General features: G+C 39.7%; 2 protein-coding genes and 1 long non-coding RNA gene across 3 annotated transcripts; all 3 read left to right on the top strand.

The window, feature by feature from the left end:
• The first annotated feature begins 10,954 nt into the window (after positions 1–10,954).
• LOC122018912 (protein PHYTOCHROME-DEPENDENT LATE-FLOWERING-like) lies at positions 10,955–32,827 on the top strand. Its single transcript, XM_042576380.1, has 12 exons — positions 10,955–11,333; positions 17,048–17,093; positions 17,165–17,229; positions 17,320–17,397; positions 22,610–22,690; positions 24,091–24,252; positions 24,330–24,428; positions 24,502–25,865; positions 30,367–30,587; positions 30,692–30,804; positions 30,890–30,928; positions 31,019–32,827. Exons 1-12 carry the CDS (start codon positions 11,193–11,195, stop codon positions 32,432–32,434), a joined length of 3,825 nt encoding a protein of 1,274 aa, XP_042432314.1. The 5' UTR covers positions 10,955–11,192; the 3' UTR covers positions 32,435–32,827.
• A 2,852-nt stretch (positions 32,828–35,679) lies between these two features.
• LOC122020023 (3-oxoacyl-[acyl-carrier-protein] synthase II, chloroplastic-like) lies at positions 35,680–43,114 on the top strand. The gene is made up of 13 exons (XM_042577723.1): positions 35,680–36,153; positions 36,811–37,016; positions 37,173–37,376; positions 37,528–37,638; positions 37,727–37,822; positions 37,900–37,945; positions 38,027–38,106; positions 39,523–39,591; positions 39,683–39,767; positions 39,862–40,016; positions 40,111–40,191; positions 42,689–42,748; positions 42,862–43,114. The coding sequence occupies exons 1-13, from the start codon at positions 35,835–35,837 to the stop codon at positions 42,976–42,978; spliced, it is 1,629 nt and encodes a 542-aa protein (XP_042433657.1). The 5' UTR covers positions 35,680–35,834; the 3' UTR covers positions 42,979–43,114.
• A 5,876-nt stretch (positions 43,115–48,990) lies between these two features.
• Positions 48,991–50,094, top strand: LOC122020194. Its single transcript, XR_006122149.1, has 2 exons — positions 48,991–49,557; positions 49,663–50,094. It is a non-coding gene; the product is annotated as an uncharacterized LOC122020194 (long non-coding RNA).
• Positions 50,095–72,089: the final 21,995 nt, after the last annotated feature.

Raw genomic sequence — 72,089 nt, forward strand, 5'->3', positions numbered from 1 at the left:
ACAGTAGAGCGACGATCTTAAACCTAGGAGAAGGTATGAACCTTGTTGAATTCGTCAATGGCCGAACGACGACCCACAAGTCATCAGGATAGATCGAAGACAACCCATGATTATAACCGAGTAGAACAATTGGTACCAAGCATGGAAACAAATAAATCATAAAGAAAAGCCCGCAGAGCGGGCAAACTGTTCATTTCGCAAAAGGATGTTGTCGGGCTGCAGGAATACATTTACGATTCAAAAACGTTTACAAGACTTCAGCTCACTCTATATAGTCAAATACATCATCAGGCATGGAGTCGTTCAGCTGACTACGGTTGATAATGTCGTCTGTCAGGGCTTCGGGGAGATGATCGTCCGCCTTGAGCTGCTGGAGGGTCCCATCAATGGCTAGCTCGAACGCTCGGATGATCCGCTGGACAACTTTGTCAGTAAACTGGTCCGAGCAGAGATACTCCTGTTTCATCATTGCAAATCGGCTTGGCTCTTCCTCTTCGTAGACCGTCAGGGCAGAACGGGAGGTCTCCAGGGCATCTTTAGCATCCTTGAGCTTCTTATTCAGAGACTTCTCTCTTGCCGCTCGGCAAGCCCGCTCGACGATCAGATAGTCCTCGGCTTCTTTAAGCTTTTGGGCGAGCCGTCGAGCCTCCTGGTTCTTCAGTTTCAGGTCGACAATGGCTCGCTGCTTCCTTGTGGAGGCCAACTCGAGCTTTCTATCGCAGGTCTCCAATTGTGTCTCAATTTGACCCAGCCTAATAGCCTGATCGGCCGACTTCTGTTACTCTGTCGCAAGGAGTTGTTGGGCCTTCTCCAAATCGGCCTGCAGCTGGGAGACCGATGGCCCCCTGGGAGGAAGAGGCATCACCAGAAACTTTGAGCTTCTTCAGCTCCTCCTCCACAAAAGTGAGTCGTTGGCACATGGTCACACTCTCCACCCAGTACTGCAGATAAAAAGATAAAGGTCAAGCGCCGATCGGAGGTAAGGCGTAAATTGATAACTGAAAAATGTACTCCCGTAGACCTTCGCACATGGTTGTTGCCGAGTTGCTCGAGAGACATCGTGGCCACTCGGGCCCTCGCGCTCCTCCCAAACACCGGCGAGCGGCCGCGGGATCAGAATCTTATGTTCGGGGATGGTCGGACGGGCGCATTGCTCAAGATAGTCCTCCGTCGGAAGGTTGATAGTCGCTGTCACCGATCGTCGACTGCTCGGATCTGACGAGGAGGAAATCGCAGGACCCAGAGTAGCGGCTGACGCCAGATCGATCCTGGACACTAGTGGTCTTTGTAGAGTTCGGGGCAGCGGCAAAAATGAGACCGGAGGAGCGGTGATGGCCTCCGACGGCGGTCTGACCAGAGATGGTGTCCGATCGGACGAGGTGACTTCCACCGTTGGAACATCCACAAGGGAAGAAGTGCCAACCCGCTCGGCAGTACCCACGGCCGAGGTGGCGGATCAAGAGGTGTAGTCCGTGCGACGCCTCTTGCGCCTAAGGAGGGGCACTCCATCGGAAGACTCCGAGCCTTCGGTCCGATCGGCATGTTGTGTGTCAGGGGTTGGAAGCGGATCAACAACCACTCCAACAACTTCTTCGATGCTGGCTGTCTGAACGGCGATGGGGGTCTCCCTGCTCTCGGCTTGCGTGCCTTCGTGGGAATTGATTAGTGTCAGGCCAAGGCTCGCCATTTCCTTGGCAGCGACCGCTTCGATCTCAGCATCCTTCAGCTTCGTTAGGCCTGCCGCGCGCGCTCGCATCATGATTTTGGTTGCAAAAGAAAAAAAAAAAAGCAAATCAGTTAGACTCAAAAGAAAGGAACCAAGAAATTTCATACCTAAGTCGCTCGGGAGCCTCGTGCGGATCGGATTCAGCCCAAAGATGTACATAACACCCTCCAGCAATAGCTTATGGATGTCCTACTTCTGACCGGTCAGCATGTTCGTGACATGAAGATAATCCAATTGAATCTTGCACTTCTTTAGGTCCGGCTGAGGTGGTAGTCCGACCTGTCATTGGGTATGGAAGCTTGGCTGCTCGGGAAGCTGCATGAAGAAGAAATACTCCTTCCATTGTTTATTCGAAGTGAGCATCTTATAAAAAAAATACTAGACCGATCCAAGAATGAAAGAGATAGGTCCCCAGCTCGGACTGCTTGGGGTAGTAGAAATAATGAAAAACTTAAGGGGTCAAAGGGATGTCGTGCAGCCGGAACAGGACGACAACGCCGCATAGTAGACGAAAGGAATTGGGTACTAGCTGGGGGAGAGAAACGCGGAAGTAATTGCAAACTTCAAGGATGAAGGGATGGATTGGTAAGTGAAGACCAACCATAAACTGGTCTCTGAACAGACATATTGTGTCGATCGATGGATCATTAGGTCGATCGAACAAAGAGGCCAAAATGATTTTATAGTCAAGGGGGATTTCGAAAGTGTTTCGAAGGTTCTCAGCATCGCACTCGTCAAACCTGGTCTCCATGGTGGTGTACCAAAGACCAAGAGCGGGGTCGGACAGCCGGGAAGAGCTCTGCATCGTCGGAAAATGAAAAACAGGAGGTTCGATGAAAGTTTAATGGAACAGTAAGCAGGAAACACAAAACGAGCACTAGGAAAATTGCAAGAAACGAAGAGGGTTGTGAGCGATTAGAGAGAGGAAGGAACGAGAGAGCTTACAGGAGAAGAAAAGGTCGCCGAAAACAAGAGCGGAGCATCGCTGGAGCACCAACTGCACGGGAACTCGCCGACAGCCTTTGCAGAAAATGCGAGAGGAAGAAGACAACACCGCGACTTTATAAAGCTTGAGCTCGATCGACCGGGGCCGTCCGATCCAGGTCACGGAAGCCGGAGCGCAAATCCAGCCGTTGAATTCAAATCGCCAAACGTTACATCTGTTGGGACCTTGACGTCCACTAGAGAGAGGGGGGGAATAGCGTCTCACTCAAAATGTCACTTCCTATACTTATTAGTACGCAGCGGAAAACAAAATACAAACTAACAAGAAGAAAGTTAAACCCTATAAACAATAAAAAAGGAACATAAACCAAAACAAATCGTAACACAAGGTGTTTACGTGGTTCGGATATTAGGGCTCCTACTCCACGGTTATCTGTAAGGTGGGCAATCCCGGTCTGTCGGTGGATGACTCCTCGAAAACCTCCGGCTAGCTCAAATCTCCTTTTTGGTGGAGAAACCTCACCACAACCTTAATCCAAACACTCTTAGATCACAAGAAGAACTTGAAGCTTTGGAATACTACTAATAAGGGTTAACCATCTCTATTTCAGCAACCTCAACCAAGCTCCCAAGGCTTGGTTATATAGGTCATGGGTTGGAAAATTCCGTTTACTAGTCAATTGTCAAAACCATCAGTCGACTATCCTCTCGATTGCTCCACACTGGCCGAGCAAACAGAAGTATTCTGTTCGCTCTCAGTCAACTGCCCAGTCAACTACACAGTCGACTGATAAAACTACCAATCGACTGCTACAGTAACGTTGCAGTACTGCTACAGTAATGCTACAATAAACCCCTAATTCTAGGATGTTACCCTCGAGTACATTCACTCAACACTCGTCCTTACCCGACCAACTTAGACCTAGCTTTCTAGCCTCCTCTATCAGCTTCGGATGCCTCCTCATCCTTCATGTCTTGCCTTCTGGAGCTTCCATCGGCCTTGTCATTGTTGTCGGGTCTTCCTTTGCCAAGAGGTCACACCTCCGGGACTTCGTCCATTGCCAAGTCACATTTGGACTTACGTTGTCAAGACTACATGCTTGAACTTACACCGCCAAGACTCATTCTTGGACTTTCCTCCTTTGTCAAGATCACACTTAGACTTTCCTTGTTGTACCTGTATCCTGCACACTCACAATGCATATCAAATACAACAATAAACTTAACTTAAACCTTTGTCCAAACATCAAAACCTAGAATACCCAGATTGCTCCAACAACATCAACGTCAGTCGCTTCAGGCGTGCGATGACGGCGACAGTGACACGTAGCACACGCCTACAGGGAAACATTTAATGAACACCATTAATAGGCATGGGTGCGTGCTCGGCTTTAATGGAGATGATTTGCACGAATTACGAAGGGATTCAGATGATGACAACATTGACTGCTCCCAGCCAACGATAGAAACTGCAAACTTCTCCAAGTGCGAGTGGCGAAGTACTGATCGGCCTCAAGAAGCAATCTCAGGGTTGTCCGACACCCTCGGGCAGACCGATCAGGGTCCAACCAGTATCACGGCCGATCGGCCAACTGATCTCCAGACTAGCTCGTCCAGTCAGTCAGACTTGCAGCCTCCTTCGACTAGACTTGAGGGGGGAGGCATGCGATCCGGTGATAAGGAGGGGTCCCGGTCAGCAGGGTGGTCAATGACATGGTGGATGTCAAAGTCAAACCGGTCAACGCCCCGGTATTATCGTCTGATCAGGCAACCCCCTTTCCCGACCGGGAGGAAGAATCACCAAGCCTACATGAAGCAAATGGTAGCACAGCTCGGCCATGTACCGAGCTTCTGGGGCTCAAACAGACAAGGTATGTGCCGAGCGGCCAACCCGCTCATTAACGACCGAGCAAACTACATTCAGACACAGATCCGACCTACATAATATAGAGCCAGGACAGTGGGATGTTGGTCTAGCGGCCATTCCGCTTGGTCCGAGGACAATACCCATCGAACGACCAAGGGTTGGTCGAGCGATCATCCCGCTCGACCCACTAACAGACAAAAGGAGGATCATCCAATATCCTCATAGGGACTCGCGCCCCTGATAGACGACATGGTTGGCGGCATGGACAGACAGACGATCGCATGGCGAAAGCTTCCACTGTCCTGTCAGAGATATGCTCGGGTCGTTAAGGTATGGTGCCAGGGATACTTTTCTGACACGTCTTTTCAAGGTATGCTTGGACGAGCGTGCACGCTTTGAGGAGCGTGCACGTGCTTCCCCGGAGCCCTATATAAAGGGTTCCAAGCTTCGACGAAGGTATGCATAATCTCTACTGTAGCTACAGTTACTCTGTCATTTTGCTTCCTCATATCTTCTACATCGTCGGTGTTTGACTTGAGCATCAGAGGGTCATCGTCGAGGAATCCCCCCTCCCGGCGCAGCACTGACGTTGCTGTGGTTGTAGGCTTCATTGACGAGGAGTCCACCAACGGTCAACGGAAGCGCCATGTCCCCAGCATCCATTGTCTCGACTCTCGGACAGGATCAATACTAAATTCTAGTTAAATAGTACTAAATTTAAGAGAAATTATACTTTATTTGGACTTTTTTACCTATAAAAAATGATGAGGGTTTTTGTTCCCTCACGACAAAAGCGATCGATTGATTGATTCCCAATATATCAGAGTTACTCAATTGATAGAAAATATAATAAATTTATTTAAATTATGATAAATTTAGGATAAATTATACCTCATTTTATATATATATATATATAAAAAGAATAATTAGATAAATTGATGTGCATAGAGAGTTAAAGCGAAGAAATGTTTACCTATAAGGAGTGAGAATAAATTTATTCTGACATCGAATTGAGGAGGAAGTTAAGTTTGGTATTAGGAATTTTATGATGATTACTAGTGTTATTTGTTATATTTCAATATATATCTATTAAGTATAGATAGTGTGTTTGAGGATATTTTCAACTCGAATTGGGTAGGAATTGGACTTTTCATCCATCTATATTTTTCTTATTCAAGATGAACAAATCATTAGTCCATAGTTTACTGGAGAAATAGCGATATCACGACTTATTATCAAATGATCCGGTGAAAGGACGGGGGACCCTCGTTGACGGAAGGTCAACGACATGTGGAGGTCAAAGGTCAAGAGATTCAACCCTGAGACCCGATCGACCGGACTGAGAAGGCCGACCGGCCGGGAATCTCCCGAGCTGAATGAAAGACAACCCGACTAGGGGTCGGGTTTCCGATACTCAAGGTAAAAAGGTTTCATGGCCGAGCGGGATGTCCGTTCGGCCGGGGTACAAGGCAACAAAGACAGGCATGAGCAATCTCATCCGAGCATACGACCGGGAGTCCTCCCAGTTGGACCGATACTTACAACCGGGGCAGAAGTGATATGACTGCCGAGCGGCCGAGTCGCTCGGCCCTGGAACAAACAGGAGGCGCAAGAGGACAAAGGAGACAGGGGATAACATCATCCTCGAGACATCTGCTGTCGGCAGGCAGCAGGGTTGGCGGCCGAGCCGTACACAGGATCATACGGTGGAAGCTTCCACCGTCACATCCGGGATATGCTCGGACGATTGCGGAATGACGTTAGGGATACTTTTCTGATATGGGCTCGTTAAGGTATGTTTGGGGAAGCGTGCATGTATTGAGAAGCATGCCCGCACCTCCCCGGGGTTCCTATATAAGGACCCCCAGACGTCGACGAAGGTATGCGCAATCCTCACTGTAGCCACAGTTACGCTGCCTCTCTCATTTCTCGTTGCCTGATTTGAGCGTCGGAGGGTCGTCGCCGGGAAACCCCTCCTGGCTCGGCTTCTTTGCAGGTTCGCTGGAGATCTACACCACCAGTCGGAGACAACGAAGAATGTCACGTCCCCAACGTCCGTCGACTCAGCGCTCGGACATGATCAACAAATATCGTCAGTCCATGATAAAATATAGCCAAATAAATTATAAGAGATATTTTGTGTTAATCCCTTTGCATGAAGAATATCAAACATAGATATTTTATATCAGTTGAGAATTGATTTCAAATTTATTAGAGCAAACCACATTAAGAGTGATCATGCTTCTTGAATTTATTTGATGAGTGACATATGAGTTACTCGGAATTAATTGAGTTGTAAAATCTAACGGCGAAGAAGTCAGAACGGTTGATTTACTCGGACTGATACTAGATTGTGGTCATGATCATCGATGCCACTCGCCAAGGTTGTCTTCTCCTTGTTCTCATATTTTTCTATAACTCTTTCTCAATATCGTCACCAGGAGCTAAAGTCTAAATAACCTAAAATATGACTTTAAGATAGGGAACTTACAGTTTATTATTTTTTTTAATACAAATATTTTAAATTTAATTCCTAAAAATAACAAACACACCCAAATAGCATAAATGCTATTAAAATCAATATGTTATATTAATAACCAATGTACAATATTTCATTAACAAATATTTACTCGATTTATCTGGCAAATAATGCTTAGCTCAACTAATTTGGCACCAGGCATGCAAGCTATAAATGCTGCCTTAAGTTAGCACAAACTTATTAACAGAGAGGAGTTTAGAATATGTTAATGGTAATGTCTTAAAAAGAACTGTGGTATATCTCATTGAGATTGTTGGATTGGTGATTATAATTTTAAAAAATTATGTCATTGTTACTTTAACAACATATGATCTCAATGAGATCGTAAAAATATTGCTAAATAATGTCTGTATTTTTTTTTTTAACAATGAGCCATGCTCAACATATGATCCATAATGTGCAAAAATCATTAACACAACGCAATATTGTTAAATAATGTCTGTAATCCAAATGGGGTTGAGACAAGAATATTGGTTTTAAAGGATAATTAGTGCATGCTATGTTCTTTTTATGCAATGAACGATCTAGCGCATTCAATCATGAGAATATTTAGACAAGTGTATATTACTCAATGCATATACAATCTATATGTGTTTAATTTCACCCTGTATATTACTCCATGTATATTATTTAATGCATATACAATCTATATGTGTTTAATTTCACCCCGGGTACATTATATTTGAGGAGTTCAAATTATTTTGGGACATTAGATAATTTATCAAGATCATCTATACTTTCTGATTTATCTTGGTGGCTAATAAAAATAATTTCATAAATCGAATTGATAATATATATATATATAATTTCTCTGCTGTAGACCAAAACAAACGGACTGTTGTGGACTGCCACGAAGGAGACCTATGCGCTCTATAACTAATATGCACTAGAAGCTAAATTGAGTTCAAAAATACACACGAGTAAGAAAAATAAGACGTTGTATGTTTAAAAAAGGGCATATAGATCTAATGAGATGGATTAAACATACAAAAAATTGAACAATTGACAAAGGAAAGAGCAAGTGACAAAGGAAACATACCACGAAGGCAGTCTGACGGTCCGTTTGTTTTGGTCTGCAACAGTCCTTCGTGTCAAGTCCACATCATATTTTTTTTATCTAAAAACTCTTGCCTCCCTCACTCGCTCGTCGTTCCTCCTCGCCACAGTTGTTCTCACTCGCTCGCGTGACTCCTCGCCGTAGAGACCCCCTCGCCGAGACAAGCTCTCACAAGCACACCAAAGCTAGAGGTCCACTCTCTCTTCTAGTTGAAGCCTTAACCTACGGAATCAATCTGAAGCCCTAACTCGCAATCCTCCCTCACCTCACTCGCGATTCTCCTCGCTGCAGTCGTCCTCACTTGCTCGCGTGACTCCTCGCCGCAGAGACCCCCCTTGTCGAGACAAGCTCTCACAAGCGCGATGAAGCTAGAGGTTCCACTCTCCTGCAGAATCTCTTCGATCTGAAGCCCTAACTCGCGATCCTCCCTTGCCTCACTCACGATTCTCCTCGCCGCAGTCATCCTCACTCATTCACGATTTTCCTTGTTGCAACATATTCTCATAGGCGTGGCGAAGCTAGGTTCCACTCTCCCACGGAGCCTCCTTGCCCTCTCGTGCCGCAAAATCTCACAGTCTTCCTCGTAGCAAGCAGAATCTCGTAGTCGTCCTCGTCCCTTCATTACCAATAAAAGCTCATTTTCTGGATATCAGTTTTGCATCTATGTTATACTAGCATAATAAAGTCCAAATTTTTGTTTCTGATTGATAAAAAAACGTATTTTTCCACCCTCTGTTTGGACCTGTGTAGTGATGAACGAGATAATTCTCGGTACATTTTTTTTATTGATTGGTATATTTCTTTAGATCTCAGAGTATGCTAAAATTCCCTCTCTCATATCTTGATAAATTGTAACATTTTGTTGAATCCCGGTTAGTTGTTCTCATGATTTGAATTTAGACCTCTTTTTCGCATTATTTACAATAATCCCAATGGTTTGCTCAAAAGCTAACTAAACCGATTGCTAGTTTCGTGCAATTATTACTCATTTTTGGAAATTAACTTTTTTTTTCTTTTTGTGTGAATTATACAATAATTTGTTTTAAAAAAAAACCATGTAGTTAGTTAGGGTTTCAGATCGAAAAATCCTATAGGAGAGTGTTTTGGTCCATAGCAACAAAATTCTCTATACATATATATTACTAAGTCTTATATAAAAAGGAGAAATACTCTTGCATTGCCTGTTTAATTTATAATTTACCTTTTTATAAAAAACTATATGGTAGATAGTATGAGGTGTCCATAGTTAGTGTATAACCTTTTGTCAAATCCACAATAATGGATCGGTTATGAATCGGATTTTATATTATTCATCCTCATACCCACCAAGTATCGGATATATTCTATATTAATATTTTTTCTTCTTTCCATTCAATTATCGTACTCATCCCAACTTGAGGTGCCTCTAATGCAGTCTTCATAATTTTTTTAACAGTGAGACGCCCGGATCAAATCCAAACGTCTCAATTCATTTGTTTAAAACATTTTCTAAATCTTAAACCTTTTATATATATCCCATGAGTATCTATTTTTTTTTTGTTTTATAATTTTTTTTAGCTTGAACACTATTATCTAATTCTTAAATCCTAGAGGTATATATATATATATATATACACACACACAGTTGTTATGCTGTGAGACTTAAAAAATGAATAGCAGATCTTCTAGACCATTCATATTTGCAGTCGGATCGTGACCGCGATCCCTTCCTGGGTTCACCGTCCCCACCAGGGTATAGTTTGGTTCGGAGCGGACGACTGGAGGCCGCCTGGAGGACACCGGTGGTGGATAAGTGGCCAGGTTGCTGGGCGCCGAGCGAGGGTCTCCTCCGGCCGGCCTCCGACCGCCCACTCTGAACCAAAACTATAATTTGATGGGGGCGGTGAACTCAGAAAGGGATCGCAACAAATCAACGATCCGGCCACAAATATGAGTGGTCCATCCCCTGGACCACAAAAAGTGGTCCAGGAGATCCTGGCTCTAAAAAACGCGCCTATGCGCGACTCCGTTGCTGGCATGTCTATGTGGCGTCGCAATTTCCTTTTCTCTTCATAGCACCGCTCGGATGCCGCTCGTCAAAACTCTACAACGAAGATAGGGTGGAGGAAATGATTCATGTGCGCTCACCGCCCTCTCCCCTCACCGCAACGCTCGCCGTCCTCTCCCCTCACCTTCCTCGACAACAAAGCTAGGGCAACAAAGCTAGGACAGCGAACTAGGGGGAAGAAAAGTTTTGCCCTCACCATTAGAGGTAGAGTCCTCTATATCCTTATTCATTTAGATCGAATATTAGATGAGTTAGAAGGGAATTATCATCCCTACCCAAAGAGACCATATCTCTTGGTCGGACCACTCGCAATTACGATCGGATCATGGTCGCGATTTAGCTTAGTTATGATCCTTCCTAGGTTTACCGTCCCCACTAGGTTATAGTTTGGATCGGAGAGAGTGACCGGAGGCCATCCAAAGGCTGTCGGAAGTGGGCAAGTATTCAGGTTGCCGGACACTAAGCGGGGGGGGGGGGGGACTTTCGGTCGTCCGCTTCGACCAAAACTATAACTTGATGGAGACAGTGAACCTAGAGAGAGATAATAACTAATGATAGTTAGATTATGGTCATGATCTGATCGTAATTATGAGTAATTTATTTTTGTTCCATATTTTATGGACATATTATTTTTTTTTTATAAAATGAAAAATTAAAAATGGAAAAAGGATTAACTTTTAGATAAAACCTACCGTTAACATGTATTCAGCCATTCTTTTAAGCAAAAATTATTTCCTTTTAAAGATTAATTTCCGTACTTTTTACGAATCGCGGACCCAAACTCAATCAAACGCGAACATTACCCGCAACATTTTGCTCTCTCTTCTTCGGCGATCTCCTTCCTCGACGGGAGAGATAACTCGAGAACCTCCTTCACTACCGACGGCAAGTGGCGTCGAGGATTTCGTTGACCCCTGAAGACCATACTAGTTCTTCGAGGTGTACTATCGCCTTTGCTGCCGGATTCCATTGATCATGCGTCAATAGAAAGGGAGGCGGCGAAGGGGGGAGATGGGGATCTCCTTCAAGATTTCAAAGATCGGGAAGCGGTATCATCCGAAATCGAACTTTAAGCCGGAGGAGGACGACCAATCGAAGGAGGGCTATGAGGAGAGCTCGCATGTCCTTCACGGAGCTGGATTGGACCGCGAGGTCCGCCTTTTCTTTGCTATTACTTTTTCTTCTTCTTCTTCTTCTTATTTTCTTGTTTCATCTATATCTGGTTGGGGATTAGCTGATGGTGTTTCTTTTGTATTAAGCAATTGTAAGCTTAGTCTCCTGGACCCCTGGTATCGTAGTATACTGGTGAATTTTCTTGGTCTAACTCGAACGATGCTTAGGATGAGATCTTTCATATATCGTGGCTGCGCTTGATTTTTCTTTTTAGTGGCTTAGTGAGTTTTAATTCGTCTATGGCATACGACTTTCTTTTCTAGCACGCTCTCACTATGGAATCACTTTTACTATTTTCTGAATTACCATGCCTTCTAATTTGTTCTTTGTCTTGTTATCTGGAGCGATGAACGGATGAAGTTTTCCTTTGTATCCTTCTTCTCTGTGTATCGACGGAATCGAAGTTAGGAGTGGAGTTTTTGGTACTCATAGGTGGCCCGTTTAAGCAGGTTTGGATACCTGCTACACAGGTGTATGATACTTTTGATGAAATGGTTGATACCCATCACACATGAGATTGATTTGAGATTGTAGGCACGGTAAGGGTATCCGTTATACAAATTTATATTGTTTTTATTTGAAAGATTAAACAAGAACCAGAGGGGTTTTGAATGAAGCAAGTACCACATCGTCTTAAAAATCTATGATACAAAGTAACTGTCATTGAGGTGAAGTGCAAACTTAACAAGTTTGAAAGCCTGGGATCAGTTGCTTTTGTTTTGAAATGCAGTATTATACTCTTGCAAGTTGCAATTGCCAGATTCAGTTTACATTAATCTAACTGAATGTTAGGTGGTTCGTACTGGTGGGACACAAATCCTTGAGCATATGTAGTCCTTTGTTAAATATCATTTTTACCTGGAAATAAAATTTTTACCAAAGAAATGGGGAGATAGTTAAATTGAATGAACAGAAAATTTCTGCAAAAGTTTATGACATCTTGAATTCATTATCAAGGAGAGTTCATTAACAGGATAAAAAAGTAAAAAACTGAATGGTTAAAATAGATAAGACTGTGAGTTTTAATGATCATCATAAGTCCCTTGATTTATAAAGAGTTGATAGATTGTGGTTCAACAAATCATCTTTTATGAGTTAAGATGTTCAACAATTAAGAAAACACACATGCAAAAAAGATAGATTAGTAGAGATGAGAACACAAATCGATGGTGAGTTATATAAAGACAGAAATAATAGAAGAAACACTGCTACTTAGAAAAAAGATCTAATGGTCGATAAGTCGAGTAGATTAAGATTATATATGTATATATACCTCAAAATGTTCAATAAATTTTACAATTAGTCAAGTTGAATCAGATGGGATTGAAGGTAAGAGGAAAAGAGAAACCAACAAAAGCTCTAGCTCTACACAACTCAACTAAAAATGACTTAAATGATTCATATATTAGTAAAAATATAACTTTACAAAAAATCAACAACTTGGATAGATTTATACAAATGACTTCAAATAATTGATAATCGTGGTTTGTTTGTTATTGTCTTATTACAAACATTGTTATAGTTTTGTAAGTCATAATTACTCACCCTTATAGTTTTCTAAGTCATAATAACTCACTGAAACTTTTATTAAGAACCATTTTTTTATGTTCTGTTTATTTACTAAATTTTCCATTGTTGAATGTTTCTTAAATTGTGCTTTTCTGATCGATACTATAATAGTCAAAGTTATTTCACATGGTGATATATTAAGTGTATAGTAAGATTCAGTTCAAGAATTTCAGTGTCGACCCATGTTGCCTTTTTTATTGTTCTGGTATGGGATTGACACTGCTGCCCCATTAACAGATTTTTGTCGACAACAACATAGGTTGATAGGATTCCCTCTGCCTATCATGTGGGAAGCTGTGTTTGTCCTTGATTACTTGTGTGTTTACTGTCAGCATTGAACTCGATAGAGAAATCGACTCGATTCCTTCTGTCACTTATGGGAGAGAATATTGGGGCTATAAAACTTACCCGCTAGTGACAACAAATGTTGAACGGTGAGAGGCAATAATAGCTATGAGTGGCAGGGATCATTTGGCTTTGGATTACCGATTTAGTTTTTTGTGATGGGAGATGTGGTTGGGGGAGAGAGCGCCGATCAAAATCTCGTAGGAGATGATCATCAATTGAATTGCGATTGTAATGACAACAATTGTGAGATTACGAGCAGAGGAATTGAGTTTCTTTATTTTAATATAACGATTTCATATATATATATATATTAGTGTTATAATTGAGATATATAAGTAGTGATAAGTAATATAGATTCTTAACAGTTATATAGTTAATGTAAATTTATGTTTTTTTACATGAACCCATTAATAATACAAAAACATTAAAATAAGTGGAAATAAAATATTGGAGATATTTGACGTTGAATCAATTAAAGTTAAAATCGACTATATGTAGTCAATATAGGATAATTGTCAAATAGTCCAAATTCATTTAAACCATGATTAATCAAACTCAAAATTTATTTTAAATTTTAAAAAAATAACCTTTATTTTTTTAAAAAATAACCTTTATTTTTTTAAAAAATAATTTTAAATTTTCAAAAATTATTTTAAGTAATTTTGAATAATTTTAAAAAATAATGAATAATTTCTAAAATAATTCCAATTTTTTAAGCAAAAATCAAAATAGTGCCCATATTTTCCTTGTTATAAGGGCGCTCTAGTTTTAAGAATATCAAAACAACATCTTATCCCATTTTTCATTCAAAAATATCATTATTCCATTACTATTGTAGCATATTTGATCAAAACTGCCCTTATTTGGTTAAAATTGCTACACATGGAGCACTATTATTTGAAAAATATTCTTTTTCAACTTGGATGAAATTGCCAACTTAGTCAAATTTGCTTAAATACTATAACATGCAGTTATGCATCGTCCAAAGTTGTTATAAACAATTTTGATCAAATTACTTTATGTTATAGCATATTTGGCCAAAACTGCTACAACGTGTACTCTTTGTTTAAAACTACTATATGTTATAGGAGTTTTGAATAAAGCAGCTAGAACGTGTAGTAGTTTTCAACAAGTTGCTAGATGTTATATTAGTTTTGTACAAAGTTGTTACACATTGTAACAGTTTTGGAATAAAACTACTACATGCATAGCAAGTTTTAACAAAGTTGCTACAAGAGTGTTGGGACAAGGGTATTTTTGGATGAAAATGGAATGAGGTGCTAGTTTGAAATTATTTTAAATTGGGATACCCTTTCGATGAAAATAATAATAAGTGGCGCCCTTTCAATTATTGTTTATTTTTTTAATATGTTAAGAATTGATTATAAATTTAAACTTTCTTGATTATTGTCCCAAAAATAATATTTTTTAAAATATTATTTTAAATGTTTTAAATAAAATTTTAAAAATAATAAAATTTTAAATATATTTAAAAACAATTTGAATCCTCCAAATGACTTTAAAAAATGTTGAATAATTTTTAAAATTATTCTTGACTCTTCAAATAATTTTATAGTTTTAAGATTAGTTTTTGAAATCTTTTAGATAATTTTCAGAACTATCCTTAAATTCTTAGTTTTATCGATCTTTATATTTTCAAGCATAATGAACATGAGATGCTAAATTTTATTATGTAGTTATAATAGTTGTTTAAAAGTTTTAAATAATGTTTATATATGATAATATTTATTCTATTTATTTAGTGTTTTTGTTAAAAACTAGATATTCTTCTTATCTTATAGAGCAGCCAGGTGCACGAAGCTCCCGCCATGCGGGGTCCTAGGGAAGGATCCATTGTACGCAACCTTACCTTGCTTTTTGCAAGAGGCTGTTTCCAGGATTCGAACCCGTGACCTTTTGGTCACATGACAACAACTTTACCGTTGCGCCAAAGCTCCCCTTCTTATCTTATAATTTTTTATAAATAAAATAATATTTCTTATGTTAATTTTGTTATTATAATTGTTGTAAATGATTTTATCTTTTTGATACTTCAACTTTTAAATGATGAATGGGTAGACAAATAACACAAAAACAACAAACTTATGACCCAATTGACATGCATGTTGGTTAGCAAATCAATTTCATTGGAAGCAACATGGATATCTGGATGTTTTTAAGTACTTAATAGTTCCTCAAGAAATGTGTCATGCAATGGAGGAAATTGATGACAAAAAATATTTAAAGTAGAAAAACAACAATGATGTGAATGAATATTTTGATAATTGAACCTCCGGAGAACCCATCTATGATAAATTTAAAGGTCACAACGAAGGTATTTAAATAGTTCTTCGTGCCTCTTGAGCTGAATACAAGTATGAGTAACTTATGTAATATAGAGGTGATACAGTTGGTGCTAATGGAAGTGACTCAACTTCTTTACCAAGATGGGGAGGAGTGTAAGTGTTCATCTTATCTCATCATAAGTTGGTAATGGTTGTTTCTTTCCTTCTATCGTAAAAAGGTGTGGAGTTAATATTGCTGATATTGATATACTAGCATTCCTAGACTAAGTTAGTAAATAGACTAGGATTGATGATGTTTATACAAGGGAACAAAATATTGCTAAATTTTTTCATTTCAATTGAATTCCCCCTAATGCAACAAATAATACATGCTACCTTAGCATGCCTCTAATCAAATATAAAATTGTTGTTTGATACTTAGACGAACAAGTGGAGGAGATCGACATATGGATCCTATTGTGCAAGAAGCAATAGGGCCTATATGGAGTTACATTAATATGCGATAGTTGGAGAGGACCTATGTAGATGACTATTATTAACTTTCTACTATAGAAAGGTGATATTTTACAAATCTATTGATGCAACTGTAGAATATCATGATGCATCTTATATCTATATCTATATCTATATCTATCTATATATATATATATATATATAGATAATGTAGTAAGTAACTGCATTTATTTGATAATGGCGAACATCAGTAAACTCAATATAATGAAGAAGGTTGTAAAAAGAGGGCAATCATTAACAACATTCCTTTATACTTATTGTTGGGCTAATTAATAACAAAATTTATTGACAAGGAGATTCTACAACTCAAAACTACTAAGTTTGTGATTCATTTTCTCTTGATAAACTCTCCTTAGAAAAAATTTGAATTAAAGATGATGTTCACTTTTGAGGATCGGGAAGCCTTTGGATACTCTAGCACCACTGAAGGAAAAATATTATATTTGATAGATTTTGGAACTACATCACATATAGTCTTAAGGTAGTAGATCCATTGTATGTTGTTCTATGTAAAGTCAACATGGACAATAAGCTGCAAATGGACAATGTTTACCATTTAATTGACAAAATAAAAGAGGAAATCAAGAGGCACCTACATTGTAGATAGTCTTATGACAGTAGATCCATTGTGCGTTGTTCTATGTAAAGTCGACATGAACAAGAAGCCACAAATGGACAATCTCTACCACTTGAATGATAAAATAAAAGAGAAAAAAATCAAGAGGCGCCTATGGTGGTAATCGAGTATCAAAATTATATTGATATAATTACTGTAAGATGTGACAATCAAATAGGAAATGTTTATAATAAAAAAGTTTAATATCACTATTGATAATTATATATGCTTAATTATTTGTGATTATTATCTCAATTTGTTAAAATTGTCAGTTTCATCTTACTGCTTTTAGGATGGCATATCTTATCTTTTCTTTTATTTTCTGAAATGTGATTATGCAGATTGAAATAACTAATGCTGCAAATGGCACCAACAATCTATTTCCAGGTATATATTTTAATTAAGAAATAAAAATTGTCATTTGATTGATCATTCTTTCCTTCTTTATTTCAATACAGAACATGAGGTGTCCTTTATCTTGAACCTTTATCTGAATGGATACTCCATTGGAAAGCCTTCTGAGGTTTGTTAATTTAGGAAAAATATGATGAAACACGGTGTTGAACTTGAGGTTTTAGCGTGATATTATCCTGACCTAATTCAATATTGTCAGATTGAGAACTGTCAGACTCAGCTTCAGGATGTTAAGCCATTGCATCCATATGATAGAGCATCTGAGACACTATTTTCTGTATGTATGAATACTTTGAAAAGTATTTTGTAGGGGGTTTCTATTTTGTTTGCATTCGGAGATTATTTTGATTAAGCAAGATTACTGCAACATTTTCTATTCAATTATTTTATGAACATGAAGTCCAAAGTTTATTAGGATCGACCAGAAAGACATTTCATTGCAGTTAATTTTTGGTTTATAATCTACAGCATAAATGCATTCATACAAGGATTAAGGCCCAGCTACTTGTCTGTTTGTTTTTTTAGCATACATCTTTATAATTTGCATTTCTTTCTTAGTGCAAGTTTCAGAGTTTGAGATTTTTAAATTTTAACAATTGGTACGGTCCTTGTATGGGCATACAGTAGGTCCCATGGTTTTAATGTTATAGAAAAGTTTATAGCTCTACTGACCCTAGGTAGCTTTTCTACCCATACCAATTATAATGTCCAATTTTACAAATGAGTTCTATATTACAGTGTTACAAACTAATCTATAAGACTCCCTAACTTGGCTCAAAGGTATTAAAAAACTTCAGTTTGTTATAATTGTATTCAATTCTTAAACCCACCCCTCAAAGACATAGTTTGCATATTTGTTGACGGATTGCTAAATTAACCAATGACATATTGATTCCTTTTTTAGTGCAATTCATCTTTGCATTTTATTATGCCATGAAAGACAACATCAAAAGCAATGTTCATGGGCCATACAAGCTCTTACATGGCAAATGCTATAATCATAAATTTTGCCTCTGCACTTGATGTGAGCATTGAAGCAATGTTTTTGGCTTTACTAAGTTGTCAGATTTGCTACCTGAAGGACATAATAGTTTGAGGTGTACTACATATTTGTGAGGAATCTACTCATGGTTTAAAATCTTGTGTTGTACTTGACGACACAGGCGAAACATAATCGTGGCATTTAAAATATTTTTCTTTATGTTTTTTTTAATTTTTAGGCCACTATATATATATATATATATATATATTACTGGTTAATTCTTTTCTCTCTTAATTCTTTCTCTTTCTTCTCCATATTTTAATTTTTTTATTCCTTTCATCCTTGAATACATAAAAAAATTAATTTTTTTCCTATTCCTTTCTTCCTCCAATACATAGGAAAAAATTTCCTCCTTAAATTGATAAAAATAAATTAAATTAAATTAAATTTAAACTTACTTGATCCAAATCTTTAGTTAATCCTAAATTGATTTTTTACTTATCTTAATTTTTAAAATATTAGTTTAACCTAATAATAAGTATTTATAGTAATCAAATGTTATAATAATATTTTTTTTAATTAATATATTTTATATTAAAAAATATAAACTTAGGTAATTTAAGTAGGTCAAATGAGCATAAAAATTTAAATTTTTATCGTAGAATTCAGATTTTAGAAGTAGAATAAGTTTTAAATGTGATGCACAATGGAAAAGTCGTTGGACCAAATGATATTTCGATAGAGGCATGGAAGTACCTAAGGAAACAAGGTATTGAATGACTTACAAAATTATTTAACATGATATTGAAAATGAAAAAAATGTCAAATCAATAGAGGATAAGTACTCTAGTTCCCTTATATAAGAACAAGGGAGATGTACAAAATTGTGCAAACTATAGGGGTATTAAACTAATGAGTCATATCATGAAACTTTGGGAAAAAGTAATAGAAAAAGATTAAGGAGACCACGATCACCGAAAATCAATTTGGGTTCATGCTTGAAAGATCGACAATAGAAGTTATACATCTTCTTAGACAATTAATTGAAAGCAAAAACAAGATCTACACATGATATTTATTGACTTAGAAAAAACTTATGATAGAGTCCCGAGCGAAATTATATGGAGAATTTTAGAAAAGAGAGATGTTAGCGTAACATATATTGAGCTAATTAAGGATATGTACGAGGATGTAATGACTAGAGTAAAGATTTTAGGTGGAGTAATTTAAGCATTTCCAATAAAGATAGGGTTATATCAAGGATCAACTCTAAGTCCCTATCTTTTTACACTAATTATGGATGAACTCACTGCACGCGTTAGTGCATGTTGTTTGTAGATGATATTGTTTTGGTAGATGAGACACGTAAATGAGTAAATGCTAAACTAGAATCTTGGCCGGAAACACTAGTAGGAAAAGGTTTTAGGCTTAGTAGGATAAAGACAGAATATATGGAATTTAAGTTTAGAAATATTAGACATAATGAGATAATTGTTAAGATAGAAGATGACGAGTTGCCCGGAACCGAGCGCTTTAGATATTTAGGATCATTTTTGCAAAATGATGGAGGGATTGCGAGAGATGTCTTATATAGAATACAAGCAAGATGGTTGAAATGGAGGAGAGCGTTGGGTGTTTTATATGACCGTAAAGTACCTCTAAAACTTAAAGGAAAATTCTACTTGCTATGTTACATGGAGCTAAATGTTGGGCTATGACTCAAGCACATGAGTAAAAGATGAGAGTTGCAGAGATTAGGATGTTAACGTGAACGTGTGGACATACGAGAATGGATAGAATAAGAAATGTGAGCATTAAAGAGAAAGCCAGAGTTGCATCTATTGAGGGAAAACTCCGAGAGACACGTTTAAGATTATATGGACATGTATTTAGACGACTAATAAATGCTGCAGTTAGGCGATGTCAAACTATGATAAACACGCATATCAAACGATGAAGAGGAAAATCAAAAAAGACTTGGTTAGCAACAATAAACAATATAAAATTTATTTAAGTATAGATGATGATATAGTAAGAGATAGAACTACATAAAAGGATTCATATAGTCGACTCTACCTAGTGGGATAAGGCTTGGTTGTTGTTGTTGTTGTATATTTTATATTAAAAAAATATCGAAGACGTATCCGCATGATACCGAAACTATATTGTTTTGGTCATATACCAAAACTCTGATACGATTTGAAATTTTAAACCATGAATATACTTATTCTGCATATTGTACTATATAACTTGAAGATAACTTTGATTGCTATACAAGGGACCCTGCTTGGAGGATTCTTTAGATTGATAAAGAATCCATAGTCGTCTCTTAATTACTTTGACATGGAGAGTCGATAAATTTGCCAATCACACTCATAACAAATGAGATATCTGGTGTAGTTAGTATAAGATAATTAAATTTACTAACAATTTTTTGTACTTCCTAGGATTTGATAATAACTCTCCATGTCTTGGTGATAGTTTTAACATTTTGAACCATGGGCTTTTCTATAGATCTAGCACATAGTGTACTAGCTTATTCAAGTGTAAAGCATATTTGTGAGATATAAATGACTCTTTTCAAAACAGTTAGGAAATACTTTAAATCATTTAAATGGCCTTTGGTTCTTGAAAATTACACAATTTTAGTTTTTTTGTTGTTTTTTTTTTCTTTCTTGAAATTAAATTTTTTGAAAGGCGTAATTGAAAAAAGAAAATAATGATTGTGCACATTTTCATCAAGAAATATCCAAAATTCAAAAACAATTTTAATTAGTATGAAGTTATGAACCACTCTCCTAAACATGTCATTGAATTTGTTATGATTTATTAAAAAGAAGCAAACTTACATATTAATCAATTGTATTGTACAAATACACAAACATTAGAAGTTTGTCATACATTCAAACCATGTTGAAAACATGGTTATCAAAATGGACATTGATATTAAAATTGAATGGTTAAAAAATCTTACACATGGAACAAATGTGTGAAATTGAAATTGTTTGAAAAATTAAAAAGGTGAAAAAATATTTTGATATTAAAAATAAAAATAATATTTAATCATAAAAAAGATGCATATTATATCTCAGTCTTATGATATTATAAATAATCTTATTATTAGTCTAACAATATTACATTACTATTGCTATTATTTATAAAATAACATTCTAAAAATATCAAATATATATTATTAAACTAAAAGTATATCTTTAAGATTATTGATAGATAATGATTCATATTTTATTATTCTAGACTTAATAGTTAAAAAATATTAATAAATAATATCATATATATTAATATAAATTAATTGAATGAATTCAAGAGATTAATATATTTTAACATTATTGCAATTAAATAATATGATAGAGTTGGAACATACTCCTAAAAATTCGATGAATTTGTATTACGACTATCAATTTTTCATGCATATAACTTCTACTTAAATGCTTTCATAAAAAGATAAATCAAATAGATTGATTGCCATTTCACTAGATATAATGTAGAATTCAATAAAATTATGATATCATTTCTTAGTTGTAATTTTTTTAATTGGTTTTTAGGAAGTTGTGGGATTGAATATATTTTTAAAAAACTAATTCTTATTCTATTTTTGTGACTACTTGAGGGGTGTGTTAGAGACTAAATTGTATAGGCCTAATTGTAAATATTATAGAATAGAATTCCTAAAATGTTATTTGACATTGCTTAACAACTGTGAATTAAACTTTAATTTTTCCCATTAGTTATATTAAAGATGTGTTTTATCACAAGCGTATTAGAAATGTTATTGTGCATAAACTGTGCTTCTAATTTGGTATCTAGATTTTTTCCCCTAGAGGTAGGTATGTGTTAAAGATGTAATAGAAGTATCTAATGGTGTGTTAGGTTCATAGGAATAACTATTTTATTTTCTATAAATTCCTATGGAATACTTATTCCTTTGTTTGGTTGTAAAAATGACTATGGAATACTTATTCCAAATTCTTAAAGAATAGTTATTCTTTGCTACATTTAAGGAATAATTGTTCCTTATCTATTCCATCCTTCATACGACACATTCAATTGTCCCAACTGATGGTGAAGTTTGACCGAGCCAGATAGACAAGCCAGGCATGCTGGATGAGTTAGGAATTAGAACAGTCAATCCGAACTGATTAAGGCTTTGATCGGACCAACTGGATTGAACAGGTTGGATAAGTTGATCGGGTGTCAAACTGGTCAATTAGGTTGCCATATTATTGGATGATGAATGCCCTTATAAATCAAATTGCACAACCATGATTCCAATAACTCATCTAATTATAATTGTTAATTATGGCTCTTGCATAATTAACACTCTACTTGACTTAATACAATGCTAAATAAGGGTAACCATTGGTAATTTAAAATTATGATTTTGGAACTCTGTTTAGAAGATTTTATACACATATGATTAAGGATCTACCTTTTTTTGGTTGGCATATACTTCACCTATCTTTCAGTTAATTTTGCATGATGCTTGTAGGCTATTGAGTCAGGGTGGTTGCCAAGTGACATACTCGATGATATACCTTGCAATTACTATCACGGGACTGTTGTCTGTGAGGTAAACTGTATTTGACTTCTATGTTGTTTATAAGCTCAGATTCTTATAATTTGTATTTGTATTTTAAATATGTTGGTTGTTTTACTCAGCTAACTATGTGGTTATAATCTTTATAGGTGAGATTTCTAGAGTGCTATTAACAACTAGAGTCATTATCCTTCTTTTTAGTTGGGATGACAAAGTAAAGTAACATCCAGTTAGTTGTCCGATGGCATGTTCCCTTGTTTCTGACATTTTAGACTGGTGCTTCTTTTGCATTATGTGATTTGGTAGTTGGCCATAATTCATTATATGCTTATTGATGGTTCCATATTTCTGTTTATGTAAAAGATGCCCACATTTGTGAGTGAATTTTCATTTTATCTCTTTGTATGTTTTGTCTATAGAAAAGCTGCCACTTTCTTAATGTTTAAAACAAGTAACTCATGTTTTGCTTCTGATCTATGTTTTGGGAAAAAAATTTCAGAACCATAACCTCTGTACCAATTTCCTCCTTTTAACTCTCAATTTGGCCCCTAGGCTAGTCGTTCTTTTCAATTTGAACTAATTTAGTCCAAATTTCTAAAGCAGTCAACTTTACTAATGTAAAGCTTATTAGACTAAATGTGTGTTCCTCATCAAGTGCACGCTCAATGTTATTTCTGCAAGGCACTCATTCTTAATAACAAGAAATCTTGAACTAAAGCGACAAATTAATACTAATCAACTAGTGAAATGCCATCATGTTTTTTTTTTTTCTCTTTATGCATATGTAAATCTACTTAAGAAGAATCAAACAGAAATGGCACCATGATATTTAGGATCTGCTTTGACCTGTGATTAATGCACTTCAATATCTAGTAGATGTGTCATAACCTTGTGATAATTAAGTTTAATAAAGTTATAGTATTTTTTACTTTGTCTTTATGCATATTCTATTTGTTAAGATATGTACTGGTTACACTTGTGCTTGCTCTTAGTTTTATTAAGCTCTATATTTACAAGTTTTTTTAAGCTCCAACATCAAGTCTTCAGAGATATTATGAACTATGCATAGTGTTATAGTACGGTCGGTTGGGCAAATAGACCCCCCAAAAGGGCTAACGTCAGTGCATGTGTTATGATATAAGCATAATTGATCTGTCCAGTTTGTCTTTGCCAATGTCGAGTAATGACTAATTAACTAATGATTGACAAGATATGCTCTCGTATCTTTAGTCTTTACCTTCTGAACTAACTTCAACTGCTATTAAGTTTTGGCAAGAGAAATATCATTCATCTCTTTGTTTAGTTTTAATAATTTTTTTTTTGGTTGAGGAATTTTTAAAAAATTTAATGATGCCAACATTAATTTAGCACTGTGCATCATAACTTCAGTAGTATCTTCTTGATTAGATGCTTAGAGAAAGTCCTCTATGCAGGTACGAGACTATAGAAAATGCTTTTCTGAACAAGGAAGTACTGCTTCGGCTGCCAATGCAACTCCAATTGTACAGAAAGTACAATTAAGGATGTCATTGGAAAATGTCATTAAGGACATTTCTTTAATAGCTGATGATTCTTGGACATACAGTGACCTAATGGTGAGTATCCCTTGACATGTCTTCTAACAAAGATCTTGCTATTGAGCTCATTTGATATATGTGATTTTATTCTATAGGAAGTAGAGGCACGAGTTGTGAAAGCATTGAACTCACATCTTTATTTAAATCCTACTCCAAAGTTGGAGAGACTTTGGAAAGGTCCTACTGTTACCAAGGTATTTTTGAACATGATGTTGTGTAAGCAATGAGAAACAGGTTAGTTATACACTTTTTCTCTTGTTTGCACAGCTCAATTTTGGTATTGGAAGAAAGAAGCGTCCACTGCATACTTCTGAAGTGACCATTTCATCCAATAACCAAAATCCTGAAAAGAAGATCTGCACTGATAGGATATCTGAGAGTTCTCATTGTGGGTCAGGAGAAACAGAATCTCAAGTAAGACATGCATCACTTCAACAAGCTTACGAAACTATGCCATTGCAACATCTATCGAGTGGAGTTCAGTCAATGAGATCTAACAAGTTTGGTATGAAACTTACTTTGCCTCTGCCCTCTCAGGCCAAGCTTCAAACAGTTGTCAACTCGCCTACTAGTTCACAGGATCATGGACCTGGACATCCATCCAGTATTTCTGGGATAACTGCAAATATATCTTCATCTCAGAACTTAATGGGTTCACATCCTGACAAAGTCAGTAACTCCCCTCGTTCCATGAAAAGGGAGAACCTAGATTCCCAGTTGACACCTTTTATTGGCATTAAGAGGCAGAAGCAAACACCAACAGGGGTAGATGGCATTCAGCAACAGTGGCAACAAAAAGGGTCTCAATTGGTAGGATTAACTGGAACAGATTTGCAGTGGAAGAACCAAATGCTACATTCCCATGTAGATGCAAAGGGGGGTCAGTATGCTTCTACTCTAGGCAATCAGAGGTATCCTACAACTGTTGTAAATAGTACGCCTAACCAAGATCCAGGAGCTTCTTTCCATTTTAATCACCAAGGTATGAGATTTGGTCCCAAGGAAGAACAGTTAGATAGACAAGAGCAAGATAGATGTAAAGAAGTTCTTCAGGCACTCCCTGTTAACAGTCCAGTTGATCAGCAGCAATCACGAGCACATTTACTACAACAGCCATATATAAGAAATCATCCTCCAACCCCTGTCCAGTGGCAGAATGCCCGACCAGTATCTGAAAAGGATATGTTAAAAGATGATACATATCAGAAAAGGAAATCAGTGCCCAGCCCTAGGGTGTCTTCTGGACCCATGGTCCAGTCACCAGTATCATCAAGATCGGGAGAAATTTCCAGTGGATCTGCAGGTGGACAGTTCAGTGGCATTGCAACAGCTTCTGCTCTGGGTGTTCAAAAGGATAAGTTAATAGCAAATTCTAATGCTGCAATTGGTGCTCCTTCTGTGACTTCTAGTCCTAGTGACTCTCTTAACCGACAACAGCATACCTCAGGGACTGCAAAAAGCAAACCAAATTCAATGACCAAAACTCAGAATGTGAGTGCAGTTGGATCTCCTGCCAGTGTTAGCAATATGAATCCTTCCCTCATTGTTAACAGTCCTTCAATTGGGACTGCTCCTCTCGGCGATCAAGTCATTATTGAGAGATTTATGAAAATTGATGCAATAACCCAAAGGTATGTATAAACGATTTTTTTACCCAAGGGATATTCATACATATAATATATAAAGTTGTTGATTTTTGTATTTACCCCTTGAAAATTTATTTTGGCTTATATTGTTGCTAGATTTAAAAACTTGCAAATATTTCATTATTTAATGTGTACTAGTTAAGCTTTAACATAAGACATCAATGTGATATTAATATATTCACAAATAATTCATGTAAAAAATTAAGAAAATAGAAATATCATTGACGCTTTGATAATTTAATCTATATATTTCTTTGATATTAATAGTCACATAGAAATTTTTATTAGATACTAAGATTGGCAAAAATAATATAAAGTTTAACTTAATCAGAATCATAGCAAGTATTTAAAGAGAGGCTTGTCTATGAGATTCTTTGTCAATCAACCCCAAATGATTAAGAGCCTCATCTATTGTAATCCTAGTTGGAGTGTTTTGTGTCTCAATTGCAACCAATAGCAATGAAAAGTCTCAAGCGAACTCATTGTTACTTCGACAGTGGTTAAGCCTTTTTTCTCTTCCTCTCCTCCTCTTCCTTTGTCTCCTTCTAAAAGATGTAGAGTGACACCACCTCATACCAATATAAGATACGCTTGTCAGTATCAGAACCTTACCATTTAGTTTAATACAAACTCAAACATTGAATGTTTATATTAAAATTGTCAATTTTAGGTTTCTATCGGGAATTATTTTGGTGTGTTTTCAAATTGTGAATTGTATGATTTAGATGAAAATTTATTAAATAGGTAAGAATTACCACCTCATTTGAAGTAATTCTTAGTTCTTACATCCTGAAGAATATAAAATAATATCATATTTTATTTAATAGCATAATATTATTAATGGAGTAACCTGATGCTGATTCATAATTAAAATTATACAAATTCATATCTTAAATACATTTTCAGTCTGTTGCCTTTAATTGAACTTAGGCATAACACTAGATATAATCTACACTAGGTTATCTATACTAATTTTATCTTACGCTCCCAATCAAGTTTGACTATATATACTCAGTCTAGCTTGTATATAAACTAAAAAACCTCACAAAAATGCTAAAATTAAGACATTTAATGAAAAAAAATCAGGATGTTAGTGCAACAACATGAAGACACAAGGCTTTGAATTGATCTTTGAAAGGTTATTGCCTAGACTGTGGTTGAGCAATCTTCAGAAGGTAAGTTGATGAAGATCTTCGAATGACTTGATGCTATCCTCTTTTGTCATGCCCTGTCAAATTGAACAGACTACACGATTTGAAGTTTGTGAGAATGAAATGACTTGGAAGAGATTGCAGGATGAAATAGCTGAGATGGAGATGCTTAGTTCTGAGCTGAGGAGGTTGAAGAGATTCTGTCTCTAGCATTTATTTTTGAGTGAGTGAATGAATATGGGACAAGACACTCAGTAGGCGATATTACTTTGAGAGGTGAGGATGTTAAAGAGAAAGATTAGTCAAAAGAGGATACTAAAAATGGGATAGTCTACTGCTTCCTTCCAAATTTCAACTAGTGAAAAGATTACTACTTCCTTCCAAGTTTCAACAAGTGAAAAGATTATCACAATAATGAGTGAGATTAGGGTTTCATAATTCACTTAGAGTCTAGAGATAAGAAACATGTTAATAAAAAATGTAACTTTGTATCAGTTTACTCTAATAGAGGGAGTAGGTGTGGATAAGGTTTAAAATTTTTAGCCACACAGTAGTTTTGATCTTTGACTAGAACAATATTAGTTCAGTACCATGGTAGTGTTCCAAAGCAAGGTTTAAAATTTCGATCCTTGCCGAGGTTTCGGTCCTCGACCGGAACGATACGGTTTCGGTATCGTATCGTGCCGATATAGTTTCGGTATTTTATAAATATAAAATATATTAATTAAAAACTAAAATATTTAACATAATATTTAAAAAATAAACAAGATAAAAAATAATCTTTTAAAAAAGGAAAAGATATGAAAATAGATAAATAAATAAATTAAAATTTTATTATAATTTTTAAATTAAAATAAATGAAATATAAAATTAATTAGACAATTTCAATAGGGTTTAATAAAGTCTCTTTAAATTATCTCCACCGTAACTAGGAGTTGATTAAAAAAATTAACCAAAGTTTAATTAGAAAAATTTGAAATTCGACACCACTCGCGAGCCCGCACGACTTCAGTGCTGTCGCAAGGTTGCGCAACCAACCATGGCCGCGGGGATTGCATGACTCCTTCGACGCGACCACGTTGGTTGTGCGACCCCTCTGCAATGAGCACAGGGTCGATGCCTCCATGGCGGCAGCGAAAGGGTTATTCGACCTCTCCGCTACTGTCGCAGGGTCGAGCGACCCCTCTGCTGTGACCACGGGATCGCATAACACGTCGCACCTATCATGGGACTGGTGCTGAGGTCGTGCCGGTGCCGGTTGCCGAGCGGAACGAGACGTTTCGCCCATTTCGACCGTTTCGGCACGGCACTTTAAACCATGTTCCAAAGTATGGTGTGGTAATGAATTAGAGGGGGAAGGGGAGAGATGAAGAAAGGAGATAAGAAGAAGAGAATACAAAGTTTGGACTTGGCGTCTCATTTTGAATGATACAATTTTGACATTGTTTTGTACAGACATAAATTAGAAAACATAATAAACATTATTTTTATTCATCTTGATGCATGTTGAATGTCGTCATGACACAATACTTATCAAGATGATTCACACAGACACAAAATAGATTACATGTGTCGAGTAGTATTGTTTTACTAATTTATCAGAATGATATGTTTCAATTGTGTAACCCAAAACAATACGTTTCGACCGTTCCACATGGAAGAATACCTTTCAACTGTGTCACTTGACATGATACAAACCATGGGCTGTGGAAACGATGGGCTATTACTAATTTCATCTTAAATCATACATACAAATGATGGAAAAAGAAAGAAATAAAAGATGATTGGTGAGTGAAATCCTAATGATACTTAAGAAAAGAGGAGAGGAGAGAGCAAACTTGAATTTCACTTGTTTTTCTCTTTTTTTCTTTTGTTGTTTTTTTTTTTCTTTTTCAACATGACTATCATCTCCTTTTCTTTAAAGGCTCTCTCTTAAATCACTTTTTTTTTTGTTTGGGTGGGTTCACTTGGACTGGGTTAAATTATTGTGTACTAGGTTTACTTAGAACTTTAGAACTGGAGATATGGTGTGAAACTTGCAAAAGGGCAGAATTGGTCTTGTGACGAGGGTGCTTCCATGTGGGTTTCCAGGAGAACTAGTATAGAGCAGGTCTCACTAGGGGTCTCATGGATAAATGAAGCTGTGCATGGAGGTTGATCTGATCAAGGATCATTTTGCGGCGCTGAGAAAGTGTGGTAGTGTCCCATGAGGGAGCTATAAATATATAGTACATGCAAAGTGGTTGGCGGTGATTGTGGTGGACTAGAATTCTTGGAGAACTACTGTAGAGATACATTTGAGGTACCAGAGAGGATGACTTCTTTATGGGTTGCTTGGGGATGAGAGAAAAGTAAGATTTCACGAAGTGTCAACGAAATTAAGAAGTTGTGAGTTATTGAGGTAAGGAATGCCTCAACATCATTTAACCTTGCGGCCTCACCTTAGGCACAACTTATTGAGGTAAGGAATGCCTCAACATCATTTAACCTTGCGGCCTCACCTTAGGTGATTAAAGTAAGAAAATCTAAACATAGGAGAGGAACCTGCACTTTACCAAATCTGGAAAGGTGAAAATATTTTATTATCTTATATAGAATTACTACTCATGTATGCATACAACTTAATATGCCTTAGACTAGAATCTAGATTATATGTAATATTTTTATCTAACATTATTAAATCATATTGAATTAGATCAGATCAACATATTTCTTTTAAAACATACGATACATATCATTTCAAAACTGAATCATAACATCTTATATACAAAACCTGAATTGCAGAATTCTGACAGCTATGTTTTATACTGTTGATGTCATAGATGAAAACTAATATCTTTATGAGTGCATATGAAATTTTGACTTATATGATAAAAAATATGTAATTCTCTAATTTCTAAAGATATATGTAAATTTCCCTGATAATAGTTTGCACAATGTTCTCTTTGAACTGTAGTGGAAGAATTTCATTCACACCTGGATTTATGTAGACTTATAAGTCTTATGTATACTTATTTTTGTTGGTGTCTCCATAAATTTGGGTTTGTCAAAATCATTATTTGAATAGTTGCTGCTTGAGAAGTTGTAAGGGCAATTTACCAAAGGAAAAAAAAAACAGCATGTTGTTTATTTCGCTTCTCTCTTCATGTAACTCTACAAAATTCCTTGGTAGCTTGGAAAACTAGTAGCAGTTGCTACATGCGTGTTTCTTTACCTTGGTGCCTTTGTTCTCTATTTAATATCCTCATTTAGAGCTAAACCTGTATTTACTTGGTTGAGGTGGCAATCCTCAAATTAATATCTAGCCTATCTAAGCTTATCTTTTTTGGCATCAGATACCAACTTAATCTCAAGAAGAATAAAGTTGATGACTATCCTGAAAAGGGACCAACACAGCATTCTACCCAGGAACTTGCAATTTGGCTATCTGATTCATTCAATGGTGAGGACTTCACAGATCAAAGAAAACCATTGTCAAAATCTTTAATTGGTGGGACAATTAATACCTGCATGGACAGAACAATCAGCTTTCTGCGCAATGAGCCAGTGCATCAAGGTTTACCTTGCTTAAACATTCTTTCTTTAACAGCACACGAGTCTGAATATATTATGTGCTGATCCTATTTAAATATTTGTTTTAAAATATTTTCTTATTTTTAGTTTCTATGAGGTTGATCATGACTGAGAAGCCCTTTGATGGTACTGTATCAATGCAGTACGAGTACATGGATGATTCTAAGATTCAAGATTATCAGCTAACATTACCCACAACTGTGAGTCACTCTACATGTGTCATTCATGTTTTGCTCGTGTTGCTCCTATCATATCTAACATCACAAGATTTTGATCAATGATCAGAACCATGCAGATCTGCTTGCGGCACAGTTTGCTCAACTGGTAAGCATGTGGAGAAAGATGTAGAACTTGAAATATCTCTCGATTGACCTGATCATCTATATTTCTAACTCCATATTTCATGTTTACCAGATGGAACATGATGGATTTCAGAAGGCTGAAGATAAAATACAACCTATACCCATCCACATGGTTGCTCCTCCAGGTAACCTTTCTTCAGGTTCACCAATGATGGTAGATACCTCTACATCTGAAATGAAACCGCCAGAAATAGCTAGTGGTCAACCATCACAAGTACCTTTCCCTGCTGTTGCCAATGCAATTGGACCGATGAATTCTTCCCAACATCCTTTCAGCAATGCAAGGATGATGGCAGCTGCTAACTACAGTCAGAATCTGGCGATAACACAAGGTTATCTCACAGGGGCTTCCATGTCTGCCAGGTTGCAGCAGGTTGATCAATCTATGCTGAAATCACATCAGCAGCAACCACAGCAGCAGCAACAGATGCAACAAAACACATCACAATTGCAACAGCAGCAGCTTCCATCTACACAACTTCAGAGGTCATCAACACTGCTCTCGGCCAATCCTCTGTCTCATATGATTGGTCAGAATTCAAATCTGCAAATAGGAACTAATCAGATGGTGAATAACAAACCATTGCAGCTTCAGATATTGCAACAGCAGAAGCAACAGCAGCAACTTCCTAGGAAAATGATGGAGCTTAACCCTGCCATGAGCATGGGAAACATGGGCAACAATGTGATGGGCCTTGGTAACTTGAACAATGTAATAGGCATGGGTGGCATGCGTGCTATATCATCTCCCATCGGGACTATGTCAGGCATGGGTAACCTAAGCCCACACCAAATGAACCTGGTTTCAGCTTCCAATTTCAGTGCAGGCATTCCTCAAAATTCTTTGACCCATGCACAGTTTGCTGCAATGACATCCAAGTTCAGGATGGCACCGCAAAATAGAGCAGGCCTATACAGTCAATCTGGTATTGCAGGCACGGGAGGGAGTACGAACCAGGTGCTACCATCCTTGTCAGGCCTGTCTATGTTGAGTGCACTGCATCGAGCAAACATGAACCCTTTGCAACGGAATGCAATGTCATCTATGGGCCCTCCTAAAGGACCTGGAGCAAACATTTACCTCAATCCTCAGCAACAGCAGCAGCTTCAGCTGCAGCCGCTACAACAACAACCACAGCAGCAGCAGCAGCAGCAAATTCAGCAACAAATAAGTTCACCATTGCAGCAGGCCCAGGTGGGCTCCCCACCATTGGTGGTCTCTCCTTCAGCAATGTTGATGCAACATCAGCAGCTGAGCCCTCAACAAATGGGCCAACAAACTGCATTGAGTCCCCAGCAGCTGAGCTCAGGTGCATTGCAGCAGATAAACAATAGTGCTAATCCTGAGGCTGGGCCTGCAAGTCCACAACTGAGCTCACAGACACATGGGTCTGTTGGAAGCATCACAAGTTCCCCTATGGAGCAACTGCAAGGTGCTAACAAGGCTGGGTCAGCCAGCAATGTTTAGGTTGGTGTAAATGAAAGCATCCCTTTGGCAATAGTAAACCTGAACTGATTGATTTAGCGTAGCTCTTTTGGGAACATGACTTCAGAGACATTTGCTAAATTGCATTCGAGCATGTCAGTCAGAGCACTTCAATATGTTTAAAAATGCGAGTTGGCAGCGCAAATGTTGTATCATGTGAAACCCAGATTGTTTATTAGTGTTGGTTTTGCCCACCATATGAAAAGTAATCTTGCAATATCTGTATATACATGCGATTTCGCACATTCTTGCAGGCTTTTAAATGATTTTGAGATGTATTATCCAAGTTACAAGTTATATTTATTACTAGCACATGATTGAAGGCCTCAACCTATGGTATATGTTATGTTTGATTTGCATGAAAGTTAGATGTAAGCATATTCTTTCCTTTCAAAAGCTATATGGTTAAAATTTATGAACTTCTAAGTGATGATTTGACTGCTCTTTTTATTATGATGAAACAGCAGAAAATATGTATTTGAATGCTGTGCAAATTTGAGCTGTCTCTATATCAACATGGAGAAGGTAAATTACAGGTGACTACTAGTCATTAGTGCAGGTTGCCAAGACTATGTGAGAAGGTATGTTCAGATGCGCTGAATTTCAATCCCGATATCTCATGTGGCAAATTTGAGCTGTCTATACATGGTTTGTCATCTTCTCATCTGAGTTTCAAATTGCATTAGTCTGTGGTAGTATCCACTTCATAGAGGGCTTGGAGCTTGTCATATAAAAACAATCTTCGTGTATATGCTGACTAATAGATTCATTGAATTATTAGTGGAATTGCCATGCATTAAATGTGATATTGTGGTATGTTATATTGTATTAAATGATTTGACCCATGGGAATTGAAGTGACATTCTTACCCATACATTGAAAACATTGAACATGAGAGCCACCACGCCAACCGTATAAATCTAAAGCATTAGTAGGTGTTTTTGGTACCGTAAAACATAGTTTAATGTTGTTTAATTCAATTTTTAAAATACTCATTTTGAAAAACTATTTTTTTTTAAAAAAATTGATTTTTTAAAATCCCTAAATCATATAAAACCTCGTGCTTTCCTCCATCTATTGACGTGCTCGGACAGAACTACTCTCTCAAGTCTCAACCTGAAATCCACCTCTACCATCTGTACTAGAGTTTTTTTTGAATCCCCTTCTTGTGCAAAAAGAGAGCGTTCATTGGAGTAACAAAGGATTTCAAAAGTGTAAACATATAAGTCTAACAGCAGCTTGATTCGAGCGTCATAACAAAGAACGAGCGCCAGTGACACAGGTATCTAGTCTGCCAGATTTGTAATTTCTTTCAACTAGACTTGACTTGAGAGAGATGTCTGTAATACGATGAGTAAACTACAGCCTCTAAGTCGGATCAAAGTCCAAGATGCTTGCTAACATAGCAATCAAAGTCAAGGAGTGTTAGATCAATACATATCATTGTCTCAATTGAGTGGTCAGCCGATTGGATCCTTTAGCTGATTGGACCTTGAGCATCTCAGTATGAGAGGTTTCGAGTTGAGTCAATACCCTCGAAAGTAAAGTCTTCTTCATCACTCGGGCTACCATTATTAACTATTCTGACTGAGTCATCCAGCCGAGTGGATTTATAATCAAATCGAACAAACTGAACACTTGGTCTTATCAAATTCAATGGTCAAACTGAAGGGCCGAGTGAAGGAGGAATCCTCAACAATATCCCTCAAATCCAACCTTGCGGTTATGACAAGCAATAGTCGGTCGGCTTTACGAAGGACCCGGTCGGCTTGCCATGTGAGCATATTGTGGGCTCCTCAACATAACAACCTAACTTTTTTTTTTTAAAACATTTTGTGTTATGGAGGGCAGAGAATATTCTGTATGTAAATTGTACATTAGAATCTTTCAGCCTGCCAAACATGTGGATTATGCGTCCATTTTAGAAATGGTGTCAGAACATTTTTACGATTTGTCATTTTTTAAAAGTGCTTTGAGATTCGTGTATAGACAAACAGTAATACTATAAAAAGGGATCTCCATTTATAGACGCAAATATACGATGCTACGTAATTTTACACACTCGTAGCCAATGTTCATCCTATTGTTCACATACTCGACTCGATCATTGACTTGAGCGTTAGAGTGTCAACGCCGGAGACCCCTTCCTTAATCCGATCACTAACGCTCCTTTTAACACACATGATCTCTCAGAGTCATTTTTAGCTAGATCAGAGTCTTCACGCAGTTAACATTAGAGCCACTTCCTCAGTCAATCATTTTCTCCGCTTTCAAACAGGATCAAAGTTCATTAATCAATCAAACAAATTTTAAAATATAAAAATTTTAAATAATAAAATAAATTTAAATTAAGAGTCCGATAACACCTAAATAAATTATATTCAAACTAACCTAGTTCAAGTAAAAAGAAAAATTTAAAATTAAGCTAAACTTAAATTTGAAAAAGATAAAGTATTATCTCGGCTTGAATTCTTGACGACCTAATATTAACCGTCACCAAAACATCCATTCCCTATCTTTATTTCACTTCATTGCGCATCCTTCTTACTTGCCACCGTCCCCACCACTTCTTTAAAGACGTTTTAAAACCGACTTCACTTGCTCTCCTCCATCCCTAATTCATTTTTATTATAATGAGATAGTCTCCTATATAAACCGTTTGTCATATCATTGTCTCTTGAATTATCTATCCTAATATTTCTATGAACAAATAACTATACCACACTCTTTGTGTTAACCATTCTTGTTTGGGTGACCAAACAATCGTGTGTTTCTTACTCATCAATAATATACAATTAGGAGCAAATTTAACATTCTGTAATTACCAAGTGTGCACAATTACTTTCTCATAGTTTATCACTAATTATGGTTTCTTCTCCCGCGTGTTAAGAATAATTAGTAATTGCTCATATAAATCTTAGGATTAATTTTTAACAGATAAAAAAATATTTTATTGGTCAACTCATACCCGCTTCTTTAAAATTTAAACCACTCAAAAATAATTTTAAATGTCTTTTTTTTTCCGTTTTTGAAAATAGTTTTTTTTAGTGGTGAGCCGATGAGGGAAAAGATACCGTAAATACCGTAGGCATAAATTTCCTGCATTATAGTTTTTTTTTTTCTTATCATTTATTTATTTTTATAGGAAACAATTTAAGTTTCTCTATTATTTTGTCGGGTGGGGCCGTTTTGGCTATCGCACGGTTTCTATCTCCTCCTCCTCCTCCTCCACTGGGCCAACAAAACAACTCTTCGCCATCATCCCCAACCTCTCCGCCTTCTCTCTATATAAGCTAAACCCTTCTCTCTCTTCCTTTCCACTTTCCAATTCTCGATCGTCTCTCTCTCTCTTCCTCTAAATAGTTGTCGGAGCCTCGCTGCAATGGCAGGCGCGGCCGTGGCCTCGCCCCTCGGCTCGTGGATTGCCACGGCGGCGTCGGTGTCCTCCTCAGCCTGCGACCAGGATCGCCTCGCCAGGTCTCATCGGAGGAGGCCGGTGGCGATCTCCTCCCACTCCCCCCTACGAGGATCGAAGATCCAGGCCATTTCTAGCTCCTTCGACCCGTGTTTATGCGACTTCCGCTCCTCCGGCGTCGCTGCCCTTCGTGCCGATAGCCGCATCTCGCTTCTCTTTGGATTTCAGAGAGTCGAATGCTACCCAGCGCCGCGAAGAGCCGCCCGCCACCCCGCCGCTGCATCTGGTATCCGCAACAGACAACACTGATTTATTTATTTATTTGATGTTAACTCGAGTCTATTGCTTTGTTATTATCCCATATAATATATCTTGGCCCTCTTAATTTGTTGGATACGTTCTGAGAATCGCTAGAGAGTTATTAACGAGATCAGAGATCTGGGTTTGTGATTGGTTGGTGTGCATGATTTGGTGTGACATTGATTGGATGTCGAACTCCTGACTAATTTTAACTTAAGGGTTTCAGTAGCGAAAATAAACCAACTAAGATTCGCTCTTTTGTTTGACATGTAGAGAAACTAAGCAATTGAACCTTGCTTGCTTTATGCATATAATTTATCATCCATTGTTTGCACATTTGTTTGAGTAGACTTTTGTAAGACTTGAATATAAACTGGATGCTCAACTAAGTTTTCCAAGGATTGCCAGATTTCATATTTCTTCCAGTTCGGTACTTGCTATGAAATACTATCATGATTTTCTTCCAAAAGTGGGAAATGAATAACTATGGCTTTAGGACAACGGGCAAGGGTTGCTTTATTTCAGAAGAGGGCAAACTGCATGTCAGTGTATGTCAATTGCCAAATAGTTAAAACTTGTCAAGCAACGGAGCAATGAGTGTCATATTTGTGATAATCACTAATATACTGTAATCGGGTTGCAGGAAAAACAATGGCTGTTGCCTTGGAACCAACTAAGGAACTTGGCGAGAAGAAAAGTAAGCATATGAAACAAAGGAGGGTTGTTGTGACAGGTATGGGCGTGGTTAGTCCTCTAGGCCATGATCTAGACGTCTTCTACAATAACCTTCTTGAAGGCATTAGTGGCATAAGTGAGATTGACACATTTGATTGCTCCAATTATCCCACGGTATTTTTCTCTTAAGCAAATGATTTTTCAAAGTTCCACAATATATAGAAAGCAATTATCTAAAATATCTCAATATACTATTTTGAAAATTGGTTTGCCTGTGAGGGTTCAAAACAGACTGCTTTGTTAGGTTGCTGATAAAAGATTATTTTGTAGAGAATTGCAGGGGAAATCAAATCCTTTTCTGCAGAAGGGTGGGTGGCTCCCAAGTTTTCAAGAAGGATGGACAAGTTCATGCTCTATTTACTTACTGCAGGGAAAAAAGCCCTAGAGGATGGTGGAGTCACAGAAGAGGTCATGAACCAGTTTGAGAAAACAAGATGTGGTGTGCTGATTGGGTCTGCAATGGGTGGAATGAAAGTATGTGTCTTAACATGCATCTGAAGCCCCTAAGAAAGTTCTAAGAAATTAATGATGTCTCCCGTACCCTTTAAACAATTTTCTCTGTTATTTATAGCATTTACATTGTTTGACCTTCAAAAAATCATAGCCCTTATATTTAAAATTATAGGTTTTTAATGATGCAATTGAGGCTTTGAGAGTCTCGTACAAGAAGATGAACCCATTCTGTGTACCTTTTGCAACTACAAACATGGGATCTGCCATGCTTGCGATGGATCTGGTCTGACCAAGTATCCTTGTCAGAATTGGAAGTTTGTATAGAAATGTTTTAAATACTTCTAATATTACCTTGGGTTTTTTGTCCTTAGGGATGGATGGGTCCTAATTATTCAATTTCTACTGCTTGTGCAACTAGCAACTTCTGCATTCTAAATGCAGCAAATCATATTATACGAGGTGAAGCAGTAAGTTTCTCACTTCTGCCATTGTTTATTATGAAAGTTCAAAGTTCATGCATCCATATGCTCTCCATATATTTCAGGATGTGATGCTTTGTGGTGGATCTGATTCTGCCATCATACCTATTGGTGCGGCAACTCATCTTAAGGCCAACCGCTTTATGCATTATATTCATCACACTAACTATATGCATGTTAATGTCGTTGCAGGGATAGGTGGTTTTGTAGCATGCAGAGCACTTTCTCAAAGAAATACTGATCCGACTAAAGCATCACGCCCTTGGGATGTTGTATGTCTATGTTACTTCATTTTCTTTTCTATCTTTGAATTTCCTGAATATCAGAAAGTTAGCTCCTGGGTAACTTTTGCTTTCCATTTTATTGGGTCTTGATCATGTTCTAGTGTTCCACACCTGTTCTGGTTTTATACAAAGCCACAAACTGTTCTTGTTCAGATATGCTCACAAAAGTTAAAGTAATCATGTACAAATATTTACTATTATGTTTTTATTCATGTAGCTTTGAAGTTGCCGTTGTCTCAACTATTTGGGGCTTAACTATGCAGAGTGGATCTTATCCCTCCATTGAACCTTATGCAAAACAAAACTAGTATTAATACTCAAATCAATTAAATGATTCTTTTTATATTAACTAAAGTTGTTCTTTGTTCTTTCTCTATCTCTTGCCCTTCCAACTAGTTTAACTATTCTAATTATAAAACTATATCAGTTTCTAAATATGCCCTTTATCATCTCAATCTTTGTTCTTTTCTGTTTTTCATTTTATCATCTCTTGAAGACACCTATTTATGGTCAGATTGTATTTTAGGCATCATCTATGGGTCAAAATGTAGAAGACTAGTAGAACAACATCATTGTTTGTGTAGGATTATGTTAGTATAGTAGACAATAAATCATCTAGTGAACAAACTAAAGGCAGCCTGGCAATGTGGAGTCTAGGGAAGGGTCTATTGTATGCAACCTTACCATACGTTGCAAGAGGTTATTTTTGAGACTCGAACCCGTGACTTCTAGGTCACGTGATAGCAACTTCACCATTGCACCAAGGCTCCCCTTCATCTAGTGAACAAACATGATTAGAAATTTTTAATGAAGTGTTGAATGTTGTATATTTATGAAATTTGGCTTATTTATTTAGTTATTATTTCCTATCTCAGATCCATGAACCTATAGGTGGAACCAAGCACAAGTATGTAGCACATTCTTATCATGAATTTAAGAAGATAAAAAGATACACACAAACATAGTGGGTTGCTTATTAAAATTTTGTTTTTAAGAAAATTATTTTAAACTCCAATAGATTTCAGTTTGTTTACAATATATCTTGGGATAATCATAAATAAATAAAACCAAACCGTATATATGATTAGAAGTTTATTGATTGATTTGGTTTGTTTTATAAGTTTATTAGTTTTGGTTTAGTGCAGATTATAAATTTACTGATTTTTATTTCAGTTTTATTATATTTAAAAATCTATTGATTGGTTCAGTTGGATTTACAAGTTTATTGGGTTTCGTATAGTTTGGCTTTGGAAATTTCATACATATCAGTTTGTTGTAGTTTGAAAATTTTCTGATAAACTGATAAATTGAACCATACATATGTTTGGTGCTTTACCAAAAGAAACATCCTGGTTGGTGGTCATGTAAACCTAATTCTTTGTTCTTGTTTTAAATGGTCATTAGGATCGTGATGGATTTGTTATGGGGGAAGGGGCTGGTGTGCTACTTCTGGAAGAACTAGACCATGCTAAGGTTAGAAGGATGATTCATTCATATTTTCAAATTCATAATTCCATCTCTTTTCTTTCAGCTGTCATTGTTTATGTTTCCTTTGATCTTGCAGCAAAGAGGAGCAAAAATCTATGCTGAGTTTTTAGGTGGAAGCTTCACTTGTGATGCATACCACATGACAGAGCCACATCCTGAAGGTAACTACATTTTTTGTTTGAATGCATACATGGCATGCTACCTCTAGTGTCTGTTTACTTATTCATTAACATTCTAACGGCCATGTTAAATCAGGTACTGGTATTATTCTTTGCATAGAGAAGGCACTATCAGAATCAGGAGTATCCAGAGAGGATGTTAACTACATAAATGCTCATGCAACATCTACACCAGCTGGTGATTTAAAAGAATATGAAGCTCTTATCCGATGTTTTGGCAAGAACCCTAAGGTGTGTGATTTAAAAGAATATCAGCTCATATATTGTTTCAGCAAGAACCCTTAGGTATGTGATTAATATCATGCATGAATTATGGAAATTGCAGCTGAGAGTGAACTCAACAAAGTCTATGACTGGTCACCTGTTAGGCGCTGCTGGTGCAGTGGAAGCAGTTGCTGTTGTACAGGTAAAATTTTCTGGCTTTCCTTGTCCTTTGAAGTTTTACCTCTGAATCTCTCAAATTTTTGTATTTCATGCTGAGTGCTTGTCAGATTGCATATTCATGTACATTTAACTTTCACAAATTTTGTGTGGATATGATGTAGCACCAACATGAACAAATCTCACAAAGAGACAATAATTCATAAAATAGAACATTTTATTAACCAAAAGATAATTTACAAAAGGGCTTGGGCTCTTTTAATAGAAGACTTAAAGAGCCTAGTTTTCTTAACTAGTTCTTAGAACAAGGTCTAATTTACTCCAATAAATATAACAAACCTTTTAAATCTTATTAGCAACTTTTAAAAATTTAAAATTTGGAAGTAAAACTAACCTAAAACTAAATACTAAATTTGTATACTGCATTATTCTCCCCAAGTAAAACTTAATCTTGGTGAATGAGATGGAAGCGAGAAGATCAAACTTGGTGATAGTTAACATGAATACAAAGTAGATGGCCATGAGGCGACTTTAGGGAAGATGGCTCTAGCACTTGTTGTTGGATCTCTAAATATTTAAGAACAATTTAATGAAGTTCATCTTCAATGATCCAATTGTCTATATCTGAGAGCTCCAACAGACCAAGTACCTCGTAGTGTTCCCATAGGAAGATAACAATGTTTGTATCAAATATGCTTTGAATTAGGAAGTCACGTAGTCAAGGGAAGAATGTGTACCAAAATTATAGGAGTGTATAGGAGCATGATCTGCAGCAAATCAATAGTCAAAGGAGATGACTCAAATGCCCCTCAACATGGTTTGTCTATTGTCTACATTGAAAATGGGATCAATGTTAAATTTGACTGACATATCAATAACATGTGATAGTGTACATTTTTCTAGCCATAAGAAAGGGACCAAGTAGGATGGACTTGACATTTTTAAAAGAGCTTTAGGGGAAACGTTCAAGGCAATGTGAACAAAAATATAGTCTCCTATATACTCTATCAATGTCGATTTTGATGCGTTTCATTACTCTAGTGAACAAAAGCTAATATAGTCTCTCTGAATATCAGCTTGAATCTCTCGAATGTGCTAAGCAAAACTCTTAGCAAACTCAAAGGAGTGGGAGTGTGACATGTAGAAGAATCATATCAATAGGTTGACATCTTTAGACCTATAGATGACTTCGACAGGGCATCTACTCTATTAATTTATAGGAAAATTTGACAGCAAGTAAAAAATAAAATCTTAAATCCTTGATTTCTTAAGCACATTTGAGCCCATCTTAAATTTTCATTTGTATAACTTGAGAATTATGATATAATTTTTGTCTCTTGTATATGCATTTGCATTTTGATCTATTTCCTTTAAGCAAGTTGATATCTTCCAATTAAGAGGATATTTGCAATGTTCCATAAACTTTTTCTTTTTTTTTTGCCAACATACTCTTCTCTGAAAATTATCTAATGTGCTTCTCAATAGTGAGTCCCTTCACTTTGTTATTAAGAACTACGTGTTAGAGACTTCTGATTTGGTTCAGAATTTTAATTATGGGTGTTTGAAGAACAAATAATTCTCGTATATCCCTGAGGGATATATACCAGTAGTCCAGTACAATGTGCTTCTAAGGTGACTAAGAACGTGGATTGAGTTGTAAATCCTTGCACAGGAATATATTATTCAGATTGAGCTTATACTCTTTCCTTATATGGCTTAGCTTCAGAGGTGGGGCACTTACATATGACCAAAAGACAAATAGGCCTGTTTTGCATTCATGCTGGTTTGGAAACATGTCATAAATGTTGCATAGTTCCAAACAGTAGTAACTGAAGGAAAAGTTAATTTGATGATGGAAAGAAGTTTTGGTATCGCAAAAACTGCCATTAAAATTGGCATGTTTGTATATTTCCTCATAAATACAAAAGCTTAGCAAAGAACTCTGTGCTTCGCTAATTGTACTGGGCTTTTTTTGCATTGGAATCCATGAGATAGTCGAAATCAAGTCAGTACCAGGCTCTAGATGTGTCAAAACCCAGGTGCATGAACAGATCTAGTTGCCACAATTTGTTCATATTGGACAGTCTGCTATTTTTGGATGATAGCCTGTACTTCCATTTTCATTGTCTTTCTTGTTGTATTTAAGTCCTCACTTAGTGCTGAACCTGCAAAAGATTGTGATATTATTACATTGGATACATGTGCAAACCAGATTGTCTGAGGATGTATACCAAACAAGCTCTTTATCACACATAAGTTCATATGACATTGTTCTTAAAGCAATCAAGAAAAACATGTAGTTTTAGTGGTTTGTGCTATTCTAATGATTTTTTTTTTTTCAAAAATATGCGTCTTTTCTTTTCCACAGAAATGTGCCTGCAAGACGCATAGATAATCATGAACTTAAAATGGTTTCCACTGAGAAGTTTGTGGTTTCTTGTTCCTCAAACTTTTGACAGATGATGTATCATGCCTCTGTAGCTTTCTTTATTATTTAAACATAACTTTCGGTCATTTTGCAGACTATTCGAACAGGTTGGGTTCATCCAAACATTAATCTGGACAATCCTGAGAAAAGCGTGGTATGTTTTTTAGAGTATAGATATGGCACTAATCTCTATTGCTTTAGGCGGGCATGTTATCCATCTACATTACTAAAGATTGAATGTGGAGTTCCTTTTTTTCTTAAATTCAGGACACGAATTTGCTAGTGGGGTCAAAAAAGGAGAGATTAGATGTGAAGGTAGCACTATCTAATTCCTTCGGCTTTGGCGGGCACAACTCATCCATCCTGTTCGCTCCCTACAAGTAATCATAACTCATGGCTTAAAGCAAATGTTCTAAAAAGTCTGATTAATATCCTCATATATTTTCTGCACTGTAGGTGCATTCTCGTTTTTGATATTGTTTTGAAGTAATATATATGCCGGGTTCATCTTTTTCCTGTATGTAAAATGCTGGGCACTGTGCTTTGTTTTATTCGGTAGCCCGCACTGATACCTTACCCACGCTCAAAAGTTTTCTTGATTTAGGACAAGCATTTCATAATAGAGTAGTAAGTGAATACAATCGAAAGAAGTATACTGAAGAAAGGACAATGTTTTATGACCTGGACTAAGGTGACACGACTACATAAGAGTCCTATAATATATCCAATCTCAACCTATTTTAATGAAGAGAATCTTAATCTGTATAATATAATATCAAAATATCATTTAAAGCTAACCAAGCATTATCTTCAATATAATTCAATTCACTAATTGTTAAATGACAAAACGGCTTACCTGGAGTTGGAAGAGCATGTTACACGAGTTCATAGGAAATGAGCCCCATGAGGACTAAACAATGTGCTGCATGGTCACACCCTGAGCAAATTGGTAGATTAGTTAGCCCACCAGAAAATTATATTTAAACAGGAGGGGGTTATAATTGATAACAACATCAAGAAGCTGAAAACTTGGCCAAGATTCCTATCTCAATGAATTTTCCATCATGATAATAATTTTAAATTTTGTGCATGAAATTAGATACAAATAAGTCCTTAATGTTCAATTTACTTCATTTTCAAAGTTTTTTTAAGTTTTATTTTTTAATTGATGGATTGAGATGTCACATCCAATCCAATTGTGCAAACAGCCCAATGTCCACCACTTGGTTTGCTTCTTTAGAAAAAATAATAATAAATGGCACCAGAAATTAAAATAATATTTATTTATCTTTATGTCATTTTCACTTGCTAAACTGTTGTTGATGCCTTTGGTTTTCTTCCAAAACCACTTAATGGCTTTATTTGTCGGCTTTATCCGTCATCAATCCTATTACTGTCATATACACTAAAACTGGATTTATATAAATTCAAAAATAGCACGTTACAATCAACGTGTTCATAATTTTTTAGGAGGGGACCATGGATGATAATTTTTCTCACAGATTTGGACTCAATGGGAAAATCTTAAAACGGAAATGGATTCGGAAATTTTTTTGGATTTGAAATTGGGTTAGGGGAATTGTTCGGATTCAGGTTGGGAGCAGGTATGAGGATGTTATTGTCACGCCTCAGGTAGTCTCTGTCAGAAGAAATTTCGATAGCATCTCCCCTGTACGGATGACAATCTGAAACTTCCTACAACAATCCAGATACCTCGGCCAACACGGTCGGAACATATGTATAAATAATAAGCATGATAGTAAACAAACCAAACTAAAACAACGATACGGAAATCATCTCAATATTCCTACTCAATTACACCCATAAATCTCAAAATTTATATCCTACTCAACTACACCCATAAAACACAAATCACATTGATGCAAATAAAAGTAACTCACCTCTTCTGCCGTCCAGGCAAACATATAGTAGAACATATCCAAATAAAATCCAACGATAATAAAGGACCATACAAGATCCAAGTGCCAAAATCCAGAACAAGTCTACAACACAATTTAGATAGTATAATAAGAAAAAACAAAAGATAAAACACACATCCTTGCGATCTGCAGGGGGACTAGTGATTGGAACTCTTCGGACAGCCTCAACCTGAAAATAGTAATAACAACGAGATGAGTCAACTCCTCAGCGGATAACTACTGACATGCATAATAAGAAATAACTAATAGCAATAATTATGCGTACAGTCTCCTGATATAGGAATGATAAATGCAAACTAAAATAAACAGGAGAAAAACTGTACTAACCAAGACCTGATATAGAGATAAAAAGGTCATTAGACCGAGAGTATCATAAATCCTATATGCATGTCAAACATATGCATCTACCAAATATGTAGCATATAAGTGCAGCAAACACAAGCAATAAATGCATCAATGTATATGATGCCAATGACATGTCCTGGTCACCCATACTACCAGTCAACCATCTCACACACGATGGTGAGACCGAGTGGGTAGGGTTGTGACAACCGTGCACTCTGTCATCACTGCTCCTTATGAGTGACTGAGTGGACGGGATGCTGTCGGAGTACACCTATCCTCCTACCCCAAATCATAAGTGGGGGAGCTCAATGCTCTCATCTCCCTGAGCAAGTCCAGAGGAGGGATTCCTGCCGGCTACCACGCTGCGTCACACTACCCATGAGTTGACCAACAGAGCCAAATAGAGCAAAACTGTCTGCCGGCTACTACGTTGCGTCTCCAGACCAGTGGAGCCTAACAGAGCAGAACTGTTTGCCGGCTACCACGCTGAGTCACCGGATCAGCGGTGCCTAGCAGCAGAACTGCCACACATCCTGCCTGACATACCACTAACCCATAAGTGGTGGTGTGTGCAGATCTATGTAACTGGCGATGTGCTCAACAATAATGAAGCCGACTATCGCACAACATGCAATCATGCGAGATGGTGCATGACACTAAGCATGGAAATATCCTGATCCCGTCCATCTCTACATAATGTGTACCATAGGATAAATGGACCAAATCAATGGTCTGGGTACACAGGTCATATAAGGTATAAAAATCTAGGTCATGGACATAATAAGGCATGGTTATATCAGTACCTCTATAAGCATATATATAATCAGGTGGGTACTAACATGAAATACAAAACAGGTAAGCAAAACAAGCATGTAACAGGTATCCGGTAGTGACAAACCGATGCAGATATGAAACATAATCATTACTACTTGTTAAAAACTACTATGCATATCAAATGACATATCTAAAGGATAAGTCAAGGTACCCGCCTCCAATAGAAAGGTCTAATCCGGTCCAAATCTGATGTCGAAATGCTCGTCTCGCGTCAAAGTCCTGTGTCACCAATATATATACATTTTTATTTAGCTATAACTCAAATGAATAGCTAAATAAAATTCTTAAGAACAATTTAGGGGAAAACCCTATACCCTAAACCCTAAATCTCAACCTACCCAAAATTAAATCCAACGATTAATTAGGGTTAGTCACCTAATCCCCAATTAACCCATTAGATTAACAATCCAAACCTAAATCAATTATACCAATCATGAAGTCTACCTCATACTTAATTCAAACACATAAACAATATTCATTTCATTACCCTACTCCTTACCTCAATTCACAATCGCTGTTGCTATTGGAACAAGGGGCTGTTGGATGGGGTTGTTGTTGGAATCAAGAACAGAGCCGCTGCTGAAACCAGAAATCCTAATCAGCAATTTCCTTGTCAAACCAAGTACCCCAAACTAACCATCTCACATTCCCCTACCCAAATCAGTGGTTAGAGTTGAGGATTACCTCAGATTTTTGGCAGCTAGGAAGGAATTGCAACTGGATAATTTGTCCAGCAACTCCCACAGGCGGTGGTGGAAGTCTAGGGCACAGACATGAGGGGAAATGAAGAAGTAGGGACCTTGGCTGGCGACGGTTGCTCAGTGTTCGCAGCCGAAAGAGGGTTGGCGGTGACGGGCAGTAGCGGTGCCACGATGGAGAAGAAGCAATCGGCGACCTTGGGCACAAGTGAGGTGGAGACTCGGATGATAGACTCCCGGTGATCTCCAATGCCCGTGATCAGGAGAGGAGAGGGAGGATTCGGCGCTAGGGTTCCTGTGGCCGGTGATCAGCGCGATGGGGGCGATCAGTGAAGGAGCGATCAGTGATGGCAGCGATCAACTGAGGATGGCACAGCATGATCGCAAAAGAGAGGGGAACTCGGCGACACCAGATCTCCCCTTGCCGGCGGCGTCGAGCTGTGGCGGACGGAGACGATGCAGAGAGGCGCAGAGAGAGGGATTTCGCGAGCAAGAGGAATCGACGCAAGGAGAGGGGCTCGGCCGATGGGTTTTGTATGCACGGGAGATAAGAACCGATGCTTGTGGTTAGGGCAGATCGAGCGTGAGTTCGGCGGGGCACGACGTCGAGAGGCTAGGGCATGCGGGTTCGGCGGGGGAGAAAGAAAAAAAACCAGAAATTAAAAATAAATAAAAAAAAATCAACTTTTCCTCGTTAAATGGGGTAGCTTAAACAGGTTTTTCCGGAGCACAATTTTTATCCCCGTAACCGAAGCCATACGATCTCTTAAAAATTTCAGACAAATTTCGAAAAATTCCCTTATGGTTATTCATCATTTTTTGATATTTTACAGTTATTCTTATCTCCGAATCCATCCCGATACGACATGATAAGAAATGAGGATGAGGATGGGGAAGAGAATTCTCTGATATCTTTTTATATTTGTTCTCGAGGATGTGATACAGAGATGGAGAGCGGGATGAGAATTCAATCCCCGTTAGGATAGGAATGATGATTCCTCGATTAGATTAGATGAGAGTGAAGATAGAGGCAGTGATAAAATTTAAGGGTAGAAATGAAAATGACAAATATGGTTCGCCCCATTGTCATTCCTATAAAAAAATCCTTCATCATTAGTATTTATTAAATTGCTTCTCAAAACTTCTTTTATTAAAGAACACTCCTGATGTGTTTTTTTTTTTTGCATAAGTTTTTTTTATCCCTTTTAAAAATATAAATTTATCTTGCTATTTTAAATCGGGACTTTAATAACTAATTTTGATGAAATTTAAAATTAAATTATATTAATATTTTTTTTACACTGAAAATAAATTTAATATTTATTAATAAATTTTTAATTATTTTTTATATAAAATATGTATGTTTTAATTTCACATTTTAAAATTGATAATAGGAGAATTTTCTATAAATATTTTGTACCGTTCATATGAGAAGTATATCTTTCTCGATCCTTTAGATAAGAATAAATATAATATTATTTTTATTATTTTAATATTTGATATAAAAAATTAAATTAATTTTTTATCGGGAAGAGTTTGTGTTTTATATTTATATATATATACACACAACTAATGATTAGTTTTAAATTAAATATTTTTGACCTTTAAATGTTGAAAAAAGTGATTTTTTGACCTTTAAATGTTTAAAATGAAAAATCACTCCAAAAGCTTTTTTTTAATGAAAAATAAATCTGAAAATTTTTGTAAATATCAAAAAATTATTATTTTCTTTTTAAAATTCTTAGCTTGTTTTAACAATGTTTTTTCTTTATAAGTATAGAACGGTTGGGCCCCAATCCGGGTCGGTTGAAAAATTTTAAATTCCAATTAGGGTGTTTTCTGATTTTGTTAGAATCGGATTGACATAGATTGATTTGAATTTAAGATTTAGAAGAATTTTTACGATTAAATTAAATTTTATTTTAAAAAATAGGATGCAGAATAAAAATAAAGAATTATATAAAAAATAATTTTAAAAATGATCTTTAATTAAATTATTTGAATTATGAAAGTTGGCTTGATTACCCGTATTTGAATTTAAAAGTTTTAAATTGTATCCTTGTTCGGATTGAATTTGGATTATAATTTTTTTATAAAATTTTTATTTCAATCCATTCAATTCATACGAAATGACACCTAAATTGGCCGCGGTCGACGTCTCCGAGCTCACAGATAGGCGCGTCCACCGAAGGAGGCTGGCCCACCCCTGTCACGTGTCTCCGTCTAATGAGACGTGAATCATAGAGATTCACGAGACCGACGCGTGGTACGCAGGTGGGTCCCATCTAACACGTCATTGCAATGTTCTCTTCTCGTTATACCGTGGGAATTATTTAAATGACCAAAGTGCCCTCCATTTCTTCCAACGCAATAATTCACCAGAGGGCAATCGACGCGTGCCGGTCGCTGTACTGCGGTCCCGCCGTCCCCGTCTTACCACAGCTCCCGGCACTGCGACATCTCGCCATCTCCCGGTCGCCATCGAGATGGCCCTCCCCACGCTGCTCGCCCCCAGTTTCAGTCTTAACCGTCGATCATGTACTTTGACGGTCTGGATTTTCCAACGCTTTCTCCCACCTTATTTTTTCTAGACCCTAGTTTTCTACAGCCAATCATCGAGGAGCAATAATGCAGCCGCTTTGATTCCCATGAACAGTAAAATAGTGGGTAGGATGGGAAAAGAACAAAGGCAGACAAATAGGAAGGCGATGTCTTTAAAGCAGAGTGCAGAAACCCAAATTCCTCCCCCCTTCCCCTTCCTCCTCCTCCTCCTCCCCAATCCTCACTCTCCGTTCGTCGGTCGATCGATCGAGATGGTGCATCCGCCCGAGCCAATCGGCCGGAGGTGGTGGGATCGCGACCGCGGCCGAGTCGGCCTCGGCATCGCCGTGGCCCTCGACCACGACGACGCCGGACCCAGCCCCAGGAAGCTCCACGCCGCGGCGCCGATGATGATCTGTTCGCCGAGAGTGAGATGTGGATCCTCCGCTCCGACCGGCCGCGCTGGGTTTACTGTGGGGTTCTGCGGTGGAGCGAGGGCTCGAGTCGGCGACTCGCCGGCGGGAGGAGTCTAGCGCTGCTGACTTCCTCAGCGATTGCTACGTGTGCAGGAAGAAGCTCCACGGCGAAGATATCTTCATGTACAGGTTAAAAAAAAACCACTCAAAATTTGTGATTTCCCCCCGACAAATCAGATCTGTTGCCGTACCGTTTTCCTTCTTACCGATAGGCAAATTTTGATTCCGTAACAGAGAGAAGGCGTTCTGTAGCATGGAGTGTCGTTACAAGAAGATGGTGGCCGACGAGTACCAGGAGCAACACGTCTCAAAAGCCCGCAAACGATCGACGGAGATCGCCAGCTCCCCCTGCTCCGGCGGCCAACTCTTCTTCACCGGCATCGTCGTCACATAATTACATACGCAAAAACTGGCAGAAATCATACCCAGGCGGCGAGATCGGGCATCACTTGATGCGTCGATAGATATGAACTTTTCAATTTTGAATTAGATTAATGTTTTGGGAGTTTCAAAAGGAAACTACAATCAAACGAGAAGTCTAAATTTCCCCCAAATTGAGACTGTAATATCTTCCTCCACCTGTAATTGTTTTTCCCCCAAAGAGTGGCTTTAAATTGTATTGAATAACATCTTGAAGTAGGCAAAGTAGCTGCAGAAGAGTTCATAGATCTTTTCCTAAGAAAACTAATGTTTATTGCCAACATAGTTGTGTAATATTAAACTGGTGAGGATCTTTTGTTGAAGTCCAAGGTAGGACAACTAGATGACCATCTTCGAGACTGACAGTTTTGGCACAGACTTATTTGATTTCATCTTCCATTCTTTCATCTCCACTTCTTTGCATTTGAAATTGGACCACTTGGATTACTTTTATAGATAATCTCTGTTAACGCATGAATGAAAGTAGTCTGTTCATTTTTAAAATCTTTAGTGCCATTTGCCTTACTTTCCTCCAACACAATTTTCTTTTCTTTTTTTTTTTTCAACTCTTTCCTCTTCCTAATCAAAGTAATATTAATGTTATCGTATATAAAATATTCCAAGAGATCATTTTATAGACTCTACTAATATTTTTTTCAACTCTTTCCTCTTCCTAATCATTGAGTCATTAATGCTCCAGTCTATTCCTTTCCTTGAGTAAAAATCTTCAAAAATATTCCAATTCTTGCCTGAAGCACTATAAATTTGACTTAAAACATGAATTGTTAACTTCTGTGGTTTAGAGCACTACATCCATGAGTCGAACATTATTCATCTACAACACATTTAAATATGTAAACATTAAAAAAATATCAAAGTAAAAGATTATAACAAGATTAAAGTTATTTAATATCTTCATCTCATTTGTTAGTTTACTTCTCAAAGTAGTATTATTATATGCATCCTTTTCAATAGATCAAGAATTACTAAAAGCTTGCAAGAAAATTCTAGCGAATTGAGTTAATGACAAGGTTAAAATCTTGAGTTGTATCCGAGTTTTAGTGTTTAACTATAACGATATTGTTTTGGTATCATGTCGACATTTTGATATATGATGTTAATGACATATTGGAGATTGAAGGAAGGATATAAAATATAGAAAAGAAATGTTATCTATATCGAGTGGTATCGAGATTCGACAATTTATTAAAATGATATGTTTCAATCATTTTGGGTAGAAAATTTTAAACCGTAATTAATTTCAAACTATGATTAATGATATTCTAATATGATTCAACCTTTTTTTTTCTTTGTTTGAACTCTTTTCACTATCTATTTCCTAGCAGCGTGCTTAGCATTAGACAAATATCCCATCACTACCAATAAACCTTGGAACACGTACAAATGGTTTAGTTAATTGACAATTAGTGACACACTTTTGAAATTTAGAATCAAGAACAAGTTCAATTAAACTTTTCCTTTACTTTCCTTTGCATAAGAAAAAGTCCACTTCCTCGAGATACCATGAAGCATTCTTTTGCGCACGCATATATACTGATTGTATTGCAAGTAAAAAAATGAAGTTGTTATCTTAACAATCCCTCTTGAGTGACCCCACATATTCTAAAAGGACCACTTTGTAGGAAAGTATTTTTTTATCATTTTTGTCGGAAATTGATTCTTATTTATTTCTATAAATCTATCACGTAGTGACTAACTCGGCTATCTCATGGGACACAATGAAACTTATTGCAGAAGATATAAGAATAGGTTAAAGTATCTCTCTTTCCTTTGTCCATTTTCTCACCAAAATTCAACGCAAAACAATGACTATAAATATATTTTGTGATCATTTACTAGTGCCACAGATTGAGACTAATAAAGTGTGGAAATTCTTCCTCTAAAGCTCTCCCTAGAACCACGTAATTTTCTGTTATAAAAAATATAAATTATGATTTGCCCCGGGCTACGATATAAAGGCAGGGCATCCATATAATTTCCAAAGCACTCATGGTAAATTCCCACTACGACGTACCATAAAATATTTTTCTTCCGTGAGAAAATAAATTTGAGATGTTGGACTGTGGATCATCTGCTACAAACATTTCTAAACTTATTCATATAGTCGATGAAAAAATTATATACAACCAAGCCAATCATCCTCATAATTAATCTGTTCGAAGAATTGAATACATAATCGGCGCTAGTTAAAAATAAATAAATAAACAAACTGCATTTTCAATCAAACAGTTAACAGCCGCTATCCCTATAGTATAAATACTTGACTTCATCACATTTACATTCATCCTTTTTACGACACCAAAATTACTAAAGCATTGCAAAAGTATTCTTACGGACATGGTATCCCCTTTATTCATAAGGGTAATAGTTGTGCTTGTATCCTCCTCCCCAAGGGTATCATAGAAATGAGGGATGATTCCTTGAACTCAAGTGCAACTTGAGAACCTGTTCCACCTTCTCTCTCTGACTTAACAATATTATTTTTTATAAAAGTTTCGTGCACCTGCCCTTTTTCATATGTAAGTTAAAAAGAGATTAAAGAGAAACTCTCACTGAGAAATAGCCTCCCTCTTGAATTCATTGACCTACAAGGATCAATGAACATAGAAGATGATTGGCGCTTGGAACACTTCTAAGTGAAACATAATGCTAACTCGGATAATTTTATTTAGTATCCGTCTCTTTGAGACGATCAATCCAAAGGTCCACTCCTAGCTCTCTACTTCCACTAAACCTTCTTCTTCCCGAACCAAAATTGAAGGCGGAGAAATCTTTGATATTACACCAGCTTATAAATTTTAGCAAAAAAAAAAAAAAAAAAAAAAAAAAAAAGGAGATTACAAGTTTGGCTTAGTTCTCCTTCTCTTTTGGTTGCTTAAAGATCTTGCAAATGAGAGTTTAACTAATGTTGACAAGAAGAATCACAATGGAACTGTAGTGTCTTCTCATGCCTTAAGCTCCCTTTTAAACATCTCAGAATTAGACCGCTTCTTCATTTTTTATCAAGACCACTCGATTGGTAGAACATCCCAATCGATTGTTCACCATTGACACTCCATTGAGCGATCATTGACTCCAAATCAACGGTTGAGATTATCTTGATTTTGAATCCCAATCGATTGATTGAGCATCATTAATCGATTGACAATGCTCAATTGATTGGTCAATTAATTTAGCAGACTTATATTTCCTCGCAAAACTTCTATCAATCGATTGGTTCAATAGATTGACAATACTAAATCAATTGGGCAATCAATTTGACAAGTCTCTGTTCGTTCGAGAAAACTCTACAAATCGATTGCATAATACCTAATTGACTAGCCAATCAATTCGGGAAGCTTCTATATGCTCAAAATTGGTTACCAATCAATTGGCGAATCATTCCAATCGATTGGCGAACACTTACCTAAACTCGAAATTTTGAGCCAATTGATTGATGTTGTAAAACTCGGAATTTTGGTTTCAAGTTTAGGGTTTTAGCTCGCTAACTTACCAATCGATTGGCGAACACTTACCTAAACTCGAAATTTCGAGCCAATTGATTGATGTTGCAAAACTCGGAATTTTGGTTTCAAGTTTAGGGTTTTAGCTCGCTAACTTACCAATCGATTGGTAAACTCTAAAATAGGATTTTTCATTTCTAAACCCTCAAGTATGCAATTACTTCATGCTATATGAACCTCTTGTTACTTGGACTTTGTGGCTGGAGCTTCCTCGTGTCTGTGTTTTCATCTACCCATGCATCTAGTCTCACGATCTGCTTGTGTTTCCACATTTTACCAAGAATCCAATCCTTGATCTTTTTGATCTTTCCCTGCCTTGTATCCGGTCTTCTGATCTACATGAGTTTCTTCTTGTCAAGAATCTGACCATTGACTTTCTTAGACTTTCCTTATCCTGCATACTAGTAACTCAAGTAAAATCTAACGTGTTAACATAAACTTAAATAATTGTCAATCATTAAAACATTTTATCTAGGACATGATTGCACCAACATATTTTGCATCCCATTGGAGAAAAATGATCTTTAATGTGCAGTAGCTAGGATTCAAATCATGGGTATTTAGAAAACTATTTGAGCATCTTGTTATTACATCATGACCCAGGTGTCGGACAAATTAATCTTTGGGATAACTAATCTAACCCTCATAAATTTTCCATGATAATTGCTCCTAGTTCAATTTGCTTTGGAACCTTTCCATGTGAGACTATTAAAAATAAGATTCTTCAAGCTCCTGTAGAAAAGAAAACAAGGGTAATCAATCAATTGGATGAGTTCAGCCACATAACTATCACATTTATAAGATATAATGGTATCTAGTATTAAATCAATTGGATGAGTTCAGCCCATACCAATCAATCAATTGGATGAGTTCAGCCCCATAACTATCATAACCAAATTAATATATGTTACATGCGTACTCATTTATGGGCAATCATGGTTGTTGAGAGATTATTGATGTAATTTTTTTTTGTCAAGGTTGATCAGTTTGACTAAGTTTGAGTGGGTTCTAGTTTGAGTTTCGATGTTTGGACAATATGTAGTGATACGGTGAAAAAAGGTAGGGCTCGATGAGGCCAGACAGTTAGAAGTCAAGGGGACGTGGCAGTCAAGGGCAGTCAGAAGTCAAGATGATGTGACAGTCAGCAGATATGAGGGGAAAGGAGGAGTTAAGCCACATGACATCATCAATCGCATAATTCCCGGTCGGGTACCGATAGATCAGGGTCATCCCAGATTTGAGACACAATATGTAGCCTGGAGTAATGCTTGACTTGCCCCGACTAGTCGGGTTTCCTCAACCCTAGCCGCATAACCAGGCTTGGTACTTTCAGTGAGACAACTCCTGGTCGACCTATCGATGATCCAAGCACGAAAGGTGGGGCTCTCACCATAGCCCGCCTCCCTCATCTAGACTCGAGTCAGGTGTTACACCTGAACGATCATTTCGAACTGCCCGTAGCCAAACCCGGGCGGAACATAAAGCACTAGGCAACAATGATGTCAGAGAATCGTAACCTCCTGTCAAGGAATAACTGCCATACGTCAGGGAATATTCGAGTGGTCTGTTATCATCTGCAAATAGAACCTTTTTTCAACTAATGAGAGGGCACCACGTGTCCTCCATCACCCAACAGGTTCTGACACCCGACATTTTTTGACAACGATCAGGCTTCAGAGGTACGCATTGTCATATAAAAAGGGAAGTCCCTCTCCTTTAGTCAGGTACGCTCACATATTCATACTCGTCATTTATAAATTTTTTTTCCTTCGTACACTATTCTTCTAGGGAAAAAGTATCTGACTTGAGCGTCGAAGGGCCTACGCCAGGGACTTTTTCCTTGATTTTTGGTTTCTAACATTCCATGTACTTGTCTGAGTGTGTGCAGAGACTAAGTACCACCGGTCTCATCACCACTATCCTTGAGCTCCAAGTGGGGGTCCATCTTTCCAGTGCACATAGCCCGAGTGTGTCCAAGTCGCCTATCCATCAACATCGACACCGTCTCAGTCGATCTTCATCTGACTCATATTCTGGACAGGATCATGTGGGATGATATGTGAGAAGAAGTCAAACAGATCAAGTTTGATAGAATATTTAACGATATGTGAGATGGGAGTCAAGTAGGTCATGAATGACTGGATACTTGACTGGAAAGCCCTAATTGAATGTTAAACAAGGATAAAATCCTAACTACGATTAGGCAAAGAAAAGTCCAAGTGGGTCAAGGAGGATCACACGTGATCCTGTCCGAATGTTGAATCAGCGGACGCTGGGCACGGGGTGCTCTCCGACTGCTGACGTGGATCTTCGACTGGTGGCACAAAGCTCCGGCGAACCTGCACAGAAGTCGGGCCGGGAAGGGGTTCCCGGCGGCGACCCTCCGACGCTCAAGTCAGGCGAAGCTCAAGAAAGAAACAATGGCTTCAAAACTCGTAGAATGCGTACCTCCGGCGAAGAATGAGAGCCTTTATATAGGGCAGCGAAGAAGTGAGTGTACACCTACCGAGGTGTACACGTGCCCATGGCCCATACTCCAGTAAGGACTTGTCAGTGAGCTTCCCTAACCCATACTGCTACAGTCTCAGCATGTCCTCGATGGGACAGCGGAATCCCCTGTCACAAGATTTGGGGCATGGCCCACACGTGAAACATACCTGCTGTCAGAAAAAGACGTTCCTTGTCCTTTTCCCCTTTGCTCCAGATCTGGATTCCGGGCGGACAGCTCCCTCAACATCCGGCCGGACATATGTAGTGGTTTATTTGGGGAGATCTTCCATTACGTGCTTTGTGGAGACTATTAGCAGTTACCTTATGGCTTTGGCCGAGCGGGAAGTCCGCTCGGCCCCGCGACCTTTTCCACTGAGCGCCGGAACCCTGATTTCGACAGGGCGCCTTTAACCATCAACCGAATATCGTCCGGTCGGCCAGCCGATCGGACCCATCCCTCTCCGGACCTTCGATTCCACCGGGCAGCCGGCCAGCCGTCCGGTCGGACTCGGCCCTTTCCGGATGGACAACTGCCACTGTGACTTCCACGTGGCACTGACTCCACAGGGCGGGGTCCCCTGTTCTTACTACCGGATCACTTGCCTCCCCTTCAAGTCTAGTCGAAGGAGGCGAATAGTCCGACTGACTGGACTAAAAATCTGGCCGAGCGGCTCCTCCGTGCTGGTATCCTCCGCTCGGCCAACCATAGAGGTAGCCTTAAGCGAATCAACAATGGCATTCACCGGATCCCCTCGTGTTCTGCGCCAATCTTCGACATTAAGGTTGAGCATGCTTTCATTAAATGCTCCGAATGATTGAATGCCACGTGGAGCACTGCCATCGGCGTACGGCGGCGGTGGCATGGTGTTTTGATGTGATCGAAGCGATTCGAAATAGACGACTCGATGCATGCTTTGATCCCCGTGACCTGGATCCAACGGTGGAGGCCGCCCGGCCTTCATCCTATAAATTCTTCGTTTCCTTCTCTCCCTCACTTGCCTCTGCGATTTCGACCATTGCCCCCTGTGCTTTGGAGCTCCGGTGATCCTGTTTCTGCTCTCCGACGCTCTCCGGCGCCTTTTCCTTGATCCCTTTCCCCGCAGCAAGGTTTTATCTCTTTCCTTCCTCCTTTCCGGTGTTTCCTCCGCATTTCTCTCTCAGTTTCGATCCTTGAAACCTCCTTTCGTTTGCTGTTGTTTTTCTCCTGCCTTTTGATTCCTTCCGATCGGCCCATGGCTAGCTCTTCCAATCCCGAAGATCAGTCGCTCGGCCCATGGTACACCACCATGCAGTCTCGATTCGAATAGCGGGACTTCGATATTTTGACAGACAATTTCAAAATCCCAGAGGATTTCGAAATTCGCTTAGCTGGTCCTTCCGCTCGGCCTCACAGGCCGCCGCGCGGAGCTTTCTGTGTCTTCCGAGACCAGTTTACCGCCGGTCTTCGTTTTCCTGTACACCCTTTCATCATAGATGTCTGTAATTTTTTCGGTGTGCCGCTCGGCAGTTTAGTACCCAATACCTTCCGTCTCCTCTGCGGTGTTGTCGTTTTGTTTAAGATTCACAACATCCCCCTCCGACCGGAGGTCTTCTTTTATTTCTATTACCCCAAGCAAGCCGAGCCGGGCACCTTCATGTTCCAAGTTCGGCCCGGCTTGGTCTTTTTCAACAAACTTCCTACTTCCAATAAACATTGGAAGGATTATTTTTTCTACATCCGTATGCCCGATCAGGCCACCTTCCCGACAAAGTGGCAAGTCAGCCTCCCCCCCACTCCCGAGTTGAAGAAGTTCAAGACCCGACCGGACTATCTCCACGCTGCAAATATACTGGCCGGTCTGCGACTTGACATCAACAAACTTCTCCACGAGGGAGTGATGTACATCTTCGGGCTGAGTCCTATACGGACTCCTCTTCCGACCGGCTTCGGTAAGAACTTTGCAACTTTGCTTGGGCATTTGCTTTAATTGCTAACTGATTTCTTTTCTTTCTCCTGCAGCGGACATCGTCATGGATTCGGTCATGGCCGGTGTTTTGAAGAGAAAGGGGTAGGACCGTGATCGTTCGATAGAGGGGGGGGGGGGGGGGGGAATATCGATTCGAAAAAGTTGAGTTAAAATACGCAGCGGAAAAGTAAATGAACACAGTTGTTTTTACTTCGTTCGGAGCCTGTGACGACTCCTACTCGAAGGCCCGTGGTTCTTGACCACTTTCGTTGGGCAATCACTATCAATTCGAATATAGTTACAAAATAAGTACAGGAAATGCTAGTGAAAAAAATATCGACAAGGAAATTAACTAAAACTCGAAGGAGCGCTTTGTCGGAGCTTGTTGGCGTCGCAAGAACGTAGAGCAGCAGGACCAGCAGTAGAGGAGTTCTCAGATCTGTTTTTGAAGCTCCTGCCTGGGGATTCTTTTATATGTTGCTCCGGGCGCCTGGATTCCTTCCGGGCGCTTGGAATGTGACGTAGCTGCTCAAACCGAGATGCTCCACGTGGCGACGACTTGGCTGGATATAATTTGCCTTCCGGGTGCCCGGACCACCTTGTTCCAGAAAACTCCCTTTTCCTGCAAAACAAAGTTAGTCCGAGGCAATATGTTTCCTACAAAATAGTTTGTTAGCACATTTTATAATAGTATGAATTAGCACAAATAGTATGACTTAGATTCCGTCTTTCCGAGACCAGAATCTAGTCACGATCTCGACTTAGACATCCGAAATGGATCTAAGCCGGATCGACGCCTAATGTTCCCTTCTCGGGAACGCGTCCTCGCAGTCACTCCCTTCCAGTGACTTACCTCACTTACCTGCCAGACGTCCGGTCAGCCCTTCGACCCGTCTGGACTTCTTGCCAACTATCTAGTTAGCCCGTCGACCTAGCTGGACTTCTCGCCAAGCGTCCGGTCAGCCCGTCGACCCGCTTTGACTTCTCGCCAGCTATCCGGTCAGCCCGTCGACCTAGCTGGACTTCGTGCCAGACATCCAGTCAGCTCGTCGACCTGTCTGGACTTCTCCTGCACACTCGATCAGAGTGTTAGACAACAACAAACTAACTTAACCTGATTTGTCATTCATCAAAACCTGGGTTAAATCGTTAGTGCTAACCGTACCAACAAAAGGCGGCGGCGCTAGAGGCCGCGGCAGCCAAGGAGATGGAAGCGCTGGGTATCCAGCCGGTCGGATCCCATGAAGGAGAGAGCGGAACTCAAGCTGAGTCGGCCGCTCAAGCTTCCCAACAAAATGTGGCTAGCGGCGCCACCCCCTCAAGAGAACAAACTGCCCCCGAGGAAGGTTCCGCTCGGGAGGAGGAGCAACCCTTACAAAAGAGGCGTCGAGTGGAGACTCCCCTGCGCTCGGCTACCTCAGCTGTCCAACCCTTCGAGCGGGTCACTGCAACTGCTCGGGGCAAGGCGCCAGAGACCGAAACCATCTCGTCCGACCGGACGCCTTCGGATTGGGACGAGCCCGCTGCTCCAGTGGAGGCTATTCTAATCAGCACCCTTCTGCCTGCTCGTCACTCAATCCAACGCTCGACCATTCATTCGCAGTTTTCTGCGCCGGCTTCTGATCCCCTTCCGACTGCCGACCGGACGACCCCCGGTCATGGTCGCACGATTCGGGTCACTCTTCACCTACCGACTGAAGAGCTGCTTCCAGAAGCCGACCGCCCATCCGCGCCCGAGCACACCATCACCTTGAAAGGGCCCCTAGCTGAGATGTGGGCCGATGCTCGGGCACGCACAGCGTTGATCCCCCTCGGAAACTTGGCCAATAGCCACATGCGGGAGGCCACGGGGGTAAGTTTGCTCTACTAAGTTTTGTATGCATTCTTTCCGATCGGTCGCTAATAACTATAATTTTCTTTTGCCAGAGATGGGTGGAGGAAATTGCGGTTTCCAACCGCTTGGCCTTGATGGATGAAGAGCTACGACAACTGAAGGCCGCAGTTGGTCCGTCCGGCCTTCAGGGCCCTTCCTATTCTGAGCTGCAAAAAGAACTGAAAAAAGCTCAAACTCTGCTGGCGGCCGAGCAGAAGAAGATAGCCGACCAGACCCATGCCCTGGCCGAGTCCGAGCGACAAGTCAAGTCGCTTGACACAAAAATAACCCTGGCCACCACTCGGAAGAATACAACTATCTCCGATCTCGAGAAGAAGAACGTCGAGGCTCGGGGCCTGGAGCTGAAGATAAAGGAATTGACAGAGCAGCTCGACAGGGAGAAGGAGGGCCGCTCGGCCGACGCTGCTAAGATTCAGAATCTGAATGAGGCCCTTACTGGCTCCTAGGCGGCGTTCAAAGAATATCAAGATGCCGAGCCGAGTCGGATCGCGGCCTTAAGACAGAGCTACATCTGCTCGCCTGAATTCTCGGAGAAAATATGCGAGCGGATGTATACAGCTTTCAACATGGCTATGACTGCCACCGTCACTTATCTGAAGTCTAAGGGTCTTCTCCCGGAGTCTACTGCTATTCCGGCCAGCGATCAGGTGGCACTTCTGAATAACATTCCCAGGGACCTTTATGATTATATTGAGTAACTTTCTGTAATTCGGTCACTCGCCAGGATATCAACCTTTTTTGTAATTGGGCCGCTCGGCCTAAAACTTTAACTTTAATGCAATGTTTTTCTTATATTTGCTGTCTTTTTACATAACCAAAGTATGTGTTCATCCGCTCTCCCATTATCACCCCTCTGGTATTCGAAAGAGATTTTTACCAAGTGCCTGACATTGCCCTGCCGTTCGGCTAAACATGTAATACTTCGCCTACTTAATTTTCCGCTCTGATAGGAGAGATCCTTCGCTATGTATCGAGCAAGTACTTTTTGGCTCTGGGCCGAGCGGAATGTAGAGACGATTTAATGATATTGAGGGTGAGTTTCTGGAGCGATTGTATTCTCTTTATAGGCATTCCCCGCTCGGAGGGTTTATAGACGCCGGCTCGTCTCTCGATATTTAACATCGGAGCTTGACGGTCTTCCGCTCGGACGTTTATAGACGCCGGCTCGTCTCTCGATATTTAACGTCGGAGCTCGACGGTCTTCCGCTCGGACGTTTATAGACGCCGGCTCGTCTCTCGATATTTAACGTCGGAGCTCGACGGTCTTCCGGTCTTCCGCTCGAACGTTTATAGACGCCGGCTCGTCTCTCAATATTTAACGTCGGAGCTCGACGGTCTTCCGCTCGGACGTTTATAGACGCCGGCTCGTCTCTCGATTTTTAACGTCGGAGCTCGACGGTCTTCCGCTCGGACGTTTATAGACGCCGGCTCGTCTCTCGATATTTAACGTCGGAGCTCGACGGTCTTCCGCTCGGACGCTTATAGACGGCTCGTGCCTCGATATTTAACGTCGGAGCTCGACGGTCTTCCGCCGGACGTTTATAGGCGTCGGCTCGTCTCGATTTTTAACGCCGGAGCTCGGCGGTCTTCCGCTTCGGACGTTTATAGACGCCGCTCGTCTCGATATTTAACGCCGGAGCTCGGCGGTCTTCCGCCCGGCGCGTTTATAGACGCCGGCTCGTCTCTTGATTTTAACGTCGAGCTCGACGGTCTTCCGCCGGAGTTTATAGACGCCGGCTCTCTCGATTTTAACGCCGGAGCTCGGCGGTCTTCCGCTCGGGAGTTTATAGAGCGTCGGCTCGTCTCTCGATTTTTAACGCCGGAGCTCGGCGGTCTTCCGCTCGGACGTTTATAGACGCCGCTCGTCTCTCGATATTTAACGCGTCGGAGCTCGGCGATCTTCCGCTCGGACGCGTTTATAGACGCCGGCTCGTCTCGATATTTAACGTCCGGAGCTCGACGGTCTTCCGCCGGAGCGTTTATAGACGCCGGCTCGCTCTCGATATTTAACGCCGAGCTCGACGGTCTTCGCCGGACGCGTTTATAGACGCCGCTCGTCTCGATTTTAACGTCGGAGCTCGACGGTCTTCCGCTCGGACGTTTATAGACGCCGGCTCGTCTCTTGATATTTAACGTCGGAGCTCGACGGTCTTCCGCTCGGACGTTTATAGACGCCGGCTTGTCTCTCGATATTTAACGTCGGAGCTCGACGGTCTTCAGCTCGGACGTTTATAGACGCCGGCTCGTCTCTCGATATTTAACGTCGGAGCTCGACGGTCTTCCGATCGGACGTTTATAGACGCCGGCTCGTCTCTCGATTTTTAACGTCGGATCTCGACGGTCTTCCGCTCGGACGTTTATAGACGTCGGATCGTCTCTCGATATTTAATGTCGGAGCTTGATGGTCTTCCGCTCGGACGTTTATAGACGCCGACTCGTCTCTCGATTTTTAACGTCGGAGCTCGACGGTCTTCCGCTCGGACGTTTATAGACGTCGGCTCGTCTCTCGATTTTTAACGTCGGAGCTCGACGGTCTTCATGGCAACTTTTTAACAGAGCCGCTCGGCAGGAATGATAGCCATCCTTTTAATTCATTTCTGCTTCCTGCATTACAAGGACATGGGCAACTAGAATATACATAAATATGTGTTACACCAGTGCACCTTTCATCCGGCACGATAAGGCTGGAGATGATTCGCACTCCATGGCCGATCCATCTGCCGTCCGTCCTCATCTTCCAGATAGTAAGCGCCCGAGCGGAGCTTTTCGATAACCTTGAAGGGGCCCGCCCACGGAGCTTCAAGCTTGCCGACGTCGCCGACCGGCTTGACTTTCTTCCAGACGAGATCGCCAACCTGGAATGATCTGGGGATTACGCGGCGGTTGTAGTTTTGCTTCATCCGCTGCCGGTACGCCATTAGCCGAACGGACGCCTTGGCTCTTTCTTCTTCGACCAAATCCAGCTCCATGTTCCTCCGCTCGGCGTTGTCCTCATCGTAATTTTGGATCCGAGCGGACTCGACGCCGACTTCAACAGGAATGACCGCTTCGCCGCCATATACCAAGTGGAAAGGCGTGACTCCCGTCCCTTCTTTTGGAGTCGTTCGGATGGCCCATAAGACGCCCGACACTTCATCTACCCAACTTCCTCCCAAGTGATCGAGCCGAGCGCGCAGAATGCGAAGAATTTCCCGATTGGCTACCTCGGCTTGACCGTTACTTTGGGGATAGGCCACGGACGTGAAGTGTTGCTCGATGCCATAGCTTTGGCACCAATCTTCAAGCAATTTTCCGGTGAACTGCCGTCCGTTGTCGGAAATTAGTCGGCGAGGGATGCCGAACCGACAGATGATGTTCTGCCAAATAAATTTTTTGACCATATGCTCGGTGATCTTGGCGAGTGGCTCGGCCTCCACCCACTTGGAAAAATAATCGACCGCCACTAGCAGAAATTTTCGCTGCCCGGTCGCCATAGGAAATGGACCCACGATATCCATTCCCCACTGATCGAACAGACATGAGACTGTTGATGCCTTCATTTCCTCTGCCGGCCGGTGGTGGAAGTTATGGTACTTCTGGCACGAAAGGCACGTCGATACGGTCCGAGCGGCGTCTGCTTGTAATGTTGGCCAGAAGTACCCTGCCAACAGGATCTTAGCCAGCGATCGTCCGCCCGGATGCTCACCGCAGGATCCTTGATGCACTTCTTGGAGGATATACGCCGCGTCTTCCGGGCTCACGCATTTCAGTAACGGGCGGGAGAAAGCCTTCTTGTAGAGCTGATCGCCGATGAGTGTGAACCGACCGGCTCTCCTCCTTAGCAGCCGAGCTTCATTCTGATCGGACGACGTGGCGCCCGAGCACAGAAACTCCGTGATGGGTGTCCTCCAGTCGCTTGGAAATGCGAGGCCCTCCATCCGATCGACATGCGCCACCAAAGATACTTGTTCAATGGGCTGCTGGATGGCGATCGGCGTCATTGAACTTGCAAGTTTGGCTAACTCATCAGCCGCTTGGTTCTCCGCTCGGGGTATCTTTTGGATGATAACTTCTCGGAAGTCAGTCTTGAGCTTCTCGAAGGCTTGAGCATAAAGCTTGAGCCGAGCGTTGTTGATTTCAAAGGTGCTTGTCAGCTGCTGAGCGACCAATTGGGACTCTGAATGGAGTGTTACCCGTCCGGCACCTACATGCCGGGCGGCCTGTAAGCCGGCTATGAGGGCCTCATATTTTGCTTCGTTGTTTGTAGCTTTATAATCCAGCCGGACGGATAAGTGCATTTTTTCTTCTTGAGGGGAGAGCAACAGTATCCCAATCCCGCTTCCGAGCCGAGTGGATGATCCGTCCACAAATATTCTCCACATAGCTTCCGGCTCTGAATTCTGAACTTCAGTCACAAAATCCGCCAAGGACTGCGCTTTGATTGCCGAGCGGGGCTGGTATTGGATGTCAAATTTACTTAACTCCGTCGTCCATTTAATGAGCCGCCCGGACGCTTCTGGATTCAGCAATACACGCCCGAGCGGGCTATTGGTTTTGACAATGATTGTATGCGCCATGAAATATGGACGAAGGCGCCGAGCGGCGAGGACCAGAGCGAAAGCTAGCTTTTCAAGCCCAGTATAGCGAGATTCAGCATCTTTTAAAATGTGACTAAGGAAATACACAGGCTCCTCTCCGCTCGCCCTCACCAGTGCTGAGCCGATTGCCTGCTCGGTCGAGGATAGATAAATACAAAGTGGCTCACCAATAGTCGGCTTGGCTAATAGCGGGAGCGAATTCAGATATGCCTTTAAATCTTCGAACGCCCGGTCGCATTCTTCGTCCCAGTGAAATTTTGTAGCCTTGCGTAAGATCTTGAAAAAAGGAAGGCTCCGGTCGACGGTTTTGGAGATGAATCTGGACAGAGCGGTAATCCGACCGGTCAAACGCTGCACTTCCCTTGTATTTCTTGGAGGCGGCATATCTTGTAGAGCTTTCACCTTGCTGGGATTTGCTTCGATGCCCCGCTCGGTCACTATGTACCCCAAGAAACGCCCTCTTTTTGCTCCGAACAGGCACTTCTGGGGATTTAGCTTGACTCCATATTTGCGTAGCGTTCGGAAGGTTTCTTCCATGTTCTTGAAGAGATCGGCCGCTCGGACGGACTTAATGAGAATGTCGTCCACATAAACTTCTAGATTCCGCCCGATCTGCTCTCTGAATACTTTATTCATCAAGCGCTGATATGTGGCCCCGCATTCTTTAATCCGAACGACATCACCTTATAGCAATAAGTGCCGTCGGCCGTCACAAAGCTGACTTTTTCTTGATCTTCACGGGCGAGCGGCACTTGGTGATAGCCCTGGTAGGCGTCGAGCATACAGATTAATTCACAGCCGGCCGTAGAGTCCACCAGCTGATCTATCCGAGGCAGAGGATGAGATCCCGAAAATCTATGCATACTCTCCACTTGTTGCCCGGCTTGGAGACTAATACTACGTTAGCCAACCAGCTCAGGAACTGCACCTCGCGTATATGGCCGGCCTCTAGAAGTTTTTCCACCTCCTCTCGGATGATGGAATTCTGCTCGGCGCTGAAATCTCTCTTTCTCTGCTTTACTGGCCGTGCGTCCGGTCGGACGTGTAGTTCATGCTGCGCTATACTCGGTGAACTTCCGGGCAGCTCGTGTGTCGACCAGACGAAGACATCATGGTTTCTCCTGAGGCATTGGATCACCTCCTTTTTCTGGTTGGCCTCCAGATCGGACGAGATGAATGTTGTAGCCTCCGATCGGGTGGGGTGTATCTGTACTTCCTCTTTTTCTTCGTAAACTAAAGAGGGAGGCTTTTCAGTTATAGCATTCACCTCGATCCGTGGCGATTTCCGAGCGGAACTTGCTTCTGCTCGGACCATTTCAATGTAGCATCGCCGAGTTGCCAGTTGGTCTCCCCGTACCTCTCCTACTTTATCTTCGACGGGGAACTTGATCTTCTGGTGGAAGGTTGAGACGGCCGCTTGGAACTCACTGAGCGCCGGTCGTCCCAAAATGACATTGTAGGACGAGGGAGAGTCCACCACCACGAAGTTCACTGTCCTCGTCCTCCTGAGCGGCTCTTCTCCCAGTGAGATGGCTAGCCGGATTTTCCCGACCAGCAGGACTTCGTTGCCCGTGAACCCGTAGAGTGGGGTTATCATGGGCAGCAGCTCGGCTCGATCAATTTGTAGTTGATCGAATGCCTTCTTAAATATGATATTGACCGAGCTTCCTGTGTCAATAAATACACGGTGAATAGTGTAGTTGGCTATTACCGCTTTGATGAGCCGAGCGTCGTCGTGGGGTACTTCAACTCCTTCCAAGTCCCCTGGACCAAAACTGATTTCCGGTCCGCTCGCCCGCTCTCGGCTACAGCCGACTGCATGGATCTGGAGCTGCCGGATGCCCGCCTTTCTTGCTCGGTTGGAGTCCCCTCCGGTCGGCCCGCCAGCGATAATGTTGATCTCACCTCGGGAAGTATTGCTTCTATTCTCTTCCTCCCGAGCGGATGGTCGAGACCTTTCTCTTGATGCTCGGCGATTTTCCTGCCTTGGAGAGCGATGCCGATCGGAAGTCTGTTGCTGTCGCCTATCAGCTCGCGCCTGGTCGGCTTCATGAGTTCTCTGTCGCCGGTCGACTGAGGGAGACCGTCGGCCGCCATTCCGGGGAACGGGATGAGCCACAAAGGGAAGACTGCGACAATCCCTTGTGTTGTACGTGTCCGTCCGGTGGAAAGAGCAGAACATCGGGGTCCATTTCTTCTTTGGCTTGGGCCGGGCGACAACTACTTCTTGCACGTGAGACCGGGTATGGGGGGAGCGGATTGCTTCGGCCCTCGGTCCTCTGGGCGGCTGATGAGCGGCGTGCTGTTTCCGCTCGGCAGGAGGAGCCCGCTCGGTTGGAGTTTCTTTTTTCCTGGTCGCTTGCGCTTCCTCCACGTTGATGTATTCGTTGGCCCGGTGTAGCATATGGTCATAATCTCAAGGAGGCTTCCGAACGAGCGAGCGGAAAAAGTCCCCGTCCACGAGGCCTTGCGTAAAGGCATTCATCATAGTTTCCGAGGTGGCCGTTGGAATGTCCATCGCCACTTTGTTGAACCGCTGGATGTAAACTCGGAGTGATTCACGGGCTTCTTGCTTGATGGCGAACAGGCTCACGCTCGTTTTCTGGTAGCGCCGACTGCTCGCAAAATGGTGGAGGAAGGCCGTTCGGAAGTCCTTGAAGCTTGTGATGGATCCGTCCGGCAGCCTCCGAAACCACCGTTGAGCCGATCCCGAGAGAGTAGTAAGAAAAACTCGGCATTTCACTCCATCTGTGTATTGATGGAGCGTAGCTGTATTATCAAACTTACCCAGATGATCATCCGAGTCGGTTGTCCCATTATACTCGCTGATCGTCGGAGGCACGTAGTGCTTCGGCAAGGGGTCTCTTAGAATGACCTCCGAAAATTGGCGGTTAATTCGCTCGGGCGATGCATCCGCTCGGGGGGCTTTTCCTTTTCTGTCATCCCGTCTAGGCCTTTCATTAGAAGAAGATCCCCGATCTCTGTTAGTTGCTGCGGCCTCGGGGGTGCGGAATAGGGCCCGATGAAATGCAACGGTGGCCTGTGGTGCCTCCGCTCGGCCACCAGACGCTGACGTTGCTTGCTGCTCCGGCCGCTCGGCTGTGGCTTTCTGTTTTTGCTCCACAAGCTTGGCGGCCCTTATCTCGATCAAGGCGTCGAGTTCCTCCGTCGAAAGCGTCACCGTGTGTTGTCATCCAGCCTCGTCCATTGTTTCCGTTCGGATGCAGGAGCGTTCCCACAGACGGCGCCAATTTGATCCTGTCCGAATGTTGAATCAGCGGACGCTGGGCACGGGGTGCTCTCCGACTGCTGACGTGGATCTTCGACTGGTGGCACAAAGCTCCGGCGAACCTGCACAGAAGTCGGGCCGGGAAGGGGTTCCCGGCGGCGACCCTCCGACGCTCAAGTCAGGCGAAGCTCAAGAAAGAAACAGTGGCTTCAAAACTCGTAGAATGCGTACCTCCGGCGAAGAATGAGGACCTTTATATAGGGCAGCGAAGAAGTGAGTGTACACCTACCGAGGTGTACACGTGTCCATGGCCCATACTCTAGTAAGGATTTGTCAGTGAGCTTCCCTAACCCATACTGCTACAGTCTCAGCATGTCCTCGATGGGACAGCGGAATCCCCTGTCACAAGATTTGGGGCATGACCCACACGTGAAACATACCTGCTGTCAGAAAAAGACGTTCCTTGTCCTTTTCCCCTTTGCTCCAGATCTGGCTTCCGGGCGGACAGCTCCCTCAACATCCGGCCGGACATATGCGGTGGTTTATTTGGGGAGATCTTCCATTACGTGTTTTGTGGAGACTATTAGCAGTGCTACCTTATGGCTTTGGCCGAGCGGGAAGTCCGCTCGGCCCCGCGACCTTTTCCACTGAGCACCGGAACCCTGATTTCGACAGGACGCCTTTAACCATCAACCGAATATCGTCCGGTCGGCCAGCCGATCGGACCCATCCCTCTTCGGACGTTCGATTCCACCGGGCGGCCGGCCGGCCGTCCGGTCGGACTCGGCCCTTTCCAGATGGACAACTGCCACTGTGTCTTCCACGTGGCGCTGACTCCAGAGGGCGGGGTCCCCTGTTCTTACTACCGGATCAACACGTTAGCAAAGGGAAATCCTAACTGCGATTATACAAAGGAAAGTCTAAGTGGGTCAAGGAGGACCGCGCATTGACAAGAGAAAAGGTCTAATTGTAGTTAGGCAAGGGGAAACCCAAGTAGATTAAGAAGGACCGCACTTGGTGATCGAAAGTCTAACATAAAGTTGGCATGAGATGGAAAGTCTAAGTCGGTTAAAGGTTGACTAGATACTTGGTAAAGAAGTCCCAACATGTCATAGTTGATCGGATGTTGGAAAAGGGAACTCTAGACTTAGATTAAGCAAGTTAGGGTTAGTCAATTGATCAAGTAATCGATTGGCCCTAACCTAATCAATTAGGGTAATCGATTAGGACAATCCTAATCAATTGGTCTAATCGATTAGGGTGGCTTTTCTCACCAGAATAGAGGGTAGTGGAATCAATTAGGCAATTGATTCCGACCATGCTAATCGATTAAGAGCTATTGAGGCAATCGATTAAGACTTCTTAATCGATTGAGCTAATCGATTAAGACATTTCGTGAGAGAACAAAGAGTTTGGGAATTGATTGGATAATCGATTAAGGCTTTCTAAATTGATTAGGATGAATTACTAATCGATTAGGGTTCGAAAAAAAAACTATTTTGTAGATATTGGACGGTCGGATGACGTGTCAATCGATTAGGGAAAAGTCTAATCTATTAAAGGCGTCGAGTAAACCCTAGACAAGGTTTTTTTGCGAAGGCTTGAACACAATACTCACATGACTCTTCACTGTAGGTTCTTGGGACTTTAGGAAGAAATGCTATTGCATTTTCAACTGATCTAGAGGCATTTTAAGCAACAAGAGATCAAGCAAAAAAGGTATTCATTGTAATGTATTTTCATTTTCTTGTTCTTATTATATTATTGTGTGTTTGAGTTTGTATGAGGTTTTTCCACCTTCGAATTATTTCTAAGGAGTGTTTTTCATAGTGAATTGTGTGCATTGTACGAATCATTGATTAATCACCTTAAGGAGATGGATACCAAATAAAATTCAAATTGTTAGTATTCGTGAGTCTTCGATATCCGTTGAGAATCATCATTGATGAAGCAATTGAAGTTATTCATCCCTCCCTCTAGCTCCCCAAGTATTCTAATAAATAGTATTAGAGCGAGATCAATCTTCATTATTAGACTAATTGCTAAGAGAACAAAGAGCTAACGAAGAAAGGAGAAATTTGAAATCCTAATGTCAATAAGTCGAGAATTTATCATTCTAACCGCTCAAGTTTAAAAATCAAGTGTCAATATGGACATGTTCGAATATGAAGAGTTATAAATGGTAGACAAAAACATTTATTTTTAAATAAAATTATTTTTAAAAATACATAAATAAAAGAGTTCTACTAATTTTTTTATTAATTATATTTTTCTATTTTATCAGACATCAAATTATTTTTTGTAAAACAAACTGACCTAAGTTATAGTTTACTATGATTATTAATTAATTAAATAATAACGTTAGTTGAAAAAACAGAAGTCAATTTGAACTAATTAATAAACTTTTATTCACTTTAATTTGATTTAATTATTCACTCTCTTTTCCTGTTTTCGGTCTTTTTCCTTAAAAAAAAAATATAAATTTATCTTGGATATGATTTTTAAACAAATTACTTAATTTTGTAAAATAAAAAATCAAATCAAAATAATTAAAATAAAAAAAAAACAAAAGACGAGGCCCACTTGGTCATCTTAGAAGTCTATATATATTAATACAACTAGGATGCATTTTTGTTCAAGTTATTATATATAATTTTAATTATGTGATTATCAAGTAATCACATAATTAAATTTATGGGGAATAAAATATAATCAAATATTATTTGGTTCAACCTAGATAATGCAACAAAAATTTGTTTACTTAAAGATTTTAATGAATAACCTAATTTAATATTTTACTATATTATCCTTAGTTACAAAATCAATCATATATATCTTTTAAACTCTATGTTTTTTTTATTTTTTCTTTTTCACATTTTTTTCTTTATTTCTATGTGTTTTTTTTCCATTTAAAAAAAAAATTTAAAGTTTTTTTATATTTTTAAAATTTTTTAAAGTTTTTTAATTTTTTTTAGATTTTTTTTACGTTTTTTATTTTTTATTATTTTTTTACTTTTTTTTTTCTATTTTCTATTTTTTTATTCTTTTTAATTTTTAAATTATTTTCTAGTTTTTCTATTTTATATATATATTTTTAAATTTTTTACGTTTTTATTATTTTTATGTTTTTTAATGTTTTTTTCTATTGTTCTATCTTCTATTTTTTAACGTTTTTTTATTTTCCCCAATTTTTATTATTTTTTTATGTTTTAAAATTTTTTTATGTTTTTTTTTATTTTTTTAAATTTTTTAAAAAGTTTTTATTTTGTTTTTTATATTTTTTTATTTTTTTCCTTCCCATTTTTCTTTTTTATCATATTTTTCTTTTATTCGAGGGTATTTTGGGTAAAATTTTTTTATTAATCCTGAAATCAAGAAAAATCTTAGTTTTCCGAGATTTTCTGATTCCGAGTTGCATGCCCCTTTTGTTCACATGTCGGACATGAAATATTACTCGAGAATCATCGATTACTTAAATTAAATTAAGATTTTCGTTGATAATTTTGAATGAATAATCAAGATTATTAAGGAAAATTCTCAACCAAACGCACCCCTAAAATTATCTCATTTTAAGTTTTGATAAAATGTCTGCGTCAGGAAAATTAAATTGAGACTATTAGACATGTAATTTAGCTGAGAAGTTAATTAACTAATTAAGTAGTGAATACCTTGTTTTATATGAAAGAATTGGGAATCAACGGCTCGCCTAATTTAATCAATCAAGTGGCAAGTATTTTGATTTTAAAAAAAAAGTTGATAATCCCAAATAACCTTAGTGATTATTCTTGGGTGATCGATTCGACCCTATAGAAATTTTTCGACTATCAGGATAAATCAGGAAACGCACAGCAGTCAACCCAGACGCCCAACATCTTTTGATTGTGCTCTTCATTTGAAGAAAATTTCTATAAATATATTATAGTTAGCGATCGAACTATGAGTGTCTGGATGTCTTATCATGATACCATACCCTAGGGATGACAAATATTTTGATTTAGATTTTATAGCAAATGTGAGATAAAAATGTGTAAAATGGCAAAATAAATATGGGGAAAAAGACAAAATGGGAGCTACTTTTAATGGCATGGAATTCGGCAATCACAGCACTCCAAGCTAATGGTCGCCCGCGATCGCCCCCATCAGCCACGGCGGCATCCACTAGGACATGGAAATCAGGGCATCAGCGTCTAGTTTAGGTGCAGACGCTGGGTAGATCACCAACAAGAACACAACGAACTCAAGTGAGACGTTGACGGGTTTAGGGTTACCAGAGATGATAAACAACGTCCCAAGCCGCTTCACTCCCCGAAGATGTTGCGTTGCCTCTTTCAAAATGTAATAAAGGCGCGTACAAAAGGAAAAGCAGACAATGCGGGACTAAATGTCTCGCCTTATCTTCTTTCGCTTTTGCCACTCCTGTGCCAGGGATGACATCGCCATCGCCATCGCCATCGCCATCGGCTGCACTGCTCCAGCGTCCTCCACCACGTCCAGATTCGACGTCGTCCTTGTCATCCTCGAGCACAAATTTAGGTCCAAGAAATGACTATCCTGCTCCGCCACCCCCATCAGCTCCTCCAT

This window comes from Zingiber officinale, chromosome 9A (assembly GCF_018446385.1).
Source record: "Zingiber officinale cultivar Zhangliang chromosome 9A, Zo_v1.1, whole genome shotgun sequence".
NCBI classification, from domain to species: domain Eukaryota; kingdom Viridiplantae; phylum Streptophyta; class Magnoliopsida; order Zingiberales; family Zingiberaceae; genus Zingiber; species Zingiber officinale.

Bases quoted from the DNA above. Each gene is read 5' to 3' on its own strand.
- LOC122018912 (XM_042576380.1), top strand. From the start codon at position 11,193: ATGGGGATCTCCTTCAAGATTTCAAAGATCGGGAAGCGGTATCATCCG. The intron at 24,253-24,329 runs GTGAGTATCCCT...TTTATTCTATAG, and splicing joins GGACATACAGTGACCTAATG to GAAGTAGAGGCACGAGTTGT. The intron at 24,429-24,501 runs GTATTTTTGAAC...TTGTTTGCACAG, and splicing joins AAGGTCCTACTGTTACCAAG to CTCAATTTTGGTATTGGAAG.
- LOC122020023 (XM_042577723.1), top strand. From the start codon at position 35,835: ATGGCAGGCGCGGCCGTGGCCTCGCCCCTCGGCTCGTGGATTGCCACG. The intron at 37,017-37,172 runs GTATTTTTCTCT...ATTATTTTGTAG, and splicing joins ATTGCTCCAATTATCCCACG to AGAATTGCAGGGGAAATCAA. The intron at 40,192-42,688 runs GTAAAATTTTCT...GTCATTTTGCAG, and splicing joins AAGCAGTTGCTGTTGTACAG to ACTATTCGAACAGGTTGGGT.